This window comes from Gnatocerus cornutus, chromosome 3, assembly GCF_029298725.1.
Source record: "Gnatocerus cornutus isolate USDA-ARS CGAHR chromosome 3, icGnaCorn1.1, whole genome shotgun sequence".
NCBI classification, from domain to species: domain Eukaryota; kingdom Metazoa; phylum Arthropoda; class Insecta; order Coleoptera; family Tenebrionidae; genus Gnatocerus; species Gnatocerus cornutus.
In genome coordinates, this window is record NC_142235.1 from 17,429,811 (window position 1) to 17,490,758 (window position 60,948).

At 35.6% G+C, this 60,948-nt stretch overlaps 6 protein-coding genes across 7 annotated transcripts; all 6 read left to right on the forward strand.

The window, feature by feature from the left end:
• Nucleotides 1-2,668: 2,668 nt before the first annotated feature.
• LOC148177653 (uncharacterized) lies at nt 2,669-3,599 on the forward strand. Its single transcript, XM_088032494.1, has 2 exons — nt 2,669-3,217; nt 3,263-3,599. The coding sequence occupies exons 1-2, from the start codon at nt 2,744-2,746 to the stop codon at nt 3,524-3,526; spliced, it is 738 nt and encodes a 245-aa protein (XP_087888620.1). The 5' UTR covers nt 2,669-2,743; the 3' UTR covers nt 3,527-3,599.
• A 17,361-nt stretch (nt 3,600-20,960) lies between these two features.
• On the forward strand, nt 20,961-23,679 carry Pgant1 (Polypeptide N-Acetylgalactosaminyltransferase 1). Its single transcript, XM_088032089.1, has 3 exons — nt 20,961-21,618; nt 21,665-21,828; nt 21,881-23,679. Exons 1-3 carry the CDS (start codon nt 21,284-21,286, stop codon nt 23,083-23,085), a joined length of 1,704 nt encoding a protein of 567 aa, XP_087888215.1. The 5' UTR covers nt 20,961-21,283; the 3' UTR covers nt 23,086-23,679.
• A 43-nt stretch (nt 23,680-23,722) lies between these two features.
• LOC148177655 (prostatic acid phosphatase-like) lies at nt 23,723-25,535 on the forward strand. The gene is made up of 3 exons (XM_088032091.1): nt 23,723-23,851; nt 23,904-24,002; nt 24,171-25,535. Exons 1-3 carry the CDS (start codon nt 23,783-23,785, stop codon nt 25,050-25,052), a joined length of 1,050 nt encoding a protein of 349 aa, XP_087888217.1. The 5' UTR covers nt 23,723-23,782; the 3' UTR covers nt 25,053-25,535.
• A 22-nt stretch (nt 25,536-25,557) lies between these two features.
• LOC148177656 (guanine nucleotide-binding protein subunit beta-like protein 1) lies at nt 25,558-27,093 on the forward strand. The gene is made up of 3 exons (XM_088032090.1): nt 25,558-25,659; nt 25,707-25,914; nt 25,993-27,093. Exons 2-3 carry the CDS (start codon nt 25,765-25,767, stop codon nt 26,782-26,784), a joined length of 942 nt encoding a protein of 313 aa, XP_087888216.1. The 5' UTR covers nt 25,558-25,659; nt 25,707-25,764; the 3' UTR covers nt 26,785-27,093.
• Nucleotides 27,094-29,733: 2,640 nt separating this feature from the next.
• edl (ETS-domain lacking) lies at nt 29,734-31,678 on the forward strand. 2 transcript variants are annotated; one of them, XM_088032584.1, is made up of 3 exons: nt 29,734-29,844; nt 31,137-31,266; nt 31,324-31,678. In XM_088032584.1, the coding sequence occupies exons 2-3, from the start codon at nt 31,170-31,172 to the stop codon at nt 31,545-31,547; spliced, it is 321 nt and encodes a 106-aa protein (XP_087888710.1). In that variant the 5' UTR covers nt 29,734-29,844; nt 31,137-31,169; the 3' UTR covers nt 31,548-31,678. The 2 variants fall into 2 exon arrangements, with proteins under 2 accessions (XP_087888710.1, XP_087888709.1); XM_088032583.1 differs by lacking the exon at nt 29,734-29,844 and adding an exon at nt 30,220-30,323.
• Nucleotides 31,679-34,726: 3,048 nt separating this feature from the next.
• On the forward strand, nt 34,727-60,643 carry LOC148177658 (uncharacterized). The gene is made up of 5 exons (XM_088032740.1): nt 34,727-34,970; nt 45,974-46,564; nt 51,941-52,260; nt 58,873-59,341; nt 59,618-60,643. The coding sequence occupies exons 2-5, from the start codon at nt 46,014-46,016 to the stop codon at nt 60,291-60,293; spliced, it is 2,016 nt and encodes a 671-aa protein (XP_087888866.1). The 5' UTR covers nt 34,727-34,970; nt 45,974-46,013; the 3' UTR covers nt 60,294-60,643.
• Nucleotides 60,644-60,948: the final 305 nt, after the last annotated feature.

Sequence of the window (60,948 nt, forward strand, 5' to 3'; positions counted from 1 at the left end):
TTGCCGTAGCCACAAAATTGACAAAGTTATGAATTTTATTTGAAAACGTCCAAATATTTTGGTTCGATTTCGAAAAAAAATTGTAAAATGGGTTTCCTTTGCTCTAGAATTTTACAATTTAGCACAGTTAATAGACGATAAAAAAATAGTAATTTTACGAAATCTCATTGCCGTAGTCTCAAAATTGCCAAAGTTACGAATTTTATTTAAAAAATATCCAAAAATTTTGGTTCAATTTCGAAATAAAAATTTGTAAAATGGGTTCGCTTTCCTATAGAAATTGACAATTTAGCAATTAAGCCCAGTAGAGCAATGAAAAAAAAAATAGTAATTTCACCAAATCTCATTGACGTATCCTTAAAATCGCCAAAGTTATGAATTTTATTTGAAAAACATCCAAAAATTTTGGTACAATTTCAAAATTAAAATTTGTAAAATGGGTTCCCTTTGCTCTAAAATTTTACAATTTAGTACAATTAATAAACGATTAAAAAACAGTAATTTTCTTAAATTTCATCGCTGTAGCGTTAAAATTGCAAAAGTTACGAATTTTACTTGAAAAACATCAAAAAATTTTGGTTCGATTTCAAAATAAAAATTTGTAAAATGGGTTCCCTTTGCTCTAAAATTTTACAATTTAGCACAGTCAATAAACGATAGAAAATTAGTAATTTCACTAAATCTCATTGTCGTAACCTCAAAACTAGCAAAGTTACGAATTTTAATTCAAAAAATATAAAATTTTAGGTTCAATTTCAAAACAACAATTTCCAAAATAGGTTTCCTTTGCTTTATAATTTTACAATTTAGCACAGTTAATAAATGATAGAAAAATAGTAATTTCACTAAATCTCATCGCTGTACCCTCAAAACTGCCGAAGTTACAAACTTTAAATGAAAAATAATTAAATTAAAATCAGATGTTGATATAGACCCCTTTGGAAATCGATAATTTTATTGCGAAAAAAATGAGTACGGGCCTGGGAACCTTAAAAGTCACTTCACTCACCCGTCTTTTTCGATTGTAGTTTGTTTCGTTTTGAGGTGCGTTTCTCAGAGAATTAATTCTCATGTTTGCATACTTTACCGGACTCAATTTAGTCCGAAAAACTCAAACCACACTAATTAAAAAATGCCCTCATTACTCAACTCCATAACAACAGTCTTCAACACAATCCGAAAACACACCTTATAATTAAACTCTAAACACGTCAAATGTTTGTAGGGCAAAGTGGAAATTTATTGATCCACCAGGACCGGGTCGTCGACTTCAAGGGGGAAAGGACGTCTGTAAGGTCACCACTATTAACATTACCATATGTGGGCAACAGGTGTTTGAAAAAATCGGCGACATGTTGTATCCGCCATCTTGTCGAGCAGCGCCATCTTGGTGTCACCGAGGGGAAACACGGAGTGCGTGATCCTTGCCACCCCCCCGCGAATAAAACTAATCTAGAGGGACACTCCTTAAATAAATTAAAGCTAATTCGGTGACTTTCAGTGTTTTGAGATAACCGAGTAGATTTTATCGTCCAATTTTTATTAGGCGCGCACCCTTAATTAAATGTTATTAGGGAGAGCGGTGGGGGGTAGAAGGGTGGGCAAGACACACGAAGTTATAGAGTTGTAAAAGAGCGACGAGGTGCACTTGGAAACTAAATTCATGAATGTCGAAAAGTAAAGTTTTATTCGTACGATTCCTTCTGGGAATGACTCGTTACTACTCGAATCATCAATCATATCTTCTTCTTTTTGACTACTTATACGATCTATCAATTGTTTATCGACCCCGCGGCTCCGCCGCCCCCTGCCCCCGGCGTTAGCCACCGCCGAGGGCCAAGCCCTCTACTATTAGTTAATGCGAAGGAGCGGCCGCGGAAGTCGACAAGGTGCGGCACCAGCTCGCTTTGGGGTGCGGCAGGAATACACACGCTCGCGTTTATATTACACCGTCACCTGATGACCGACGGCGGCGGCGACGCCAACGACGCCTTGCTGCTAATTGCCGATGGGTGCGACGATGGACAGACAGAACCGGACGCCGCACAGGAAATAAGATATTGCTGGAGACCATCATTACGATACCCGGTGACAGGGACAGGGACTGATTCAGACAGATTATCGAATTAGCGTGATCGGGAAAGAGCCAAGATGGAGGCGGAGAGATAATAATTGGAATGTTTCGATTGAAATCAACTAGTTGGACGCGCCGAACTTTATTCCGACTGCATCGCCGCACTTTGCGGGTTAGGGGAGTCCGAATTTCGGTAATCGTTCACTGTCGGTTTATTCATTTTCCTTTGTTCCAATCGGATTCTTCTGCCTTCGCCCTTCTTTATTTTGCACTTGAAGCTATCGAGTTGCTTAAAAGCATTTCAATCATGTTAATAAAAAGAGTCAACACGGATTAAAACTGCCGTCTGTATGACTTCAAATCAATTCGCGGCGTTTTTTCGGAGTCTCCTCTTTGTCATCTTTGTGCGGTTTAATCTGCACCCCCTTTCCAGCCTCATGACGCCATCGCACAGTTACACCCTTAATATAGCCGTCGCGCTTAATTAAACACGACATTAAACAATTAAATCGAACAATTTGTCCAATTTAAGAGCGAGCGAGAGATAGAACGCGCACCTCCTTGGAAAAAAAAGACCCAATTATCCGGTTTAACTAACAAAACAAAAGGAGGTGAAATTACGCAAGCCAACGTAATAGCCCCAATTATACCATTGATGGGTTATTACAAATGGCGACGTGGGATGTTTCGGGGCTTATAAAACCTTCCGCCGCTCCTGGACTTTCAAAACTATGTTGGTCCCAGTGCAGGATGTCCTTGTTCTTCCCTGACGTGATGGGCGAGAACGACGACGACAACAGCGAGCTCAGCGACGCGCGTTTCCTCACCAAAGGTGCGTTCCTCCTCACCCCATCGCACGACCTGAGCTTGGACAAAGCCGCCAACATCTGCGACAAACTCAACTTCCGAGGAAGCTTCTCGTTGACCAAAACCGCCACCGGGATCCTCTTCAAGTTCTCCGACCCCGAAGACTTCCAACAGGTCTTCAGGAAAGGCTTCCACCGCGTCACCGGAGGACGCTTATACCGCAAAGTGGCGATCCCGTGCCGTCCGCAGAAAACCTTCTCCATGCTGGTGCACGAGGTGCCGATAGACCTGCCCGAAGACGACATCAGGGCCAGTTTGTACCGCTACGCCTCTGTGGTAAGTACTAATCTCAACCACCGCGTAAGCTGAGGGATTATCCAGGTCGAGGTTACGAGAGTCTCGCCGAAAATTGATCAACCTCCTGGAAGCCCCAATCCGATTAGAGTCACCGTGGCGTCGCTCGATGAGTACAATCAACTCCTCCAGCAAGGGCTGGATTTCTACGGAGCGACGTACTTCCCGACGGAGCCCATGAAGAAGGACCAACTTCGCGGGAGCAAGGAAAAGTTACTTCCGGTTTTTGATTCGGCGGGGTTTTCGAGGCTGCCAGCTCCGGCCAGTCGGCTACTTAAACCCAGACCTTGAGGAACAAGAAGCACTCGCTCCAGATGTCCTGTTACTACACGCACTTTTCAGCAAATAAAACTTTCTTACTGTTTGCCTAGATTTTTCATTTTTCAAATGTCCAAATATACAGGGTGGCTCGAAAAACTTTCCGTTTACGCCGCGTCCACGCCTAGTTGGATCACCGACCAATTACGCCCATTAATAATAAAGTAGATTAAGGAAAAATTCAAACTTTTTACCAAAACATGAAAAATGGTTGGTATTAAACCATTATAATTAATGAACAAGATAATAGGATTTGTTGTTGATATATTATTACCTATAGTCCAATATTTGTGTTTATTTTTATTGATCTACACTATTGTTTATTTTTGTTCGCGATTGTAATCTCATTTATTAAAACATAAAACGTAATGTAATAATTCTAAGTACACAGTTTTTGGAATTTGAAGAGCAACATGTAAAAACCGCGTTATTAACGTTTTTTGGCAAGCGAAGCGAGCTATGCATCTCCACTATTATAGCAATACCTTGAAACCAATCTAAAAAAAATGAATAATAATAAATAGATAAAAAACTTGTATCAGTTATGACTAATGAGCGATCAAAATTTCGGAAATTGAATTTTAAGTTAGAAAATTTTGAAAGTCCAATATCTCCGAAACTACGAAAGATTTTGAGTAACGGTATTCACCATCGTTTTTCTCGGGTCATTCTACTTTAGAATCCGTTCTCAAAATTTGAAAATTCGAAAATTCGATGGTCGATTTTTTGGGTAAAAAATTTTAGCGATTCAATTGATAATTTTTTTTCAATTTTTTGTTTTTTGATCTTCGCCCGTAAACTACTTGCCCTATCAATCTGATATTTTGCCAGTAGACAGATCTCGAGCTCCTCTTTCGATCGATATATAATTCAATGGTACTAAACGCAGTTTTCGCCCCGAAACAGCGCTTTGAAAAAACACCCCCTTAAAATCTAATTCGGTCGATATTTCATTTATTCGTTAAGGAAATTTTAGCTATATCAACTCATTTTACGCAAAAATTCGCGCTGAATCCAAAACAACCCTTGTTTTTCTGTCAACAAATATAATCGATTTTTTGCTCGATATCCTGAATTATGGCAAATTTAAAAAAAACCTATTTTAAAATCGTTTTTTCGCAATTTTTTAGCTTAGAGATCGATCTTAGCTAGTACGAATACAAAATTTTCATTTTTTCTATGTAGAAGTTAGCAGTCTTTCGGTCTCTAATTAAGAGTTGGTCGCTATGTCGCTTATTTATGAAGCAATCTGAACGATCGATGCTCATTTTACGCAGAATTTCACGCAGAATCCAAAATGGTGAGATTCGTTAAGATCGGCTGACAAATAACTGAGTTATAAACATTCAAATTTTCGAATATTGAATTTTGAGTTGGAGTTAAAAACGGTTTATACCATCGTAAAATCCATCCCCAAAAGTCTAAAATTCGATGGTGATTTTTTCGGCAAAAAAATTTAGCAACTCAATCGATAAAAGTTTTTTAATTTTTCGTTATTCAAGGATCCAAATATACAGGGTGACACGAAAAACTTTCCGTTTACGTCGCGTCCTAGTAGAATAACCTAGACTTTTGTTCGCATTTGTAATCTGCTTTAATTTAATTTTTTAAAAAAACGTAATGTCATAAAACAAATAAACAGTTTTTTGAATTTGAAGAGCAACATGTCGATAATTGCGTTGTTGATATCAATCTAAAGAAACTGAATAACAATAAATAAAAAAAAACTATTTCCAATGTCAATAGAAGTAGCTAAAAAGAGAAAACAAAATTTGTGTCCAAAAACAGAACCAAAAATTTGGGCGTCTGGAAAAACGAAATAAATCGAAAACTAATTAATTTCGCTAAAAACACCACCGCGGTAAACTATTTTTGCTAATGACAGTCAGCAATCAATGATTATGTAGTTTCATGAAATTTATCCCACCCAAACCTCCTCATTTGGCAGGATTGTAGGAGTCGGGAGTTAAATCAGTTTCGCAGAATACAAAAAAGAGTTAATTTTAGTTAAAGCAATGCCATCGGCGAGGAAAACTCTATCAAATTCTCTCGTACGGATTTCAGCAATTTCTGAAGTTGTCACATCTAAATTTGGAAATTTCCATAAATAACAATAAGCTCGAACGAAGACAAGTTAATATTTTCCATGTTTTCACGACGCGTTTACGACACTTCCGGCACCGTCAAGTCGCCTCCACCCCCACACCCCCGCACCTATTTCTTAGAGTCCGATTCTTTGAAATCCACCCCGCATATTAAAAATAATGAGGACGCAACTAACGAGTCCCGAATTGGAGAAAAGCGTAACTTAATCTTTTAATACTAATTAGACTAATGGGACTTATTTACATCGTAACCTTTGCGTAGCCGAGGCAAAAATTCATCCCTTTTTCCCTCTTCATATACGACACCCCCAACGACAAGATCCGAGACCGATAAGCTCTCCGCTCTCTGCCGCAACATTCAGATCTCAAATTCTCGTCTTTATTACGTTTCGACGAGGCCGAGTGCTCGATTTAGTCACGTGGCATCAATTTAATGCGGACTGAAGGATTATATCGATTGGCCACTTGAAAAAGATGTAAGACTATGACGATGTGTGCATCGCGATATGGAGGTCCTTCGGCGGTTTGGGGTTGGAGGGCGAAGAGATGCACCGATCACGTTCAAAATCGCACAACGGTTGGGGGAAAGCCATGCATCGACACTCATCAAACTCACCGATTTGGGTCCTCCATGGAGAAGCTCCATCGCTGAAGAAGAGCTAGGCCGAAGTCAGCTGAGAGCCGTGGCCTAGTTGGCATTGCAGGAACAAATCGGTGAGAGTAGGACATGCTTTGGAGGCAAGAACCTGCGCATTGGAGGGGATGCAACAGGCGATCAATATGGGGGTTGAAAGAAAGAAACGGCGTGCTGATGCCCTGTATGTGCAAGGGGTTATTACACCACCATCGCAAACAAATTTCTTATATTTCGGATTTCATAGCGACAACTATAAAAAATACTCCCGCAAGTACTCCGTCTTCGTTATGCACGCCTTATTATCCAAATCGGACGATATTTCATCGCCGCTAATCAAATAACAAAAATCGCGGTCGCTTGTTAGGACCGGTCCCCAGACGGCTCTCGTCTTCCATCGTTTTACTGCCGGCGATAATTTTACGACGAGGGAAAAAAGCAGCGAGAAAGGGACGGATTTTGGCGCCCAACGCGTGGCCGACGAGAGAGGAACAATCGCTCCGGCACACTGTTGATTCAATCATTAGGCACTGTTTGCTGAATTAATGGCGTCGGGACGTAGACTGACGCCACATCCAGACGGATCTGGCGCCGGTTCGAGTTCGCATCGCGGCTCGGAAGTGGGCCAGTGACGCCGCCACCGAGGACGAAGGCGTAGAAACACAAAACGATTCTCAAAAGATCACCTGATCAAAATCGGAATTTTTCGGTTCTTATCTCTGAGAAGTGGGTTAATGTCGTACGAGACGCCGCCCCCGGCACAATGAAACTGATTTTCGCAGGAAGTTCATTACGGGCAAGTACAACTTCCGTTATCGGACCGGTATCGTGCCGGAGAGCCCTTTCGCCCCCCGAAATATATATAATACGTAACGATTGCGTGAGAAGCACCCCATCGAGAATAACCATTAGCTAATAGGATCCCGCGGCGAAAAAGCCACAGCGAAGGCCGCAAAATACGTAGAAAACTGACCACTTCTTAGTTTTCTCATTCATGCGTGAAAAACAATACACCTTGTATGACATGATGTACTGCATTAGAAGAACATTTTAGTTAAAGGTTAATTGCGAAACGTCTTCCTCAATGTGGTCAATTTAACACCGAGCTGCAGGAGCAATTATAATAAATCAAAGATCGTAATAACGCCATTGGAAATTTTCGTCCAAAGGGCGCCGCTACCAGATGACTCAGTGCCGAAATTTGACGAAGCTAAATGAAACAAAGGGATCAACTTCTTCACTGCCAATTACTGAATAATATCCGTCACTGCAAAACTTAACTGACATATTTTCTTAAGTTTTGAGAGCTTTGTTCTAAGTAGATGTATAATTCACAGGTAAATTAGGAATTAATTTTTGTCCCAAAGGATTTTCTTGGAATTTCTGGCATCGGATGAAATATTGATGACGCATTTTTAATAAAATGAATGATAGGATTTTGCAAAACTGATTTTTTTAATGGATTTCGTACAAACTGATTTTTTCCCACAGCATTCGGTTGCCTTCTAAGCTCTCATGTTTCTTTAAAATCCTCCCGGGAACGCACTTGACACTTTTACGCGATTTTAAATGTGTTCTGAGGGCTGATCTAGATTTTTCTAGGCCACACATATTCACGGGAATGAGAATGATAGTCCCGAATTGTCCAATTTTAGATCCGTAGATTCCCAAGTTTCTATATTCGGCTGTGCTTTCGTACTCGTGTGTTCCAGAACTCCTGACTCAGAGCAAAAATTGATTAAGTTTAATTGTATTTGAAAAAGGATAAAAAATTATCAATTTCCGTGTGATTTCGTCCAACTTCCCCTTAATTCCCTGTGATTTTATAAAACTTCTCCTGATTTCCTTATGATTTCGTCTCACCTCTCCTTTTTTCTTTGTGGTTTTGTGTAAATTCCCCTAATTTCCTAATGATTTCGTCCAACTTCCCCTTATTTCCTTGTAATTTCGTAAAACTTCCCATGATTTCCTTATAATTTCGTCCCACCTCTCCTCTTTTCCTTGTGATTTCGTCTAAACTCTCCTGATTTCCTTGTGAGTTCGTCCAACTTCTACGTATTGTTTTTGCGATTTTGTCCAAATTCCCCTGATTTTCTTGATATTTCGTCCAACTTCCTGTTACTTTCTTGTGATTTTGTAAAACTTTTCGAAATCGTTTTTCTCGAATTTTTTAGCTTAGAAATCGATCTTAGATGGTTCGAATTCGAAAATTTCATTTTTCAATGTAGAAGTTAGCCTTTGGATCTCTAATTCAGACTCGATCGCTATCTCGCGTATTTATGAAGCAATTGGTACTCAATTTACGCAGAATTTTGCGTAGAATCCAAAAATGCAAGATTCGTTTACATCGGTCTAGAAACAACTGAGTTATGAGCGATCAAAGTTTCGGATATTAAATTTTGAATTGAAAAATTTTCAAAGCTCAATATCTCCAAAACTAGAAAAGATTTTGAGAAACGGTTTGCGCCATCGTTTTTCTCTGCTCATTCTACTTTAGAATAAGCTTTCAAAAGTCAAAAATTCCATAGACAATTTTTTGGGTAAAAAAATGTTGCGACTCAATCGACGAAAAATTTTCAATTTTTCGTTTTTCGATCGCCCCTCGAAAACTACTTGTCTTATCGATCTGAGATTTGGCCAGTAGATAGATCTCAAGCTCCTCTTTCGATCGATATATAATTTAATAATATTAAATGCGGCTTTCGCCCCGAAACAGTGTCTTGAAAATGACCCTAAAATCACCCTCTGAAAATCTAATTCGGTCGATATCTCGGTAATTTGTTAAGGTAATTTGAGCTGAATGAGCTCATTTTACGCAGAATTTCGCGCTGAATCCAAAACCTCCCTTGTTTTTCTCGTCAGTCAACAAATAACCGAATTAGAGGCGTTTGAAATTTTGGGTTGTTCCCAGAGAGCCAAAATTTTGGATATTCGAAAACGATTTTTCTCGCTATGTCCGAAATTATGGCAAATATTAAATAGATATTTACATAACAAGTGCGCAAAGTGAGAAATTTCGCACGAGTGTAAATGTAGATGCACGAGGCGCCAGCCGAGTGCAGATGTTACACGAGTGCAACAAAGACACTTTCCGACGAGTTGTGTACACTATTTTTCCTACGACCTTCCATCATCAGGAAGAAACCATAAGTTCATTTCTTATCTATTCTAATTATCATTTTTTACGACCATGAGGTTTTATATGAATAAAAGTGACGTATTCCACATAGTTAGATGGTTGATGTTTTCGTGCATCAATTTACGAAAGTAAAAGTCACTAGTGTAATATGAATATATCCGCACAGACTTGTCAAAATTGTCTTGTCAGAAACGACCTAACCAATTCATTTTTACCATTATACATGTTGTATTACAGTGAATCGTCTAGATATTTAAGACAAAAATTCAAGAATTACATTTGTATTTCAAAATAACTCAATTTTGACAGGTCTGTGCGGATATATTCATATCACACTAGTGACTTTTACTTTCGGAAATGGATGTACGAAAACATCAACTTTCGGTGTCATTTAACCGTGTGGAAAATGTCACTTTCATATGGGGTCGTAGGAAAAATCCTTTTCGCAATCGTTTTTCTCGCAATTTTTAACCTTAGAAATCCTTTTTCCTTTTTTCAATGTAGAAGTTAACTGCCTTTCTGTCTCTATTCAGACTCGGTCGCTATCGTAAAGTATTAGTGCTCATTTTACGCAGAATTTCACGCAGAATCCAAATCCTCGGTCAACAAAAAACTAAGTTACTATAAAATATTAAATTTTGAGTTTTTGTTTTGAAATTTTGGTTCAGAATTGATGCCCCCCTAGGTCCCGAGTTCTGGAACACCCTGTATGTGTTCCCCTCAAGGGTATTTGCTCGTTGCCCATGCAAGATCAGTGGTCAACTTTTCACTTACATGATAAATGATGCGATCCCAACCATTACATCCCGCAAAATCGTGACTTGATTTTTTTCCGCACTAGTGCGGTAAAGTCGCCAATCGCTTAAAACCGCTCAAGAATGAGTTGCGACAGTCTTTTCGTCGCCGTTCCCCGAATGTGTAAGTTTCTTCGCCCAATTAACTACCCCGCGTCCAAATGCCAGCGGCATCGCGACCTTTTCGGCGCGAAAATGTCGCTGTCTCCGGTCGACTGGCCACTTAGTGGCATGTGAAATGCCGCCCCCATTACAACACTGCCATGGTTTATAGCCCGAATATGTCATATTTTTTACGACGTGAAGGGGCCGGCGTCATCGGGACTTAATTGACACGGCCTAGGGGATCCCCGAGGGCGCCTCACGCTCCATTTTCACTAATTACGACATGTGTGCACATTCTATTTGCATTTTTCTTCCGTGAAAAGTCTTTCACTATCTTGGTGAAGCGTGAGAGCGATGTGTGCCCCCTTCGGGTTAACGGCTATTCTCCACACACGTTCGATCAGTGGGTGTGCTGGAAAAAACGCGGGTACCCGTGAGAAAAGTGGTACCTATAGCTTCTGGAGATCGGCGGTTTTTCGATTTTCTTAGATGGAATCTGAAGTATGTGGTCGAAGCTTTTACATAAACATAATAAAATTATCAATTTTCATCTTATGGTTATGTAAATTCCGGGTCACGCGCTGTTGCATAGTCAATGCGGAGCAGTCGATATTTTTTGAGAGCTCTTCGGTTCTTTGTTCGCCAAATATAACCAACGTCAACGAATTATTTTTGGATTATTACGAAAGAAGCAGATGGCTTTTGGGCGATTTGGAAAGGATAAAAAGAGCGATCGACGTAACTTTTATTTTCGTCAACACGAATCGAACGACAAAATGCACATGTCAGAGGCAGAGGCAGAGAGGAATTGGATTTCCTTTTGCAAACACATTTATTATAATAAAAATAGAAATTCCAACATAAATTATTTATAAACATTTTTACACTATGCTATTAATGTATTAACTACTGATAAACAATACACACTGGACGTCATTTTCTTATCACACCTTGCGTACAACGTTTGATCTATTGAAATACTTTAAATTGCTAATATTATTACAAAATTTTTCAAACTAATACAATGCCCCTACTGTTTTACTCGACCGTTAGGCACTTTTTAACACATCTCAAAAATAATTTTTTGTTCATTTGAAAAAAATATTTTAAATAAATATAAGATTATCTTTTCAATTTACGTCTGAAATGGATGATAGAACATCTGTAATTTATGATAAGTCGGTTTTTGTATCTAAATATGTATCACCTGTTGCGCCAATAAACCAAAACACGTCTGAATATACCCAACAAATTCACCGGAAAACTTGTATTAAAAATATGTAAAATTTATTCTCCATTGGTTCGTCTCTACTCTTAAATTCTCTAAATCCCAATCCGTGAAAATCTTTTCATACGGAATTTACTAGAGAGCCGTGAATCCTTACAGTAACTTTTTAAGAAATTTTTATTTAATTTATTTAATTTAAAACAATGAAATTTGGAGGTTTTACTACTTTCGACTAAGAAATTATCTGAGCCAAATTTCTAAATTTTAGAACAAAAAACAGAAATTTGAGAAATTTTTCTTTTAAAGAGACTGAAAATTTCCACCTCTGTCTATTAACATCAGAAAGTTTGACAGTTTTAATCGTAAAACAGTAAAATTTGAAAGTTTTACTAATTTCAACTAAGTAAACGCCTGTGCCAAAAATTTTAGATAAAAAAACAAAATTTTTAGAAATTTTTATGTCGAAAACAGACCAAATTTTTTCACGTGATTTTATTAAATTCCGTAACTTCACTCGTAAATCAATGAAATTTGAAAGCTTTACTAATTTCGACTAAGTTATTGCCAAAATTTAAGAACAAAAAACAGAACGTTTAGAAATTTGTATTTCAAAGACAGACCGAAAATTTCTTCCTAATTCTATTAAATTCCGTAACTTTAACAGTTTCGATTGTAAAACAGTAAAATTTAGAAGTTTTACTAATTTCGACTAAGGTATTACTTGTGCCAAATTTCAAAATTTTAGAACAAAAAACAGAAGTTTTAGAAATTTTTATTTTGAAGACAGACCGAAAATTTCTACCTGATTCTATTAAATTCCATAACTTTGGCAGTTTCAATCGTAAAACAGTAAAATTTAGAGGTTTTACTAATTTCAACTAAGGTATTACTTGTGCCAAAATTCAAAATTTTAGACCAAAAAACAGATTTTTTTAGAAACTTTTACTTCGAAGAGAGACCGAAAATTTCTACCTGATTCTACTAAAGTCCGTAACTTTGGCAGTTTCAATCGTAAAACAGTAAAATTTAGAGGTTTTACTAATTTCGACTAAGTTATTTTCTGTGCCAAATTTAAAAGTTTTACAACAAAAAACAGAATTTTTAGAAGTTTTTATTTCGAAGACAAGCCGAAAATTTCCTCCTGACTATATTAAATTCTGTAACTTTAACAGTTTCAATCGTAAAACAGTAAAATTTGGACGTTTTACTAAGATCAACAAAGGTATTACATGCGCCAAATTTCAAAATTTTAAAGCACAAAAAAAAGAATTTTTTGAATTTCATATTTCGAAGACAGACCGAAATTTTTCTACCTGATTCTATTAAATTCCGTAACATTGAGATTTTCAATCGTAAAACAGTAAAATTTAGAGGTTCTACTAAGATCAACTAAGTTATTATTTGCGCCAAATTTCAAAATTTTAAAACAAAAACCAGAATTTTTAGAAATTTTTATTTTTAAAACAAATCGAAATTTTCTACCAGATTCTATTAAATTCCGTAACTTTCGCAGTTTCAATCGTAAAACAATAAAATTAGGAGGTTTTAATACTTTCAATTAAAGTATTATCTGTGCCAAATTTCAAAATTTTAGAACCAAAATCGGTATTTTTAGAAATTTTCATGTCGAAAAAAGACCGAAACTTTCCTCCTAATTCTAATAACTTCGTTAACTTTGGTAGTTTCAACCGTAAAACAATAAAATTTGGACCTTTTACTACTTTCGGCCAAATTTCAAAATTTTAGAACGAAAAACAGAATTTTTAGAAATTTTTATGCCGGAGACTGACCGAACATTTCCTCCTGATTCTATTAAATTTTGTAACTTTGTAAGTTTCAATGGTAAATGAATGAAATTTGGAGGTTTTGCAACATTTAACTACGTTATTACCTGAGCCGAATTTCAAAATTTTAGAACAAAAAACAGAATTTTTAGAAATTTTTATTTCGAAGACAGACCGAAAATTTCCTCCTAATTCTATTAAATTCCTGAACTTTGGCAGTTTCAATCGTAAAACAGTAAAATTTGGAAATTTTATTTATTACGACTAAGTTATTGGCTGTGCCAAGTTTCAAAACTTTAGAACAAAAAACAAAACTAAAAAAAATATATGGCGAAGATAGACCGAAAATTTCCACCTGATTCTATTGAATTCTATAACTTTAGCAGCTTCAATCGTAAAACAGTAAAATTTGGAGGTTTTACTAATTTTGATTAAGTTATTACGTTAAAGTTAAAAGTTTTAGATCAAAAAACAAAAATTTGGGGATTTTTTCTTTTAAAGACAGACCGAAAATTTTCACATCTGCCTATTAAATTCCGTAACTTTGGCAGTTCCAATCGTAAAATTGTATAATTAGGGCGTTTCAATAAATTCGACTAAGTTATTGCCTGTGCCAAATTTTAAAATTTTAGAACAATAAACAAAAGTTTTTATGTCGGAGAAAAGTTTTAAAAATTCTTCATGACAAAATGGAGAAGATGATTGAAATCGAATTAAAATAAAAAAAAAAGAATTTATGCGATTGGCTGGCGTTGTCGTTATCAAAGTGGTTTTTATAACAAAAAACGCACCCAAGAATAACTCGATTGTAACTTTTCATTTATTGGATACAATTAAGTCATGCAAAAAAAAGAAGCACCGCATTGGATGTTAATGACATTATATTTGCTGCGTAACTTTTTCATTGGCTGTTTATGACAATTTAAAAAGACAGACGACTCATCTTTCTTATTACTGATCCCTGTCATGTAAATCATGTTAGAACTTCCCACGAATTTTCGCGTGTAATAATTCGCAGAAATAATCCACAAACTGACTCGCAACTGACATGTTGCCTTATCGCTTATAATACAAAAGAAACACAAAATCCCTGAAATAATCAACCAATATATCGCCTCCAAGTCGGGGATTAAAATCAGTGTTGATTCTATCGAAAAATAATGATTTGGAGTTAACAATCGATACGACTGTCACTCCGTCCCTGTATTAAAACACATTAAGAAATGGTCATATAAAGTGGTTTAAATTGACATGTGTGTTTACCGATAAAAAATAAATCGATCTCGAATTGAAACGTGCCGCGATAAAATATTCAAATTGACTTTTTTCGTGTTGTTGATTCCGAGCGATTTGTCCCCGCGACAATCGCCACATTGGGGGCAAATTTGACAACATTAAACTTCATATTATGAAAATCCCCAGCCTCTCCCTTTTTAACATCGGCTTACATCTTCCCACGAACTTTTAAAGCGAAATCAAATTCAATTCCGTCATGTCCCCATCGGTTCCGCCACGTTCCAGCAAGACTTATGATTATTACAGTCCCAGTAAGTACGTCTCATTCATCTGTCACTTGTGCATCACTTTTAAATTTGGAATCCGTCACACTGATTTTTTCGTGGTGGAATTAATCGGAACGTTTTTCGTTCGTTGACTTTGGAGAAAATCGTTTGTTGCTCCCTTTGGAAGGAACATGCACGATTTCCTTTTTTCACGTTGTTTCTAACCTCGAAAATCGTATTTGAGTTGAAACACTTCATAAATTTTAAATTGCTGCATGAGGGTGGATAACATCTGACCCACATTTTTTTCCTTCAAGCGGATATAAAACTGGTAAGTGCTATTGCCAATAAGCATCGATCAATGGTGGTGGTTTTCCTTTTTTTTGGTATTGTGGTGGGAATGGACAATAGATGCTCCATTTTATAACGGAAATTGTGCATTTTTTATCATTTCAAATGGATTAGGAAGTGTATTATTGTTGAAAAAATGAAGTTCAGAGGGTGTTCAGTTGATAAGTAGGAATTATATACAAGGGAGAAAAGACGCTTTTTGGTCAGAGGGTTATTGTTTCCCGAGATCCAAAAAATCGCTATACAATTTTCAAATTTAGTTGAGTTAATATACGACTCAAAAATAGTTATTTCCCTAAATTTCATAGCTGTAGCACTAAAATTATCAAAACTTCGAAATTTTCTGGTTGATGTACAACATTTTTGCTTCCTCTCCAAAATAAAAATTTCCAGAATTTGTGTTTTCCGCTATACAATTTTGCAATTTGGTAGACTTAATACACAACTCTAAAATAGTAATTTCCCCAAAATTCATAGCTGTAGCACTAAAATTACCAAAATTACAAATTTCATGGAGAATGTCGGAAATTTTTTCTTCCTCTCCAAATTAAAAATTTCCAAAATTTGTGTTTTTCGCTCTACAATTTTGCAATTTGGTAGAGTTAATACACAACTCAAAAATAGTAATTTCCCCCAATTTCATAGCTGTAGCACTAAAATTACTAAAATTACGAATTTTACTGGAGGATGTCGGAAATTTTTGCTTTCTCTCCAAAATGAAAATTTTAAAAATTTGTGTTTTCGCTCTAAAATTTTGCAATTTTGTAAACTTTATACACGACTCTAAAATAATAATTTCCCTAAATTTCATAGCTGTAACACTAAAATTACTAAAATTACGAATTTTACTGGAACATTTCGAACATTTTTCTTCCTCTCCAAAATAAAAATTTCCAAAATTTGTGTTTTTTGCTCTACAATTTTGCAATTTGGTAGAGTTAATACACGACTCAAAAATAGTAATTTCCCCAAATTTCATAGCTGTAGCACTAAAATTACAAAAAATTACAAAATTTTATTTGACGATTTCGAACATTTTTCTTGCTCTCCAAAATAAACATTTCCAAAATTTGTGTTTTTCGCTCTACAATTTTGCAACTTGGTAGACTTACTACACGACTCAAAAATAGTAATTTCCCTTAATTTCATAGCTGTAGCACTAAAATTACCAAAATTACGAATTTTCCTGGAGGATGTCAGAAATTTTTACTTTCTCTCTAAAATCAAAATTTACAAAATTTGTGTTTTTAGCTCTACAATTTTGCAATTTGATAGAGTTATTACACGACTCAAAAATAGTAATTTCCCCAAATTTCATAGCTGTAGCACTAAAATTACAAAAAATTACAAATTTTACTTGACGATTTCGAACATTTTTCTTGCTCTCCAAAACAAAAATTTACAAAATTTGTGTTTTTCGCTATACAATTTTGCAATTTGGTAGACTTAATACACAACTCTTAAATAGTAATTTCCCCAAAATTCATAGCTATAGCACTAAAATTACCAAAATTACCAAATTTCATGGAGGATGTCGGAAATTTTTTCATCCTCTCCAAAATAAAAATTTTCAAAATTTGTGTTTTTCGCTCTACAATTTTGCAACTTGGTAGATTTAATACACGACTCAAAAATAGTAATTTCCCTTAATTTCATAGCTGTAGCACTAAAATTACCAAAATTACGAATTTTCCTGGAGGATGTCAGAAATTTTTGCTTTCTCTCTAAAATCAAAATTTACAAAATTTGTGTTTTTCGCTCTACAATTTTGCAATTTGATAGAGTTAATACACGACTCAAAAATAGTACTTTCCCCAAATTTCATAGCTGTAGCACTAAAATTACAAAAAATTACAAATTTTACTAGACGATTTCGAACATTTTTCTTGCTCTCCAAAATAAAAATTTACAAAATTTGTGTTTTTTGCTCAACAATTTTGCAATTTGGTGGAGTTAATACACGACTCAAAAATAGTAATTTCCCCCAATTTCATAGCTGTAGCAGTAAAATTACCAAAATTACCAAATTTCATGAAGGATGTCGGAAATTTTTTCTTCCTCTCCAAATTAAAAATTTCCAAAATTTGTGTTTTTCGCTCTACAATTTTGCAATTTGCCAGAGTTATTACACGACTCAAAAATAGTAATTTCCCCAAAATTCATAGCTCTAGCACTAAAATTACTAAAATTACAAATTTTACTTAACGATTTCGAACATTCTTCATCCTCTCCAAAATAAAAATTTCCAAAATTTGTGTTTTTCGCTATACAATTTTGCAATTTGGTAGACCTAATACACAACTCTTAAATAGTAATTTCCCCAAAATTCATAGCTATAGCACTAAAATTACCAAAATTACCAAATTTCATGGAGGATGTCGGAAATTTTTTCTTCCTCTCCAAATTAAAAATTTCCAAAATTTGTGTTTTTCGCTCTACAATTTTGCAATTTGGTAGAGTTAATAGGTACACGACTCAAAAATAGTAATTTCCCCCAATTTCATAGCTGTAGCACTTAAATTACCAAAATTACCAAATTTCATGGAGGATGTCGGAAATTTTTTCTTCCTCTCCAAATTAAAAATTTCCAAAATTTGTGTTTTTCGCTCTACAATTTTGCAATTTGGTAGAGTTAATACACGACTCAAAAATAGTAATTTCCCCCAATTTCATAGCTGTAGCACTAAAATTACTAAAATTACCAATTTTACTGGAACATTTCGAACATTTTTCTTCCTCTCCAAAATGAATATTTCCAAAATTTGTGTTTTTCGCTTTACAATTTTGCAATTTAGTGAAATTAATACACGACTCAAAAATAGTAATTTCCCCAAATTTCATAGCTGTAGCACTAAAATTACCAAAATTAAGAATTTTCCTGGAGGATGTCGGAAATTTTTGCTTCCAAAATTTGTGTTTTTGCTCTAAAATTTTGCAATTTTGTAAACTTTATACACGACTCTAAAATAATAATTTCCCAAAATTTCATAGCTGTAACACTAAAATTACTAAAATTACGAATTTTACTGGAACATTTCGAACATTTTTCTTCCTCTCCAAAATAAAAATTTCCAAAATTTGTGTTTTTTGCTCTACAATTTTGCAATTTGGTAGAGTTAATACACGACTCAAAAATAGTAATTTCCCCAAATTTCATACCTGTAGCACTAAAATTACAAAAAATTACAAAATTTTACTTGACGATTTCGAACATTTTTCTTGCTCTCCAAAATAAACATTTCCAAAAATAGTGGAGAAACTCGAAATTTTTTGATTCGTTTCCAAACTAAAATTTTCCTAAATTTGTATTTTTCGCTTCACAATTTTACAATTCGCTGGAGTTAATTTACGATTAAAAAATAGTAACTTCCCCAAACTTCATATCTGAAGCACTAAAATTACCAAAATTTTGTTTTTCAAAATGAGACAGCGTGAAGAATAGCACTTAAAAACTGACCATTTGCTCGCTTCGCTCGCCTAAAGAATCTGTCCAAAAGCTCCATTTCTTCGTAACAACACGAGTAGTTTTCGCTGATATGATTATCAAAAGTGCAAACTTGTTCTGAATTTCATTACAACTTTCCGCAGTTTTACACTTCACGGTGGTCATCTCTTTGTAAACAATCCAATTTGAGCCCGGCGGCACGTTTCCAATCTTTTCGTTCTTTGAAACGAAGGTGCATGTCTACGTGCTCGCACATCATTCAAACCCGAATAAAAATTAACATCTCTTTAAACCGCACGCGCCCGACTTTAGTAATCAACGAGTAGGAAATAAAAGAAAAGACAGGAAATATGCTTTTAAGCATAAGAGGTCATCATCAGCCGAACGCCATCAACTCTTTTACTATTGTTCCTTTTAGCGTTTCATGGCCGAAGAAGTCGTATAAGTTTATATAACCGCGATAACAAAGAGACTGTACCAATACGACAGTTTCTAACTTTTCCATGTTCTCCCCGTTGATAATTCCAAACCCACAAATACCGAAATAACGGTGAAATTCCGACATGATCTCGCCACTTTACATATTTCTTTTCGTACGACATGGCTGTCGGCCATCATATCTTCGTGATCTCTTTTCTTCTCTTGGAAATAAAGTTACCGCTCTGCTAAGTCCTTTTATCAGCTTGTGCATACGTGGTGGAGCATGATCACGTCCGGTCGTAACCTCCTCGAGATGTTTAAATAAATAAGAAAAAAATCTTTTTTGTCTCCATGTCCAGTGGGTTTCTTGGAACGGGAGCACACGAATTGTGTCATAAAGAAATGAAATTTGTTCCAGTGATGTTACTGTCATTGCTCATGACCTTCATGAAGGAGAAAACGAAGCTCGTCGACCAGAACGAAATAGAAAAAATACGACATGAATGCAATGACTTTTTCATCGTGCAACTATTAAATCGCACAAAAAGCCCATTCAGGAACACAATGGGCCCGAGTTAGCATGTATGATCAATTTCAAATACAGTCGAACCTTTCAACCGCTGACAAACAAACGGACGGTTTATGACTCAGTATATTGTGTCGCAGGGTGACGAGGCGCTCTGTTGTCGCGCGCGTGGGTTGAAGCCACCGAGGAGTGTGTCATTTAGGTTATGTACACTATATATCCTCCTTTCTAAGTTTTGTTACAGAATATGCAATCCCATCGCGTTCAATTTTGTGCAAAAATGCTCATCATCGTGCAACGATCTCAGCAGGTGCTGACCTTAATTAATATCAAAAGAATATGGGAACAGTATAGCAGCATGAGAACATGATATCAATTAATTTCATCCAACTTTCAACTGGAAGCTAGATATGGATATCGAAACTAGGAAAACTACAAACATTAATCAATCCCACCCTGCGTTCCATTACAGAGATGTACTGAGTCTTTTCAAAGCTCGAACAAATTAATTATCACCGTGTAAGCGCTTTTTAACAGCCACCCAACTCCACTAAAGCCAAATACGGTCATTTTATTGGCGCCATTATCGAAAGAGTAAACACGGTTTTAATCAAAACTGTTTGCCCTCATCCAACAAAAATGAAGGTGTAAAGCCTTCAAACGTGCCCCTTGTATCAACAAAATGGCGCCCCGCTGCCATTTTTAATTTACTCGCGCCCCACTAAGATTAAGGGGCGCCTCCTTTCAAATTATTTCCAAGTCGCCTTGTCACTGCTATCGTGACAGCCCAGCCCTGACCTCACCCATCCCGGATATAAATCACCCGCAACGCAAAAATTCAATTTCAATTAGCGTTTTATGGCTGGGCGAGTCCGGCCCTGTCCATAACCCACTTTCGTACGATTGACATCGGGACGCCACGGAACGTCATGAGTGACGTTTCACGCGCCCTTGCCACCCCCAAACCACCCCAAACTTCAAAATATCCCGGAAAACTCGCGAAAATGCGAAAACTCACCACTGAGAAATCAAAAGGCTTCTGGGCTGGAAAGCTCCACGAGTCCGGCACTGGAAGGTGAGTCACACCGGGTTCCACGAATTATTTAAATTGTTCGCGTTATGAGCGAATTCATTTACATTAATTACAAACATTCCGCCATTAAAAATGACACGGAAAACAAAAGACTGCGCGTGCGCCGGAAGCACATGGTTGCTAGATGCACCGGAAAATTGTCTTCCCGGAATAGAAACGCGATTTCGTGGGTGAATTCCCGAGGAACGTCACTTGTACAAGTCGTACCACTTCCGGTTATGAAATAAATCCCTGGAATAGTGACGAAGAATCGGGGAAATAGGAACGCAAAGTTGGCAATCCTGCTTAAACGTCAAACGTCAGCGAAATGTCACTCGCACACATTTGAATAACATAACCCCACACTTTTGAAAGTTAACAAAAACCCGTGAAATTCCCAGTTGAAAAAAAATAGTCACGAAATTGTCACAACATCGATCGAAGCTTAGTCACAGAAATTCTTTCCGGGGCAACAGTGGCGGCTTCAGTTATTTTTCGGCCCACATCTCATTTTGCCAACAAGTCAGTTTTTGTTTAGATAAGTGGCCTAATTCAAATAAACTTTCCCAGATAAAGAATGTGCGAACTCTCGTAGAGTCAGTAACGTGAACCACGTTGTCAAATAATGTTATTGAAATGTCCACGAATTAAGCGTGTCTACTTAAAATTTTTTCTTGCGGCCACTGTGGTAACTGCGGTGGTGATCTTCCTGAGGAATTTACTACTCGAAGGGATTCCGACTTCCAAGGCTCTGCCCCTGGAGACAACTCAGTTTGAGGCAAAACTTAGAAGTTATGAGGGTAAGATTGTACCGAATTTGGGGAACAATGGGGAGCCGGCGTACCTCGAAGGCCCCGACGCTAAAGAAGGGGAGAAGGCGCTTAAGAAGTACGCTCTGAACACTGTACTAAGTGACCGAATGCCGCTGGACCGGAAACTGAGGGACCCCCGGAATCCAAAGTATGTTCCTCGAACTCTTAGCCCCAATTTAACACTTCTCTTGCAGATGCAAGACTTTTAATTACGACCCTAATCTGAAGGCGTCTGTTATTGTGATATTTTACAACGAGCTTTTGAGCGTAATTTTGCGGACCATCTGGAGCGTCATTTTACAAACGCCTAGGCACCTCCTTCAGGAAATTATTCTGGTGGATGATGCAAGCACTGATGGTACGTTAATCCGTCTTTATCCCCCTGATAAGATATCCAAATCGTTTTATAGACTCCTTGAACGGTCTTCTGGATTACTACATCCAATCGCGTCTGCCGACGTACAATATCAAGCTAATCCACTTGAAATCCCGGATGGGTTTGATCCGCGCTCGCCTCCAAGGCGCCCGCGTCGCCACCGGCGACGTTCTCATCTTTCTGGACGCTCACTGCGAAGCCACCTCCTCCTGGATCGAGCCCCTCCTCTCCCGGATTGAAGAAGACCGTACGGCTGTCCTCGTACCAATCATCGACGTGATCGAAGCCAACACCCTCGCGTATTCGACCAATGGCGACACGAGCTACCAAGTGGGCGGGTTTTCGTGGTCCGGCCACTTCACCTGGATTGACATCCAGGATGAAGCGGACAAAAGAAAATTGACGCCGGTGAAGAGTCCCACGATGGCGGGAGGGTTGTTTGCCATGGACCGCAAGTTCTTCTGGGAGATTGGGTCTTACGACGAACAGATGGATGGTTGGGGCGGGGAGAACCTGGAGATGTCCTTCAGGATATGGCAGTGTGGAGGGCGGCTGGAAACCGTCCCGTGTTCCAGAGTTGGACACATTTTCCGGGACTTCCATCCGTATTCCTTCCCGGATAATAAGGATACGCATGGGATTAACACGGCGAGATTAGCCCATGTCTGGATGGATGAGTACAAGAGGTTCTTTTTCATGCATCAGCCGGCTTTGGAAAACAACCCCATTGTGGGGGATTTGACCCATAGAAAACACCTCAGAGAGAAGCTCCGCTGTAAGAGCTTCAAGTGGTACTTAGAGAACGTCTACCCCGAGAAGTTCATCCCCGATGAGAACGTCTACGGCCATGGACAAGTCCAAAACTCATACGGTCTATGTCTAGACGACCTCCAACTCGGCGAAGACAAAATCGGACCATTGGGACTGTACCAATGCCACCCATACTTGGCAATGTCTCAGTACTTCTCTCTGAGCTTCAAAGGCGAACTCAGAAAAGAAAACTTCTGCGCCGAGACGTTCGGCGTCAGAGAGGTGCAGCTTACTGAATGTCACGGTCATAAAAGGGAACAATTTTGGGTACTTTTTAGGAATGGGACCATTTATAACCCTACTTCTGATAAATGTTTAACTAGTGCAGGAGTCGAAAACGGAAAAGGATTAGTTGTGGAGGCGTGCGCTGATAGCATTTTTCAAAAGTGGCGCTTCACGCACGTCAACACAACGGCTGTGACGTTGTGATAGAGCTTGGACCAATAGCATCTCGGTGTTGAGTCACGTGAACACTTTTGGTAGTCAAGAGGCGGGGCAGTGGGAGGAGCTAATGAAATTTCACCGATTTCCGTAAAGTGGGCTTCCATTGTTGTAGCTAGCGGTAGGACGTAACCCTGGTGATGTGGGCTTCTTTCGTACGTTTTAGGGTAACAGTATAACCAACGTATTTTAAAGCCGCTTTATTTTTGCGTCTTTTACTTAACTTTACTGAATTAAACTGTGATCCTCATACTAATACGCCGGATATTGTTCCTCTTTCCACAAAAAGTCATTTGGCTAGACGAGTAATCATCAATCAATCACAAATTGTGTGGGTAAAAAAAATAAGACTGACTTGCAGCGTATTGGCTCGGTTTCCTCCTCCAACGACTCACTATAAGTAGACTAGAAGTTAATTTTAAGTAAAACTGATTTTTATATTGTAACACTGACTTTTGCTCACTTCAAGGTCAAATTTAAGAAGCTCCTCCTACTCCCGCCATCTTAAAAAAGTATTTTTGTCAGTGTAAATCGACTTTTTATCCATTGTTGGTTTGTTTGTAATAAACAATTATATTTTTACTCTTTTTATAATTTTCCCCAGCGAGTCTGTCAGGGTCGTCACGTGTTTAGTGGGCGTTGCAAGTCCAGTGTGTGTTCGGTTCCATTCAAAGTACAACGTACAATGTTCGTTCTACTTTTTAGCATTGTAATAGTGTCCGGTGTGACCGGTGAGCTCTTATCAGCGGTTGTTGTAAGAATTTAACACCAAATTTTAATCGAAGATTAAGTTTAATTCGTTTTAGATTCACCGACATGGCGACAGAAACCCTATGACAACCTACAAAACAGACCCTTATTCCGACGAGTCGCACTGGCCGGAAGGATTAGGACAGCTAACCAAAGTAAAAATCCAATTTATAGTTTAATCCGCCAGTGGGTGCGTCCCGTGAATAACAAACCAAGCCCACTGTTATAAAACGCGCCTCGCCCAATCACAGCGTCTTAAAAAGAGGGCGTCACCAATACGATCTTGAGATTCGAGCGCGAGATTCAAATTCGTGTTTTTTCAGAGAGGCATTCAGCGTCAGTACGACTTGGGGGTGTGGCTCAACGCCCGTTACTCCTCCCTTTTAGCGCCTCGCTACTCCCCCAGGACTATCCACGCCGTCTCTACCGACGTTGATCGGACTCTTATGTCTGCGGAGGTGACTCTCGCCGGTCTCTACCCTCCTTCAGAAACCGCGAAGTTTCTTGATATCAACTGGCAACCGATTCCTGTGCACACAACCCCAACTCAAGAAGATCCTCTGTTGGCAATGAAGAAGCCGTGCAAGAAGTACCAGCGGATGTTCGAAGAGTTGTTAACATCAGAGACAATCACGCAAATCAATGATATTAATAAGAACTTGTACGAGTTTTTGAGTAACAGAACTGGAAACGCCATTAAAGACGTGTACGACGTGGAGATCATCTTCAACACGTTGCACTCTCAGTTCTTGGCCAACAAGACTCTCCCGGATTGGGCGTCTGAGATGTACCCGGAAGCCATCAAACAAGTCGTTCTTTTACGGTACAAACTCCCGTGTTACACGAAGGAGTTGGCTCGACTGATGACAGGGTTGCTCTTCGGCAGAATTCTTGAGAATTTTGGGGGTGAAGAAACGACGAAATTGTTGGTGTTTTCAGGGCACGACTCCACATTGTCCAATGTTTTGACCACAATGGGGGCCTTCAACGAGGAGGTGCCCCCTTATTCGAGCGCCGTGCTTATGGAACTACACCAAGGGGTTGATGAGAAATATGTTAATATTTTTTTTAAGAACGACACGGGGGTGTACGATGTTGTCTTAGAAGGGTGCGATTTTAAGTGTGGTTTTTCGAATTTTAGCCGAGTTTTGGAGCCTATGGTGGTACCTAGTGTGGAGCAGTGGGAGTTAGAGTGCGAAAATTAGTAAAATTGGTACTGAATACCGTGTTTATGACTGAATTGGAGTCCTAACTGCACAAAGGGACGAAACCAGCACAGTGTTTGATTCTTAAATTTTGTTATTTATGACAGGTTCCCCAGACCCCTCTAAACAACTAAAACCGACTATCACTTTTACCGATGCCTGTCATAAATTATAAGATATAAGAATCAGTTACTGTAGTGGTCTGGTCCCTTTGCGCAGTTAGGACACCAATAAAGTCATAAACACGGTACTTGGTGCCGGCTACAGTAAAGAGATTGAAACTGTGGACTGCCGGTGTCGGTTTTAATTTACCGTTGGAGGCGTGTTAGCCACATTTGGTGTAATGTTGGTTGCCTACGTACAAACTTTATCTAGTTTCGAAATTTGTTCTGTTTAGCTCTGTTACCTTATTATTGTAATAACGTATGTCGATACTTAATTGTCGTTAAAATGCGCAGTAAATTAAATCGTAATTTCAAATAATTGTTTGTTTTTTTTTCGTAATGTTGGTTGCTTCTCTGAATGACAGTTCAGAACAAACGTCAACAAACTGATATCACCAGTGCAAAGTGCTAAAACGGATTTTCCGTTAAATTTATACAAAATAGTAAGTTTCATTTGTTTGTTTCAGTAAAAAAACACAAGAAATTTCAGTTTTAGGTGACATTTCGCCGTTGCAAGGGATGTGAATATTTCCACACCTCCAGTGAAAATGGCAGTTTTACCCCCAGACCCTGTGTTCTGTTTAAAAGGTGACATGGGTCACGTTCACAGTTTGTGTTTTCCCATTACAGACGAAAATTACACTTCCAGGCTGCTGGCGGCTACAGAAACCGGGTTTGTCCATTTCTGGGACTTGGAGGTAAGAAAATCGCAAAATTTCGCGATATTTTTACTCGCCCCGCCTCTTTTTCTTACGCCCCGCCCTCTTCTATTCCAGACGAACCGCCTCCAACACAAGCAACAAATGGGCGACTCGATCCAGGCAGTCCACACCCTCAAAAGCGATATTCTAACTCAGGAAAAGAGCGGTTTAATCAAACACTGGACGATCGAAAACGACTCGAATTATAAACTCGCAAAGACATACACGTGCAATGGCGGCTTCTGTCGCAGCCTCCTCCTTAACGAGAATCTCATTGTCCCCCAAGAAAACAGCACTCTTGACGTCATCGACATCAAAACAATGATGAAACAAAACCGCTTGGTCCCCCATAAATCGAAACTTGGTGACGTCATGTGTCTCCAGAAAGTCGAATTGGGGGGGAAAGTGTATATTTTGGGGGGGTACGAAACCGGGGATATTATTCTATGGGACTACACGACATTTCAACCGTGTGGCCATTTGAAACTCCGCGAGTATATAACTTCGTTGACGTTTGACCCGGTCAGTGGGCGTGGTATTTGTGGGAACTCCTCCAATACCTTACAGATTTTTACGATTGATCCGAATTTTAATATCACACTGAAAGGTGAGATCTCGATAACCAATGACGGGTGCAATATTGTCAAATTGAGGTGGGACAGGAAAATTTTCGTGTCAGGGGGGTGGGACGGGAGTTTGAGACTTTTCTCGTGGAAAAGTCTAAGGTTGTTGGCGGTTTTGACAGAGCACAGGGGGGCAGTAACCGACGTGCAATTCTCCCCCAAGAATGTTAGATACTGGGACGCGAATATCATGGCAGCTAGTGGTGCCGATGGGATGATTTCTTTATGGAATCTGTATAATTGAGTACTGACTGAATCGTACTTGAGGCTGTTTTTGGAGGTACAAATTTTGATTTGTGATATAAGTTGTAATCTTATTCATAAGTTTGTATGAGAATTCAAATATTTTTTATCGATTTTCAATTAGGTATACTTAATATGAAGTTAGTACCACCAGATGCTGCAACTTCAGAGCTTTACGGAATGTTAAGAGACTCCAGTATTGTTAGCTTTCTTATAGATAAGGTATCACTGTATAACTCGTTGTAGTAAAATCATTGTTGACCAGTTTTCTATGTATTTTGTGCCTCGTTGAATAAATATTTTTCATAAATTTAGTGATTTTATTTTTGTCAGCAACAAATTAGTTTCGCACCCAATTTCACACTCGCCACCTCTATTTATCCATTCAGAGAATATTCCACCCCTGTCACTTTGTTTGTTCCCGTGCCACCCATGGCAACGTCCGTTTTTGTGCCACGTGACCGTCCCTTGACGTTTCCTTTTCATTCTTCCTGTCTTCAGAAAACGGCCGTTTCCGGTGGTCATGTCTTCGCATAAAGTCTACAAATTCGCCCTGTAATAAACCGATTTATTTTTATGACAGTTATTTGACGATTTTACAGTTGGACACCTGTTGGCTGACGTGATTGTATTCGTATTCCGGAGGTTCGGAATCGAGAATGTGATGTTTGGATTCGGGACAGATGCTTCCGGTGATTGACAATGGTTTGAGCGAGGACAAGAGAGATTGACCAGAAAAAGAAGCGGGCGGCGTGGATAATCATCGGAGGAAATGAGGCGGATGGGTGCGAAGGGGTGGTTTTTTACGGCAATGGAATTCTTATTAGTGATGAGTAGGCAATGGGTTTTGATGGAGCTTGATGGTGGGTTGATTAATTACGAAACAGGTAGCAGATGGAGGAACATGTGCAGCGCGCTTTATAACACAAAGTTACGTCAAGCTTCGACTCGTCTGATAACTTCGCTACGCGAGCCATAATAATTCCCTCTATTATCCTCATTACATAAATGTCTACTTTGTTTTTAATTTGGTTTGTGACACAGTGACAGATTTGAATTAATAGTAAAATTCTGCGTCAAATGAGTACCTTTGACTGTTTAACTACTTTAATAAACTAGATTTTGGCATAAATCAGAATTTTTTGATTTAAAAAAAAATTCGACACAAAAACGACGTCGAATATCGTTTATGTGTTACATCAATCGAAAGAGCAATTTGAGATCTATAAAGTGACCAAATTTAATATGCGTAACTAACGTATTTTTTATTCTTATTTGCGTCTAATTCAATTATTCGTTATCGCAGAAAAATTCTAAGAACAGTTTTGGATTCCACGTAAAATTCTGCGTAAAATGAGTACCTATTACTTGAAATTTACTCCCCAAATAAACAAGATTTTGACATAAAATTGAATTTTTGACTGGCATTTGGAGCTCATTTTCAAAAATTTTTTTCCCCACGAAAACGACTTCGATTTTGTTTGTGCGTTACATCAGTCGAAAAAGCGGTTGGAGTTCTATAAACTGGGTAAATTTGGCATTCATAGCTCAAGTATTTTACGAGGGAGAGCCAAAAACTCAAATTTTATGTTTTAATTTTCATCTTTTTAGTATTGTTTTGATCGCAGTTTTTTCTTATTCTTATTTGCCTCTAATTTGATTTTTTGTTGTCGTAGGAAAGTTCTAAGAACAGTTTCCGATTCGACGTAAAATTCTGCGTAGAATGAGTACCTATACTTTCAGTTTACTCCACAAATGAACTAAATTTTGACATAAAATAGAATTTTGCACCGGCATTTGGAGCTCATTTTCAAAAAAAAATTTTGCCACGAAAACGACGTCGAAATCGTTTGTATGTTACATCAATCGAAAGAGCAGTTCGAGCTCTATAAACTGGTTAAATCTAACATTCACAGCTCAAGTATTTTACGAGGGAGAGTCAAAAACCCAAATTTTATCTTTTTTTATATTGTTTTGTTCGCCGTTTTTATTCTTATTCGCTTCTACAATTATTTGTTGTCCTAGGAAAATTGTAAGGACAGATTTGGATTCAACGTGAAATTCTGCGTAAAATAAGTACCTATGACTTAACGTTTACTCCACATATAAACTAGATTTTGACATAAATTTGAATTTTTGACTGGTATTTGGTGCTTATTTTGATTTTTTTTTCACGAAAACGACTAAAATTACGTTTGTATGTTGCGTCAATTGAGAAAGCAAATCGAGATCTACAAATTAGCCAATTCGGACATTTATAGCTTAAGTATTTTACAAGGGAGAGCCAATTTATCGTTTTTTCATCGTTTTGAAACTTATTTGTTTCTAATTCGGTTATTTGTCGTCGTAGAAAAAATCTAAAGACAGACTTGGTGTCTACATACAATTCTGCGTAAAATGAGTACCTATGACTTTATGTAAACATTACAAATAAACTAGATTTTGAAATAAAATACAATTTTTGACTAGCAATTGGCCTTCATTTTTCATAAAAGTTTTTGCTATAAAAACGACATTGAATAGGTTTATATGTTACGTCAATTGAAAGAGCAGTTCAAGATGTTCAAACTGACCAAATCTGTTATCAAGTATTTTCCAAAGGAGAGCTAAAAAACACCGGTTTGATCGCAATTTTTTTATTTTGAAACTTTGAAGGACACATTTGAATTCCACGTAAAATTCTGCGTGAAATGAGTACCCACAACTGTTGAGTAAAACCCCTCAAAAAAAAAACGTGACATAACATCCCATTAGCCCCCAATCCTCCACTTCCGCCAAACCCCCGTATTATTTAATAGAACACAAATTCCACCCCTAGCCCTTGGTGACCGACCCTAATTAAAACTGCAATTAACGTCCACTTCCAGCAGAATGTGCCGACTTTAATGGCCCGGAAAGTAGAGTGGGGGTAACTACCCCCGGAAGCTGATTTATCAGCGAAGGCCGTGGTTAGCTTTGGGTCATTCGTGGCGTCGTTGGCGTTGGAAACGGTTGTGTTTTGTTTGTGGAACATCTGTCAACGTGCACGTGCTCGCGCCTACTTGATCCGACTACCAAGAAGGTAAGTGTCATTTGTTTGCTAATTGATTAGCAGGGGCAAGGTCGTCAGAGGCGAGCATTTAGGAACTTGCAATCTTAGGAAAACTGAAGTTTGATTAATTAATTTTCGATGTGCACTTGTGGCGCCCTTACCCCCGCCCGCTCATTCTTATTTCCGGGAATTGCGTTTTTGTCACAATGGTCCAAAAAGCGACGTTCGTTTTGCATTCGAAATGAATGAAACGGAAAAAATGATAATGGCAATTGAAAATCGGTGATAATAAGTTTCCTTTTCCTGTCAGTATGGTCAAACAGGGCTTTTATATAGGCAAGGATACGGATATCCTGTCTGTGGACGTCCTTTACATGTGCGTTTATTACAAATGTATGTAAATAATGCCCTCCTCTCAGATTAAACGTTTCGTTCGGTGATGATACGCGAATTTTTCTCGCTGCTGCTATATCAATTTTGTTTGTTGTGATACGGACCATATGGGACTGGTAAGGCGACACCCTCTTGTGCCCTAAATGGCCCCTTATCGATTCTAACGGCTTTAGCACACTCGGGAGTTTTTCATGTTTGCCGACAGACATCTGATGCTCATAGACGTACAAACCGGAGAGCGACTTCATTTTCTGACTCACCCTGTACATACAAAAGATAAAAAATCACGGAAATGCGTAGAAGACGTTTTCGGTGATTTTTATTAATTTAAAGGTAAAAATTCCAAAATCCGGACCTTATTCGGCGCCACTGATATGCACAAAATAACCTTAACAACAACGGAGAGCATTTTCTTCGTTAATAATGTACCTATGCATAGTAACCTAAATAATCATTGGCGTAGCATGAAAATTTCTATAATTTTTTTCTTAAAACTGAAAAGCAATTTAAAAAACGAAACCTGCCAACTTCATTTAATTAAAATAAGCTGTAATGGATTTTTTTCCGCCTCTATTTCAAAATCGCCAATTTTTGAGATTCCAAATTTCGCCGTTTTTTGTGCTCCAATTGTAATTTCCGGTAATTGTCCGGTCACAATCCGGTAATTAACGTCTAAACAAAAATTTCGATTCTCTCCCAATTAGAATCTGTTGGTCTCGAATCCGGTCCGCCCTCTGCTTCCGACTCTCTGCCGTTTCGTTATGTCAGTGGTGATGTATTCGTCCGGGCCTTTCAGGGGTAGTTTTAGACACAGGAAGGGGTGTTTCCTCATCAATGCCGTTTCCGCCAGGCTTTCATAGAGCCCACATCCGCGAAACGAAAATAAACAACGCTGGCATTTGAGTAATTCCTGAATTCCGGATTTTCAGATAAAAGACACCAAAATAGGGCACTACTTGAAAATGGCTTTACAAACGGCGGAAGTTGCTCCAGTCAGGTACGGACCCACGAGATGGGAAAGGGTGAATTTCGAAGAACTCGAAGACAGCTTACCCAAAGGTTCGTCTCAATTTTAATTTCAACACACTGTATATTTTATTGTGTTTTTATTTTTAGATCCGAGACAGTGGAGTAGGGAGCACGTGGCCCAGTGGGTCAGCTTGGTCACTCGTCAGCACGGACTGCCGGAAGTGCAATCTTCCAGATTTTTGATGAATGGAAAAGCTTTGTGTTTAATGACGTTGAGTATGTTCTTAAGTCGAGTTCCTTTAGGAGGAAAGCTTTTGTACAAGGATTTCCAATTGAGGCTGTGTGCGGCGCTGTATGGGGTCAATCAATAGGGTGGAATGTTTCTAGAGTTTTTACAAAATTTTAGGTTTAGGAAATGTACGTTTATTTAGCACTCGGCAGGAATTGTAATGATTAATTTGTTTTAGTGTCCTAGTCATGTAAATAAAGTATTTTATGTAGATCCGATTTTTATTAATTCAGTTTCTTTTATACTATTTTTTTGTCTCGTCTAAATCCAGAAGTCGAGTTCTAATGTTCAGAGCGTTTTTTGCCATCCAATAAGTTGATTGTTTTATTCTGCGCGACTAAATTAGCTAGGAAATTTGTCCAATAAATATGAGTTTTGAGGATCCAGCCAATGAACGATCAGTTCCGATCGAGTTGGATGCTTGGATGCGTTTTTTGCTATAAAAACTACTTTGATAACGACGATGCCAGCCAATACAATGAATTGTTTTTTACGTTTTAATCGCAATCTCCATTTTGTTATAAAGAAAGGGTGGGTCTGTGTGAAGTCAGAATTTTGGAGTTTCGTTTTATAGGTCGAACTCAAAATACAAAATATTCCACAGTTTTAATGTTAAATTAATTAAAGGTGGACTTACTACTTTACAGGCGTTTATTTAGCATATAAATTGCAGAATTTTAGATACAGATTTAGAAATTTTAGAATTGTTTTTTGTACGACGAATTATAGAAAAGCACAATATGCTATAAAAAATTTTAAATTCGGCATTTTTATTAGCAAAGTTATAAAATTTGCTGGACTTACCATTTTTGAGGCGTTTATTAAGTGTACTAATTTGTAAAATTTTAGAAACAGATTTAGAAAGTTTAGAATTGTTTTTTGTACGATGAACTTGAAATGCAAAATATGCTATAAAATTTTGTAAATTCGACATTTTTTAAGTAAAGGTATAAAAATTAAAAAAGTACAAAAACTAATATAAAGGACGAACTCAAAATGCAAAATATTCCATAAAAATTAATTATTTCCACAATTTTAACGTTAGAGAAATGAAATTTTGTGGATTTTTCCTTAAGGGGCATTTCTTAAGTGTATCAAATTTCAAAATTGTAGAACAAAAAGTACGAATTTGAGAATTTTTCGTTTCATAGGACGACTCAAAATGCAAAATATTCTATAAAAATTAATATGTAACTTCCACAATTTAAACGCCAAAGAAATGAAATTTGGTGGACTTTTTCCTTTAGACGCATTTATTAAGTGTACCAAGTTTTAAAATCGTCGAACAAAAATTACGAATTTTAGAATTTTTCATTTTATAGGATGAACTCAAAATGCATATTATTCCATAAAAATTTGCAACTTCCACAGACTTAACGCAAAATAAATGAAATTTAGAGAACTTAAACCGTTCAAGGCAATTATTCAGTGTACTAAATTGCAAAATTTTAAATCAAGAAATACGAATTTAAAAAAAATAATAATTTAGAGGACCAACTTAAATCGCAAAATAATCTATAAAAATTAATGACTTCCAAAATAATAAGTCAAAGAAATAAAATTTGGTGTTTTTTTTCTTTACAGGCATTTATTCAGTGTACCAAATTTCAAAATCGTAGAACAAAAAGTACGAATATTAGAATTTTTTGTTTTATAAGACGAACTAAAAATGCAAAATATTTTATAAAAACTAGAAACTTCCACAATTTTTACTTGAAAGAAATAAAATTTGGTGTTTTTTTTTCCTTTAGGGACATTTTTTATTAAGTGCACCAAATTCCAAATTCTAAAATACGAAATACAAATTTTTAGAAGTTTTCGTTTCATACGACCAACTCAAAATGCAAAATATTCTATGAAAATTTGTAACTTCCTCAGATTTAACCCAAAACAAAAAAAAAATTGGGGAGTTTAATCCTTTAGAGACATTTATTTAGTGTACCAAATTGCAAAATTTTAGATCAAGAAATACGAATTTTGAGAATTTTTTGTATTATAGGACAAACTGAAAATGCAAAATATTTCATAAAAATGAAAAAGTTCGACAGTTTTAACGTTAAAGAAATGAAATTTTGGTGGACTTTTTTCTTTAGACGCATTTATTAAGTGCACCAAATTGTGAAATCGTAGAACAAGAAGTGCGAACTTTAGAATTTTTTATTTTATAGAACGAATTCAAAATGCAAATGATTGGACGGAATTCCATAATTTCATCGGTAAAAAGATGAAATTTGGTGAATTTTTCGAAAAAGAAGTAAGGTTTGTACAATTTTTATTTGTAGCGCACGGCGACCCAAAATACAAAATTTTTATTCCCACTGTTGATACCCCATCTTTGTGTCAGATTTTGATGTATGTTGAAGTAGAATTTGCTGTTGAGTTTTTCGTTGCCACAACTGTTAGATGACCAACATTACAACAGTGTAATAAGGGTATAATTCCTCCTAACTTCACAGAAATCTGATTTGAAATTTGTTACATTTCTCTTGGAAAGATTTAATATGTTTCGAAGATTCCGTATAGAAATTTAAAATAAACAAATAATTTTTGTTGAATTTTAGTGACTATTTGCAACTGTTTATTAATAACTTCCCCGTAGGGCAAAATATGCAGTGTACAATATCCTAGGGCAATAGGAAAGTTAAGATGTTATAAATATTAATTATGGCGGTAATGACATTAGTTATTTTCATAAAGTTAAAGTGGCAGGTGTAAAATGATCCGTGAAAGTGGCATTACCTAAATTCCACTTTAGAATTTTTTTTAACTTTCTGATCCATAAATTATTATTATCTATTGTTGTCTATTTTATCGGTAATAAAAAATTAAAAAATAGATGAAATGTTTGTTTTTTTTTTTGGAATAAAAATTCTCTTCTAGTTCTTCCAAAATTTGAATATAAAACTGATTTGTTTTTAATTTTTTTTATAATTTCGTCTTTTAATGTGTAACTATGGTTGCCTAATTTAAGTATTTCAGAAGAATTTATTTAAAATTTATTGTGATTTTCTAAACAAGATCGCGAATTTATTAATAACGTATTATCCAATTTTTTGAATCCACAAAATTTATTTCCTCCAAAGACCAAACCCGCAAAAAATTAACCCAAAAGTGTCATATTGTTCACCGATCTTAATAACCCCGCAATTATAAGTTGCAGAAACCATCAAAACTACCAACAATTATCCCAAACAAACCCATGAAAGCCACCACACCATGTACCATCATAAACCTCCCATAAAACATTGACCTTCCAACACAAATTCATAGTCGAGCCCACCATCTCCACCACTCCACCTGCACAGCCAACTCGACATACCTGTCGGGTTCAGACGGTGATGGTAATTGTACCATGAAAGAGCTTTGACGTTCCATCTGCGTGGAAAACACCAAAGTTTCCGTTGAAATCGGTCCTCGCGAGTGAACCCATCGCAATTTTTTAGTGCTTCAGTGATGAATTGATTGCTTGGTGTGTGTTTTGTACCTTTCGGATTGCTGAAACGGGGTAAGTGGATGCTGGAGGAGAGGGTTGGCCGTGTTGGCGTCGCGTCGCTTGGGCGTTGAAAAAGAGGAGAGACGAAGAAGAGGAATTGGCAACAAAAATTACGGTTAATAAAAGTAAATTAAACGTGTTAAAATCTTCGGTTTTGTGGGGGTGGCTTGTGACGTCACGTTGGTACTACTGGTGGTGTTGATTGATGGCACTGTCATCCTCTTCTGGTTTCTCTTTTTGTTTATTTTAGTCCGTTTTTGTACGCGTTCTACTTTCTCCGGTAGTTTATTTTACCACATGTTCCTTTTCTTATTTTATTTTAACTCTTCCATTGTTTTAACATTCGCAATGTTGCAATGGGTCGATCCATCACGTTAACTCTAATTACTTGCCTCTTTAGTTTTATTACTTTATTAGTTTACATTAAGCATCTGCTATAAAATAAATTAAAAAAAACTTTATAGACGTTAAAAGTGTGAAGAGATTTTCTTTGATTTATTATAGAAAAGCGTTTAACTACTGCCTTGAACTTTAGACTAACAACTTGTGTACAAGTACCTTATAATTATTGATTACGATAGAAATCTTGTTTTTTCAGTGCTTGTATCTGATTTTGAGAGATAATAAAATAAAAATTCCAATCAGTTTAAAACAGGACATCAAACACTGAAAATAAAACCAGTGGAAACTGTTAAAATTTATAGCCTCTTTAAGGCACAATGGACGCCTCTAGGAAGCATAGACAAAGAACTATTTCATGGCGCCTTGGGCTTGTTGGAAAATGACAGTATTCTGAAATGGTACTAATTAACGACACAGGTTTCAATTTCACTTTTTTGTATAGGTATAAGTGATACACGGAGGGCAAAAGGGCATTGGCCTCTCCAAGATTAAAGGCATTATTTATTGGTCTGTAACCACAGACTTTAGTTAACTTAAATTATTGGTACCCATTGGTACTGACTCTCTGAAAACCTATTTCAATCAATATCTCGTTTATTTGTGGAGCAAACTTATGTTGGTTGTGCTCATTTAACCCAGAATTTCACGGGGAATCCAACAGTGTGCGAATTTTTAACGTGTGTTAATTAGAAGCGTTTGAAGTATTGGGTTGTCGCCAGAGGGCTAAAGTGTACTAATTTGTAGAATTTTATAACAAGAAGTTTAAATTTAACTTCTTTTTATTTTATAGGACGAACTCAAAATACAAAATATTTTATAAAAAATAGTAACTTTCACAATTTTAACGTCATTAGCTAGGAAATTTGTCCAATTAACAAGAGTTTACAGTATTCAGCCAATGAACGATCAGTTCCAATCAAGTTGGGTGCTTGGATGCGTTTTTTTGCTAGAAAAACTACTTTGATAAAGACAACGCCAGCCAATACAATGAATTGTTTTTTGGGTTTTAATCGCAATTTCCGTTTTGTTATGGAAAAAGGGTGGATCTTTATGAAGTCAGAATTTTGGAGTTTCGTTTTACAAAACAAACAAAAAATCTACAATATTCGGCAGTTTTAATGTTAAATTAATAAAATTTGGTGGACTTAACTACTTTACAGGCGTTTATTCATTGTATTAAATTGCAGAATTTTAGAAACAAATTTAGAAACCTTAGAATTGTTTTTTGTGCGACGAACTCGATATGCAAAATATGCTATAAAATTCTGTAAATTCGTCATTTTTAACAGTAATAGTATAAAATTTGGTGGCTTCTTACTTCAAAGGCGTTTTTAAATAGTACGAATTTTAAATATTTTTTTTGTAGGACCAACTGAAAATGCAAAATAATACGTGAAAATTAATACCTCCCATAAATTTAATGTCAGAGAAATGAAATTGGGTGGATTTTTTCATTTAGGGGCATTTATTAAGTGTACCAAATTTCAAAATTGTTGAACAAAAATCATGAATTTGAGAATTTTTCATTTTATAGAACGAAGTCAAAATGCAAATATTCCATAAAAAATTGTAACTTCCACTGATTTAACGCGAAACAAATAAAATTTGAGGAAATTAATGCTTTAGAGTGTACTAAATTGCAAAATTTTAGATCAAAAAATAAATTTTTTAAGAATTTTTCATATTATAGGTAGAACCAATTGAAAATGCAAACTATTCTTTAAAAATTAATAACTTCCACAATTTAAGCATCAAAGAAATGAAATTTGGTGGATTTTTTCCTTTAGGGGCATTTATAAAGTGTACCTAATTTCAAAATTGTAGAACAAAAAGTACGAATTTTTATAAATTTTCATTTTGTAGGATGAACTCGAAATGCAAATTTTCCATCAAAATTTGTAACTTCCACAGATTTAACGCGAAACAAATAAAATTTGTGGAAATTAATGCTTTAGAGGCATTTATGGAGTGTACTAAATTGCAAAATTTTAGATCAAAAAATAAAATTTTTAAGAATTTTTCATTTTATAGGTAGAATCAATTCAAAATGCAAACTATTCTTTAAAAATTAATAACTTCCACAATTAAACCATCAAAGAAATGAAATTTGGTGGATTTTTTCCTTTAGGGGCATTTATTAAGTGTACCAAATTTCAAAATTGTAGAACAAAAAGTACGAATTTTAGAATTTTTCATTTTATAGGACGAAAACGAAATGTAAAATATTCCAAAAAAATTAATAACATCCACAATTTAAACGTTAAAAAAACGAAATTTGGTGGGTTTTTTTCTTTAGGGGCATTTATTAAGTGGACCAAATTTCAAAATTGTCGAACAAAAATTATGAATTTGAAAATTTTTCATTTTTTAGAACGAACTCAAAATGCAAATATTCTATAAAAATTTGTTACTTCCACAGATTTAACGCGAAACAAATCAAATTTTGAGAACTTAATTCTTTAGGAGCATTTATAGAGTGTACCAAATCGCAAAATTTTAGATCAAAAAACACAAATTTTACGAATTTTATAGAACTAAAATGCAAAGTATTCTTTAAAAGTTAATAACTTCCACAATTTAAACACCAATGAAATGAAATGTGGTGGATTTTTTCCTTTAGAGGCATTTATTAAGTGTACCAAATTTCAAAATTGTAGAACAAAAAGTACGAATTTTAGAATTTTTTCCTTTTATAGACAAACTCAAAGTGCAAAATTTTTTATAAAAATTAGTAACTTCCACAATTTTAACGTCAAAGAAATAAAATTTGGTGAAAACTTGTTTCTTTAGAGGCATTTAATAAGTGTACCAAATTTCGAAATCGTAAAACAAGAAATACAAATTTTGAGATTTTTTTCATTTTATAGGCCAAACTCAAAAGGCAAAATATTCCATAAAATTTTGTAACTTTGACAGTTTTAACGTCAAAAAGATAAAATTGGAAAGACTTTCTCCTTTAGATGCATAAATTAAGTATACCCAATTGCAAAATAGTAGAACAAAAATACCAATTTAAATTTTTTTTATTTTATTGAAATGGAAATGTACGAAATATTTCATATTTTGCATATTTTTCATTTATTCTGAAACAGAAGCAATTGAAGTTTTTGGGTAGTTGCAAATTTGACAGTACGTCTCATTCCTTTTTCTAGCTCTAAAATGATTATGGCGAGGTATGAAAATCACTCCTTCATTCCTCAGTTTCTTTATAAGAAACTTGTTGAGTTATTACATTTTATAGCTCTTAAAAGTTGATTTATAGTTTGTATGTAATCAAGTAAACAATTGCAGAGGAACTTGCGGTGCTATAATCTTCGTAATAATTCCGGAAGATCAAATTTTATTGTTTTTCTTCACAGTAACTAAGTACCATTTCTGGCTTACCTTAGATATTTATAAATCTTTGATGGTACTCATGTTTGAATTGGCATAGTACCAATTTTCCAACGACTCCTCTTTAGATTATTAAAAACAAATCGAAACGCAGCAAGAAATCTAATTGAACGCGCACTTAAACTTGCACTTCGCATAACCAAGCTCCAAATCGGAATCGCTCTGTTCCACCCATTTAAGCAAATAAATTAAAAATCATCTCCTCATTACATGCTCCGTTAACTATCGACTTAACAAGATACTTAAACCGTCTGCGCCGACAATACATCGAAACTTATCCATTCGAAAAAATGATTAAACGCAGATATTTCAATTGCGGTCGCGTCGTTACACAACAAATTCTAACGAGTTAGTTAGAAAGTATCGGATTTGCAATCGTTGTATTGTCGCAAAATCGCATCTCGACCTTTCGAAAACGTTGTACAAACATCATCAGGTCAAATTCGGTCCTAACGGTGGTCAAATTCCGGAACACCATGTATAGTACCTTACCACATTTCATAACGCTGAGAATCCCCACGATTGTCGTTGCAAAAGTCCATTGTTCTCGTAATTGCGTTAAATAATAACCGTGTCACAGTTGGGAAACCTGCGCTCGAATTTTTATTAATTAGAGCGATCCTAGTTTTGTGTGATTTTTGCCACGATTGTTCAAAGATGGGAATTCTTTATAGAGAATGTTGATTTCCTTGAAAAAGAAGAATTCGTATTGTTCGGTTTTTGAGTGAAGTCATCTTCTGGTGGAAATTTCGTGAATCTGAAGGTCTATGAAGATAATCGTGGAAATGTCAGGAGGTCAGATTGTGGCCTTATGACTGCATGAGCTTACAAAACGGAGATTCAGATGGGATTACGTTGATCATGGGTGCGCAAAATTGGGTCCGAAGGAAGAGTTTTCGATACTTTCTCTTGAAGGAACGTGTGGATATGTTATGCGAAGTGCCTTACATCATGATCGGATTCTTCCGATTTTTGAAGCGTGTTACAAAACGAGTTTAATGTTTAGATAACTATTTTGTGTACTGCATTATAAATCACTCAGTATAAGCACGTTCAAGGAAGTCGTTTCATAAACCAACTCCAAAAAAGGGCCGCTGGAAGGAAGTACATCTATGGCCGCTGTGTCTAACAGGCTTTGGAAATTTGACAGCGAATAAAGCAGGCCACACCGTCTAAATTTCAAATCACACACCTTCGCATTCTTTCCGTGATTGACATAAAGGTTACAACAGATTTTCGACAAAACGCTTTTGCTGATTTCCAATAAAGAAAGGTCGCCACATTTCCGCACTGCTCTCTTTGTACAAAAAATCACAATATGTCAAAGTAAAGGTCAACAGCTTTAATTGAAACGATTTTTGAAAGTCTTGACAATAAAAAATGACGTGTCATCGTGAGCTTTCTCGTTCTATTGTTTTGTCACATTCCATCAAAAAATTCGCGATGTAAATACAATCCAAGTAGGCTTATGGGTTAGCTATCTTCACGCGCTAACTGTACATACCAAGATGGCGAGGTTTGTTTTGATTAGACTTCAATAAATTTCGGATGAGATTGTAAGTCGGAAGCGCGGTTTGCTCTATCAGGCCAGGACTGGGAGATACTTGCAAAATATATATTTTTTTTTAGTGTACCGCGTTTAGTTTAGTTTTTGTGTTTTGCTAAGCAACTTGCAAAATCATGAAATTTTGTAATACATCGTACAAAAGGTAATAAAACAAGCTTCCAACAATTTAAATATTAATAAAAAATGGCATACACCTAGCTTCCCCTGATTCCTTGCTGATTTTCTTCTTATTTCGTCCAACTTTCCTTGATCTCCTTGTCTAACTTACTCTAATTTCCTTATGATTTCGTCTAATTTCTCCTGATTTTTTAGTGATTTCATCTAACGTTCCCTGATTTCCTTAATATTTCGTCTAATTTCTCCTAATTTGCTTGTGACTTCGTCCAATTTTCCCTGGTTTCATTGTGATTTCGTCAAAGTTCTCCTAATTTCTTTGTGATTTCGGCCAAGTTCCCCTAATTTCCTTGTGATTTCGTCTAACTTTCCCTGATTTCCTTATGATTGCGTCCAATTTTTCCTGATTTTTTTGTAATTTTGTTCAACTTCCCCTGACTTCCTTGTGATTTCGTCTACCTTTTCCTGATTTCCTTAATATTTCGTCTAATTTCTTCAGATTTCATTGTGATTTCGTCCAATTTCCCCTGATTTCTTTGTGATTTCGTCTAACTTCCACTGATTTCATTGAGATTTCGTCTAATTGCTTCTGATTTCCTTGTGACTTCGTCCAATTTCCCCTGATTTCTTTGTGATTTCGTTTAAGTTCCCCTGATTACCATGTATGTAATTTCGTTTAACTTTCCCTGATTTCCTTATGATTTCGTCTAATTGCTTCTGATTTCCTTGTGACTTCGTCCAATTTCCTCTGATTTCTTTGTGATTTCGTCTAAGTTTCCCTGATTACCATGTAATTTCGTTTAACTTTTCCTAATTTCCTTATAATTTCGACTAATTTTTCCTGATTTTTTTGTGATTTCGACCAACTTATTCCGATTTTCTTGTGATTTCGTCTAACTTTCCCTAATTTTCTTAACATTTCGTTTAATTTATTTAGATTTCCTTGTGATTTCGCCCAATTTCCCTTGATTTCTTTGCGATTTCGTCCAACATCCCCTAATTTCCTTGTGATTTCGTCCAACTTCCCCCAATTTCCTTGTGATTTTGTCTAACTTTCCCTGATTTCCTTAATATTTCGTCTAATTTCTTCAGATTTCCTTGTGATTTCGTCCAATTTCCCCTGATTTCTTTGTGATTTCGTCCAACTTCCACTGATTTAATTGAGATTTCGTCTAACTTTCCTTGATTTCCTTATGATTTCGTCTAATTGCTTCTGATTTCCTTGTGACTTCGTCCAATTTCCTCTGATTTCTTTGTGATTTCGTCTAAGTTTCCCTGATTACCATGTAATTTCGTTTAACTTTTCCTAATTTCCTTATAATTTCGACTAATTTTTCCTGATTTTTTTGTGATTTCGTCTAACTTTCCCTAATTCCCTTGTGATTTCGACCAACTTATTCCGATTTTCTTGTGATTTCGTCTAACTTTCCCTAATTTTCTTAACATTTCGTTTAATTTATTTAGATTTCCTTGTGATTTCGCCCAATTTCCCTTGATTTCTTTGCGATTTCGTCCAACATCCCCTAATTTCCTTGTGATTTCGTCCAACTTCCCCCAATTTCCTTGTGATTTTGTCTAACTTTCCCTGATTTCCTTAATATTTCGTCTAATTTCTTCAGATTTCCTTGTGATTTCGTCCAATTTCCCCTGATTTCTTTGTGATTTCGTCCAACTTCCACTGATTTAATTGAGATTTCGTCTAACTTTCCTTGATTTCCATATGATTTCGTCTAATTGCTTCTGATTTCCTTGTGACTTCGTCCAATTTCCCCTGATTTCTTTGTGATTTTGTCTAAGTTTCCCTGATTACCATGTAATTTCGTTTAACTTTTCCTGATTTCCTTATAATTTCGACGAATTTTTCCTGATTTTTTTGTGATTTCGTCTAACTTCCCCTAATTCCCTTGTGATTTCGACCAACTTATTCCGATTTTCTTGTGATTTCGTCTAACTTTCCCTAATTTTCTTAACATTTCGTCTAATTTATTTAGATTTCCTTGTGATTTCGCCCAATTTCCCTTGATTTCTTTGCGATTTCGTCCAACATCCCCTAATTTCCTTGTGATTTCGTCCAACTTCCCCCGATTTCCTTGTGATTTTGTCTAACTTTCCCTGATTTCCTTAATATTTCGTCTAATTTCTTCAGATTTCCTTGTGATTTCGTCCAATTTCCCCTGAATTCTTTGTGATTTCGTCCAACTTCCACTGATTTAATTGAGATTTCGTCTAACTTTCCCTGATTTCCTTATGATTTCGTCTAATTGCTTCTGATTTCCTTGTGACTTCGTCCAATTTCCCCTGATTTCTTTGTGATTTCGTCTAAGTTCCCCTGATTACCATGTAATTTCGTTTAACTTTTCCTGATTTCCTTATAATTTCGACGAATTTTTCCTGATTTTTTTGTGATTTCGTCTAACTTCCCCTAATTCCCTTGTGATTTCGACCAACTTATTCCGATTTTCTTGTGATTTCGTCTAACTTTCCCTAATTTTCTTAACATTTCGTCTAATTTATTTAGATTTCCTTGTGATTTCGCCCAATTTCCCTTGATTTCTTTGCGATTTCGTCCAACATCCCCTAATTTCCTTGTGATTTCGTCCAACTTCCCCCGATTTCCTTGTGATTTTGTCTAACTTTCCCTGATTTCCTTAATATTTCGTCTAATTTCTTCAGATTTCCTTGTGATTTCGTCCAATTTCCCCTGATTTCTTTGTGATTTCGTCCAACTTCCACTGATTTAATTGAGATTTCGTCTAACTTTCCCTGATTTCCTTATGATTTCGTCTAATTGCTTCTGATTTCCTTGTGACTTCGTCCAATTTCCCCTGATTTCTTTGTGATTTCGTCTAAGTTCCCCTGATTACCATGTAATTTCGTTTAACTTTTCCCGATTTCCTTATAATTTCGACGAATTTTTCCTGATTTTTTTGTGATTTCGTCAAACTTCCCCCAATTTCCTTGTAATTTCGACCAACTTACTCTGATTTCCTTGTGATTTCGTCTAACTTTCCCTAATTTCCTTAATATTTCGTCTAATTTCTTTAGATTTCCTTGTGATTTCGTCCAATTTCCCTTGATTTCTTTGCGATTTCGTCCAACTTTCCCTAATTTCCTTGTGATTTCGTCCAACTTTCCCAGATTTCCTTGTAATTTCGTCTAAATTTCCCTGATTTCCTTAATATTTCGTCTACTTTCTTGAGATTTCATTGTGATTTCGTTCAATTTCCCCTAATTTCTTTGTGATTTCGTCCAACTTCCCCTGATTTTCTTGTGATTTGGTCTAATTTCTTCTGATTTTTTTGTGATTTTGTCTAACTTTCCCTGTTTTTGTGGTGATTGCGTCGAACTTCCCCCGATTTAATTGTGATTTCGTCTAACTTTCCTTGATTTCCTTATGATTTTGTCTATTTTCTCCTGTTTTTCTTGTGATTTCGTCTAACTTCCTCTAATTTCCTTGTAATTTTGTCCAACTTTCCCAGGTTTTCTTGCAATTTTGTTTGATTTTCTCTGATTTCCTTGTGATTTCGTCCAACTTCCCCTGATTTCCTTACGATTTCGTCTGACTTTCCCAGATTTCCTAGTGATATCCTCTAAATTCCCCTCATTTTTCAGTGATATCCTGTGATTTTCGAACGATTTCCCCTAATTTCCTAGTAATTTCTTAAGACTGATAAAACGATTTCCCAGTGACGTTAATCTATCGCCTTATAACGCGGTGTTAAACACGTTCTTATCTCTTGTCATTTAGAAGTTACATGACAAAGAATAAGATATGATTTTTAGAAAAAAATTACATAAAGTTTACATTTTCGAACATTTTGTGAAAATTTTGATTTGAATGCCCACAAAATTTTGTTTTTCGATAAATATCGCGTTTCTAAATAAACCATATAAAAATTTTCTAAAATTGATGAAATCTTGATCACTTACTGCCACCAGATTGCCCGGACAAAAAGATCAAATGAAGACGCAAAAAATTAATTTTCAATGACATCCACCTTCACATTTTGTGCAAATTTTCCAACAGATTGGCGAGTATTTGTGTTTACTTATTTAGTTACTCATTGAATTTCAAAAATGTTTACCCTCTAATTACTTTCCTCCACAAGCAAGTCTTCATCATCAAGAAGTTTTCCAAAATGTACCTTTTATTCTCGCCTGTGCTATCATTAAAGTTTTTTTAAAATTGCGATTTTGTAAGCAATGGCATTGATTTTTGATTGAATTTGCTAAATAATAACAAAGTTTAATCTTTTGAAGTACTTTCTAATGTCTTTTGTTTTGTAACTTCGAAATGATAAGAGATATCGATGCATTTTAGCGCGTCAAAAAGGCAAGATCTTACTTTTTTCAATGATGCAGTACAATAAATAATCGATGTAATAATTCTTGAGTTATATGCAAAATTGCAGATGAAAAACTTTTTGGGACATGAGCTCAGTTTTTCAAAAATACAATGAAAAGTACGGACCCTGTCAATAAGTTTTCTAGATCATTGGAAAGCTCATTAAATAGGCTTTCCAAAACACTGTCAAGCAATTTCATAACTTTGCAATTTTGCAAGAAAAACTGAAGAAAATACAGTAGAACCTGAAAAAAACATTTTCCAAGAATATCTCTGAATCCGGACCTGGTGGATCAAAACGTACTTGAGATTTGAGAATCAAGAGGCCATTCCACTTAAGAAATGACTTTCCACATCTCCCGTACAAATTTTTATCAGTTATCGGCGGTTATTACACAATGAAGAGATCTCTATTTCCTTTTGCTTTCGCCACCGTTTTTCCGTCGAAAAATGAAGAAAGTCGAAAGGAAAAACCTTAATTAACCTTGAAACGTCGAAGGGAGAAGAAGCAGGAAACGGAAATACCACCAATTACCGTGAAAGTCTCACCGAGTGACGCGCAGTTTTACCGAGGTGTTCAAAAATTCATAAACAACCGAATAAATCACGTAATCCCTCCCACTTGACACAGTTACAAAACGTTTCTTCGATTTTTGATTTTCTTCACGTCTTCAACACACTTCGGTTTCACCATTATGATTGAAATTACCGTCGGAACTTGATGCGGAAGAAGCGCGTCCCACCAATTGAAAAAGAAACTTTTTTATAATTGATTGAACTTCTGCTAGGCCCGCGGCTATTGTTCTAGGCGGCTGAAAATATGAATACTTTCAAGGATGTCGACATTCTTCTGCGGAAAAATCACTCCGTGGTCAAATTGAGTGTGATTCTTTCTCTCCTTTCCGCCTGCAGATCACCGGATGCACGAGAGCGAAAACCGTATAAACTTTCTGTACCGTTAGATGGTGTATTGAACTACCAATTTCCTCTTGGAATTGTCGCCTACGGAGCATAATAGTCTACCATCACTCGGTGGGCATTTACTGGGTATCGGCGCGCTGGTTCCAAGAATGTGTAAATTTTACCAGTGGTTTTGTTGCACAATGGGTACGTGAGGGCACTGCGGGCTATTGCCCTCGCAATTTGTGGTTATTCCGGCCCAGTTTTTCGTACTAAACTTTTTTCTTCTTGCAGATAGTCGAGGTTTTCCAACCGTGCCATACCATGCCTTAACATGGCGCTAAAACTCCGCAAAGACATCAAAAAGTCCTCGTACTACGTCTGGTTCCTCGGCGCCAAAGAATCCAAAGGCTTGCGCGGCTCCGACTACGTCTTCCCAGTCATCAAGCACCTGGAAGACCGCGAGAAGGACGTGGAACCTTTCAAAGTCACCCTCCAAGTGTCCCATAAGGGTCTGAAAATCGTCCAAAACGTCGTGTCTCAAAAAGGCTCCAAACCCAAGAATGAGACCATCAAGCACTTCATACCTCACAACACCATCACGTGCGTCTACCAGAAGGAAGACATCATCGCTTGCATCCTCTTGTTGTTCAATCCGGTGACCAAGTGCCCTTTGCACGTCCACGCGTATAGATGTGATAGTTTGGAGACTGCAACCTTGTTAAAACAGCAGTTGATGGTGCTCATTGAAAGACCGGAGAATCAGAAGAAATTCACGGAGATCGAAGGGAGGTTGAAGGTGGTACGAGAGGTGAAGAAAGTGGAGTCGTCGGTGGGGAGCGACACTGGGACGAGTACGAGGGAGAGCGAATCGAGCGAAGAAAGGTAAGAAAACTGGGCGAACTTCAGGTGGTCTTCAATAGAAATAATTTATTAGATTAGATATAAATAATAATAAACCTACTGCCACAGAATCCCGGAGCCAAGAAAGCGTTCACTCAAATTAAAGAAGCTCTTATTATTGCTTTCTTACTTCTGCTTCAAACGATGTATAATTATGTGATTTTGCCCCAGATATTGAATAACTACGGAAAATAATCGTTTATGGTAATGGACGTCTCTCACACGGTCAATGCTTGGTAATTACAGCGTAAATACTTTGACATTCGAGCGGCTCCGGCGGCATTTGCTGGAGAGCCGCAAAATCCGGTCAGTGCGAGATTTGTAAAAAGCATTTTGGCCTATAAACCACCCAAAACTGAATTAAAATTGTTGGTTTGAGACATCTGACAAATCTTTGACAACGACACTTGCAATTTTCGAATCGATTAATAAATAGCAACCCATTTTTTTATTTTTTATGGTGAAAAAACTTTGTTGGCGACCAGTGCAAGACTTGTAAAAAGCATTTTGGCCGATAAACTTTCTAAAACTCGATTAAAATGCTAATATGACACATTTGACAGTTCTTTGATAATGTCACTAGCAATATTCGAGTCGTTTAATAGATGGTGTCACTAATTTTTTTTTTATTTTTTTACGGTGAAAAAACTGTGTTGGCGACCAATGCGAAGATTTGTAAAAAGCATTTTGGCCGATAAAACATTCAAAACTGAATTAAAATGTTGATTTGACAGTTCTTTGACGTCACTTGCATTTTTCGAATCGTTTAATAGATGGCGCCATCATTTTTTTAATTTTTTTTTTATGATGAAAAAACTCTGTTGGCGACTAATGCGAGATTTGTAAAACGGTGTTTGGCCGATAAACCATCCAAAACTGAATCAAAATTATCGATGGCGCCACCATTTTTTTGCGGTGAAAAAACTTAGTTGGTGACCAGTGCGATATTTGTAAAGAGCATTTTAGCGGATAAACCAATCAAAACTGAATTAAAATGTTGATCTGACACTTGTGACAGTTCTTTAACAACGTCACTTGCTATTTTCCAATCGTTTAATAGATGGCGCCTTCAATTTTTTTTTTATTTTTTTTTACGGTGAAAAAACTTTGTTGTCGACTAATGCGAGTTTTTTAAAACGCTGTTTGGCCGATAAATCATTCAAACCTGAATTGCAACGCTAATCTGACACATTTGACAGTTCTTTGGCAATGTCACTTGCAATTTTCGAATCGTTTAATAGATGGCGCCATCAATTTTTTTAAATAAATTTTACGGAGAAAAAACTTTGTTAGCGACCAGTGCTTTACAGCCCGCGAGCACAAAAATAAGACCGACGGGGATCACATTAAATTCCAATGTTAATGACACGCATGCCGTTTCCGTGGAGTAAAAGGCGGAAGCAGCTCTGTTTCATAAACTCGTAAAAACAGAATTTCTACAAAAAAGCAGGAAAATCGATCCAACAAGAAAAGCTCTCCATTAACTGTTCACTCACTCTTTATTTTTGCCTATCGTTTAGACATGATTCAATTAGCGTAACTGACTAATTGGAATTGTTGCCTTTCTTATTCAGCTTTCATTATAATGTTTGTTCTTTTTAATGAAGTTTTGATTTGATACAGGTTTGAGGATTTCACGCACGAATGAAAAATTTTCAGTAAAGCACGTTCGTGGTGGTTTTATTATGTTAATTATCGAAAGTTTTCGAGAAAAGGAAAGACTTGCCGGGTTAGAAGCTAAATAATTATATGGTGAGAAGAAGCAGCGTGATGTGTTTGTAATTATTTTCTAATTTCGATTAGACGCAATTTGGCGAATTAGCAATCTCTTTGCTTTTATTTTCTTTCTCTCGCGTTGTTTTGTCGATTTTTTGTTTTTCTATGTTATTTCATTCTCGCTTGCGGCTCGGGGGTCAAATCCTCCAGTCGTGCAGAATAGAGGTCATTCCACACTCGTGACCGAACATACTATTTTGGATTTTACAGTTTTTTCTGGTCTAAATCTGACTAAACTGTTTTAAATTAACATTTTGTTTTTTATAGATCTTAATCCATAATCGAAAGTGAATTAAGTTGTATAAAATTTGAATCAGATTCTCTGAAAATTTGTGAAAATACAGTCTAACTTTTAGAACTTTTTAAATAGTTTTGAGAAATACTTTGAGATTTTCTCCTACGGCTCGTGAAGCAAACCATCCACTCGTTCGAATATGAGCCATTCCACACTTGTGACAGAATATACCTACTATTTTGAATGTTCCATTTTTTGACTCTTTCTTTTTTTTGTTAAATTTTTCGAACTTTTTGACTATTTAGTATGTCTAAAATGACCTAAATCTAACTAAACTGGATTGGGTTAAGAGATTAATTCGTATAAATCTCAATACATAACCTCAAATGGATTAAGCCGGACAAAATTTGAATCAGATTCATTGAAAAATCTGTCAAAATGCAGTACAATCTGTTCTAAATGTCCCACTAAATTGCAAAAAAAGAGTTTTTATTTTTTTTAAACATTTTTGTAAAACCTTTTAAGATTCTCTCCTACAGCTCGTGAGAAAAACCATTCACTGGTGTTGAATGTTGGCTATTTCACACTCGTAACAGAATATAACATTTTGAATTTGGATTTTAGATCCTTTCGGTTTTTAAGATTGATTGCATTCATTATTTTTGTTAATTTTTTGTAACTTTTTGAACTATAAGTCTGTCTAAAACGGTCTAAATCTGATTAAACTGGATTAGATTAAGACAATGTTTCCTATAAATCTCAATCCATAGCCTAAAATAGATTGAGCTGGATAAAATTTGAATCAGATTTACTGAAAACTTATCAAAATGCAATCTAATTTGTTCTACCTAGATAGCTTGCAAGAAAGGAATTTTTAGAATTTTTCCCTTCCTTTCGTAAATTTTTAAAAAATATCGCTTACGACTCGTGAGACAAATTATCCACTCGAGCAGAATATAGTCCATTCCGCACTCGTAACAGAATATACTGTTTTGGGTTTTGTATTTTTGAGAATTTTTTTTGGTTCTTTCGTTTTATGGACCCATTGGATTCTTTATATTAGTTGAATTTTTCGAAATTTTTGAATATTTTGTCTGCCTAAAATAGTCGAAATTAATAAACTCGATCAGTTAAGAAATCTTAATACATAACCTCAAATGGATTTAGCTGGATGAAATTTCGATTAGATTCACTGAAAATCCGTCAAAATGCAGTCTAATTTAATTGTTCTAAACAGAATTAATGAGTAATTAGTAATTAAAAAGACTAATCAAGTCAGAGAACTAATTTAATTAGGAGCTTTAGCGATGGTTTAGTGAAATGTCAATCATTTGGTAGTGCTACCAACCGACTCTTGTAGTTTTATCACACAATTGACAACACAATGCAGGAGTACCAACTCATAAAACACCGAAATTTAAGAAAATAATATCACATTCGCGGAACTCAAGCAGATCTAGCCGTCTAGCTAAAAAAACAAGTTCACTTACCCCGTCCACAGTGCTGACGTCACACTCCTCCACCGATGTCCAGACATGCATTTCCGGTGTGCAAAACTGATGATTTTCCTCCAAACAAACAACTCCCAGCACCAGAATTCTTCCCTCAGGACCTCCTGAAGGGGTAACCACTTCTTATTTCCCGTTATCACTTAAACCTTCGCGCCAAAACACAAACTTGTTGAATTTCGAGCACTGAACTGAGGAAACTGATATTTCTAACACTGCACCTTCACTTGTTGCACAAAACTGCACTAAATGACACTCATTTCCGGTCGGTAAACTCAAAAAACTCACAAAATTTGTTAATTTGAACACGAGACGAACGGGACGCCAACCGAAATTTTACTGACTGTCGGGGAAGATCGACGGCGCTCGGGTCATGCGGTCGTGACGTCACCGTGGTGTGAGCCGAAAGGGCCTTGCAAAGGGCTCAAATTCTTAAAAATCTTTTTTCGGATTCTCAGAGATTCTCGAATTTTTTAAAATATTGTAGAAGAATTAATTATTATCAGATTGTTTACATTCTTAGAAATTCAGTAAACTTCTGATTCTTATTGACATTCTTAGATTTTCTACAGTTCTTCAGATTTTATGAATTGGGGTTAATTAAAACATTTGGTTTAGATGTTTTAGATCCTTCCATTGCCAAAATATTCATTAAATTCTATAATGTTTTTATTGTATTTTATTTTTGTTTTTTTAAGTTGGTCCTTTCAGAACAGCCAACTGTGGGATGTTTAGTTTCAAATCTTCACAAATAACTCGTAGAAATGAAAAGAAAAAGTTGTGCCATCACAAAATCACAAAACAAGCGAAACATCGATCTCGTTTTAGTAAAAGCCAACATAAAATTAATCAAAACAACTGAAAGTGTTGTTTCAAGGTCACTCATCAAACCTAGGCAGAAAAAAAGTGAAAATGCCGCTCGCCTATTGAAAGAAAGTGACAAAAATGGTTTTTATGCCCGAAATTTTCCGATCAAATCTGTGGTACAAGTGAAGTGTCAATAGAAATAAAAGTCCGGCAAGTCGGCGTTGCAAAAACTCCCGTTATGTTATTTATACTATTGTTAGTACAATGTCCACGTGACTGCAAAAAAGCGAACAATGTTTCTCTTCATCGCCTTCTTTTGAAAAAGTACAAAAACCATACAGTTAGTAAAATAAAGCGTGCCGTTAGTCGCCGCCATGTTGCGCCCAGCCACCTTCGATGAAATTCCTGTATTAATATAATTCCAGTTCATAAAAAGGTCAGATGGTGACAGATAAATTCTTCGCTTCAGATTTTCCTCGCTATTTGTGTCAACGGGTTAATGTAATCGCAGATTTGTAGGTTAATTTTTCATGGTTGGCATTACTGAATGACTTTCATTATTGATTGGATAATTGTATTGTCTGACGAGGTCGATGGTTATTTTGCGAGATGTTTGCTAAAATTTTATAAAAGGTGATGCAAACTAGCGGCGATTGTTCGGGGGCTTTATATGTAAATTTTCGCCTTGGGGAGAGACGGTGGAACGGAAATTTCTTACCGATAAGAAATAAGAGTAAAGTGAAATTTTCACGAGCGCATGTTTATTAGTCCATTTACGATAATTAATTCTGGAAATATAATTAACTCTTGTGGGTTTATTAGACCTTTCTATAGGTACAGTCGCTCCCTGGAATTTCAGTCATAAAGATGCTTTATAGATCGACTGTAAATAATAACGGTTGACTACCAGACTTAGATCTGTTATTGAACTTTTAAATGAAAGGGAAAACTACATAAAAACTCGTCACGCAATAAAAAGTAATTACTTCGCGTAATTAAAAATTTTATTTGTATTTTTACTTCTTTTTCCAGATACGCTGTTGAGACTACCCGCGTCACGACCCTCTACGACTCAGTGGCGGCGGAACTGCGCGAAAAACTCAACAAAAACAACGTCCCCATCCTCCTACCCCCCCGTGACTACGACACTGTCCACCGCCAAAAAGGGAATTTGACAGGAATCGAACTCCGCCGCTGTCTCAACGCGAATATCGTCGGTCAAAATGTCAAAGATCGTCGATTGGAGAGCAGTGGCGGCAGTTCTGGGATCGGTTCGGATCATCCCCCCAGCCCCGATTCTCCCGACGCCACTGAGAATAGGTTCAACACTTTGGATAATCAGAGCACGAGTGGTGAGTAAAAAAAATATTTGGTGACTTTTACTTTTGGGATGTTGGTACCACCTGCGCATCCTCCATTACCGCTAACTTTCGCTGATCGAGTGGGCTGGGCTGGACAAAGGTTTAATAAGGTGGCCGTGACTTTTATTCTGTTTCTGTCAAAAGCGATAGAATGCGGTCTTGACTAACAAAACGAGTCCCGTTTATGCTTAATTAAAGATGGCTACAATGGCGGATGCAGCGGTACCAACTTTGATTTTTTTCTACAAGAGTTGAAGAAACTGTTAGCTTGAAAAATCGACACACTTTCGGCAATTCTTGCCGCTAACTATTTTTAAAAGGTCAATTAATAGCTTTCTATAAGAATGGACTAATTGTCGGATGGTGACGTCACGAACGACCCTATCGCGATGGGCTCGGAGCTAAACTTTTACTTTCGGGTCGGGCGAGGAACTTTCTTAATTTTTTTTATTATTGTTTGGGCAGTTTTTCTCGAGTGGGCAAATTCTGGGTTAATGAGAGGTGAGATCTTTGTTTTCTGTTAATGAGGGTCAAATATTTTGATTGGGAGAGGAAAAGAAATGGATCATTAATTGGCACCGATTTGTATTTTTGACTCTATAATTTGCAATTTGGTAGAGGTAATAACCTTTTAAAAATAGTAATGAACCTAAATTTCATTGCTGTAACACTAAAATTGTCAAATCTATACGAATTTTTGTAAAAAAAATTGCATAATTTTGGTTTCGCTTGAAAAAAAAATAGTAAAATCCGTATTTTTTTCTATATAATTTAAGTCTTTGGTGGAGTTAATAAACGACTTAAAAATAGTATTTTGCTCAAAATTTCATTGCTATAATACTAAAATTCTTAGAGTTACGAATTTTTGTAAAAAAAGTTGGATGATCAGCTTGAATAAAAAATTCTAAAATTCCTATTTTTGGCTCGATAATTTAGCGATGTACTAGAGATAATAAACGTTTCAAAAATAGCAATTTGCCTAAATTTTATTGCAATAATACTAAATTTTCTAGAGTTACGAATTTTTGTAAAAGAGTTGAATCATTTTGATTTAGCTTGAAAATAAAAATTGTAAAATTTGTATTTTTGGCTCTATAATTTAGTGATTTGGTGGAGTTAATAAGCACCTCAAAGATAGCAAATCTGCTCAAATTTGATTAATATAACACTAAAATTGCCAAAGTTACGCATTTTTGTATAGAAAGTTAATCATTTTGATTTAACCTGAAAATATATTTTTTTTAAATTTGTAATTTTGGCTCTATAATTTTGCGATTTGATGGAGTTAATAAACGAATTAAAAATACTGTTTTTCTCAAATTTTTTAGCTAAAATTGTCAGAGATATGATTTTTTTTTTAAATTTTTGGATAATTTTGGTCCACCTTGAAAATGAAAAATTCTAACGTTTATATTTTTGGCTCTAAAATTTAATGATTTGGTGGAGTCAATAAGCGCCGCAGAAATAGCAATTTGCGCAAATTTGATTAATTTAACACTAAAATTGTCAAAGTTACGAATTTTTGTATAAAAAGTTGAATAATTTTAATTTAACCTGAAAATAAAAAATTCTAAAGTTTATAATTTTGACTTAATAGTTTAGTGATTTGGTGGAGTTATTAAACGACTTGAAAATATTATTTTGACCAAATTTCATTATTATAACACTGAAATTGGCAGAGTTATGAATTTTTTAATAAAATGTTGGATAATTTTGGTTCACCTTGAAAATGAAAAATTTTAAAATTTGTATTTTTGGCTCTATAATTTAGCGATTTCGTAGAGTTATTAAACAAATTAAAAGTAGTAATCTGATCAAATTTCATTACTATAAGACTAAAATTTGCAAAACTACGAATTTTTGAATAAAGTTTTGGATAATTTTGGTTCACCTTAAAAACGAAAAATGTAAAATTTGTATTTTTGGCTTTAAAATATAGCGATTTGATGGAGTTATTAACTAAATTAAAAGTAGTAATTTGACCAAATTTCATGAATATAACACTAAAATTGGCAGTTATGAATTAAAATTTTGGTTTACCTTGAATATTAAAAATTCTAAAATTTGTAGTTTTGGCTCTATAATTTAGCAATTTGGTGGAGTTATTAACCAAATTTAAAGTAGTAATCTGACCAAATTTCACTATTGTGACACTAAAATTGGCAGAGTTCTGATTTAAAAAAAATGTTGGACAATTTTGGTTAATCTTGGAAATAAAAAATTTTAAAATTTGTATTTTTGGTTCTATAAATTAGCGATTTGTTGTATTTATTGAACAAATCAAAAGTAATTATCTGATCAAATTTCATTGCTCTAACACAAAAATCTCCAGAGCTACGAATTTTTGTAGAAAATGTTTGATAATTTTGGATCAGTTTTGAAATGAAAAATTTTAAAATTCGTATTTTTGGCTGAATAATTTAGCAAATTTGGTCGAGTAAATATGCGACTCAAAGATAGTGATTTGCCCAAATTTCATTGCCCTAACTCTATAACACTAAAATTACTACAGATTGTTTTTAAATACGGGACATCTTTTGCAGATTTTTTTCAAATTCTTTTGTAAACGTAATTTTTAGAATTTTTTTTTGGAGTTTTATTGGGGGGGTTTTAGTGAGCTCTCAGAAAGTTTTTTATACTAAACCCGTTGAAATACCTTGAACAATTTTTGCAACTTCTCAGACATTTTTAAAATCCATACTTCTACAAATCCTCCAATAATTATAATTTTTCAAAATTTTCAAAAGCAATAAAAATAAACGCCGTTTCAGCAACAGATAAAGCACAACAAGATAAAATGAAACAAAACCAATAACTCTCATTTACCTACAAATACCAATTTCTTCCTGATTTCGTAAAAGGAGGTATACCAATGGAAACTGATTCGTTTCATAAGATCATATTATTACGATACGATTTTTCGCTGCAGCCTCATTTGATAATTTTCCCATCTCATATCGTAATATAACGGTTTACGAAACTCGTTTCGTTAATATTCCTACTCAAATTGACCGAACCCATCATAACTTGCAAACAATCGTACAAACATTTTATTCTTATTGTTTCAATACAATCGGAATCCCACTTTCTCAATTAGAATAAAACTATTTTAATGCAATCCAACAAAGTTCGAAAAAAGAATCTTCTTCATCTTAACCAATTTACTGGAAATTTATTTACCGTACCGTTACAACTTGACAACTTGCATTGCCCTGAATCAAGTCCGGAAATTTTTTTCATTAATTTGTCAAGTTACAGTTAGTTTGCGCACAAATTTTTCTTAAAATCGCGCGGCACCCGGAACTCATCTCCGCCATTTCCGGGTGTCATCATCGTTCTGTTACACCGGAAGCGAAATTACTGTTAAACTCCGGAAAGCTGTAGTCTTCAGACAGCGTGAGACAAGATTGTTCCCACTAATTAATCCGCAACCGTAATTCGGAACCGATGTTTGGTGTCAAGAGTGGGATGACACTTAACCTAGAAAATCGAGTTTATATTTCCACGCCGATTTCCATAATTTTCCGAAGAGGTCACCGGGTTAGCGATGAATACATGTTTGATTTTATAGCGTTGGAAAATGGGGACTATTGGGTCGAATTGATTATTTTTTATTTGTTTGTTTTTATTTTTACCTTTAGATCATTTCTCTAAATGATTGTCATGACTCAGTCAGTTTGGATTCTTTATAAATACGAAAAAAATCTTGAAATTTGAAGGTAAAATCGTTGCGTAATTTCCACATTTTTCCAAGTCATTTACGAATTTAAGAATCTGAAAAAGTTGTTTTAGCGATTGCGTAATCTCTAATTTCGCTCATCGCACACTTTCCGTTTTTTTTAATTGTATGACGGAATCATTGAATCGGAATTTTCTAAATTCGCGTGCAAATCGCATTTTTGTAGCGCCAAAAACGGAAGATTTCTCTCTTCCGCTTGGGGTAATTAGGTCTAGCTTGAAAATGAAAAATTCTAAAATTTGAAATTTTCGCACTGTAATTTTGCAATTCGGTGGAGTTATTAAATAAATCAGTAGTAATTCTACCAAATTTCATTACTGTATCATTAAAATTGACAAAATTACAAATTTTTGAAAAAAAAGTTGAATAAATGTTTAGTTTGGCAATGAAAAATTCTGAAATTTGTATTTTTGGCGCTATAATTTAGTGATTTAGTGGAGATATAAAACAAATTAATGGTAATAATCTGACCAAACTTCATTACTATCACAGTAAAATTGTCAGAGTTACAATTTTTTGAAAAAAAAATGGGTAATTTTAATTCAGCTTGAAAATGAAAAATTCTAAAATTTGTATTTTTGGCGCTATAGTTTAGTCATTTAATAGAGTTATAAACAAATCAAAAGTAGTAATGTGAGCAAATTTCATCAGAATAAGACTAAAATTGATAGTTACACATTTTTGTAAAAAATGTTGCTAATTTTAGTTATAAAAAGTTTCATAAAAATAGAAAATTATAAAATTTGTATTGTTGGTTGTATAATTTAGCGATATGGTGGAGTTATTAAACAAATTAAAAGTAATAATCTGGCCAAATTTCATTGCTATAATACTAAAATTGACAGAGTGACAAAATTTTGAAAAAAAAGTTGGATAATTTTGGTTCAGCTTGTCAATAAAAAATTCAAAAATTTGTATTTTTCTCTTTAATTTAGCGATTTAGTAGAGGTTTTAAACTAATCAAAAGTAGTAAATCTAAGCAAATTTTATCACTATAACATCAGAATTGACAGAGTTACAAATTAAAAAAAAATGTTGGATAATTTTGGTTCACCTTGAAAACAAAAAATTCAAAAATTTGTATTTTAGTCTCTATAATTTAACGATTTGATGGAGTTATAAAACACATCAAAAGTAGTAATCTGACCAAATTTCATTACTATCACACTAAAGATGGTAGAGTTACGATTTTTTGAAAAAAAATTGGGTAATTTAGGTTCAGTATGAAAATTAAAAATTCTAAAATTTGTATTTTTTGCTCTATAATTTAGCTATTTGGTGGAGTTATTAAACGAATAAGAAATAGTTCTTTGATCCAATTTCATTAATATAACACTAAAATTGACAGAGATCCAAATTTTTGAAAAAAATGTTGGATAATTTTGGTTCAGCTTTGCAATGAAAAATTCAAAAATTTGTACTTTTAGCTCTATATTTTAGCGATCTCGTGGAGTTATAAAACACATTAAAGATAGTAATCTGACCAAATTTTATTACTATCACATTAAAATTGACAACGTTACGATTTATTGAAAAAATATTTGGGTAATTTTCGCCCAGCTTGAAAATAAAAAATGCAAAAATTTGTATTTTTGGCGCTATAATTTAGCGATTTGGTATAGTGTTTAAACAAATTAAAAGTAGTAATCAGAGTCAATTTCATTATTATCACACATCAAAATTGGTACAGTTATGATTTTTTGAAAAAAAAATTGGGTAATTTTGGTTCAGCATGAAAATGAAAAATTCTAAAATTTGTATTTGTTGCTCTATAATTTAGCGATTTGGTAGAATTATTAAACAAATTATAAATACTTTTTTGACCCAATGTGATTAATATAACACTAAAATTGACAGAGTTACGAATTTTTCTAAGAAATGTTGGATAATTTTGATTTAGCTTTAAAATAAAAAATTCTAAAATTTGTACTTCTGGTTCTATAATTTAGCGATTTGGTGGAATTATTAATAAAATCAAAAATAATAAACTGACCAAATTTCATTATTATAACACTAAAATTGCAATAGTTACAAATTTTTGAAAAAAAAAGTTGGATCATTTTGATTCACTTTAAAAATAAAAAATTCTAAAATGTGAATTTTTGTCTCTAAAATTTAGCGATTTGTTGGAGTCAACAAACAACTCAATAGTACCAATTTGCTTAAATTTTATTGCAATAACACCAAAATTGCTATTGTTATGAATTTTTGAAAAATACCTTAAAATTCAAGGAAAAAATTGGTTGCGCAATTTCCACATTTGTCTACGTCACTTACAACTCAAAAAGTTATTTTCCCAATTGCGCAATCTTGAATTTTTCCCATCGGAATAAGAATTTGAAAATTCTCGTGCAAATCGCATTCTTGCAGCGCCAAAAATGCGCGATTTCTCTCTTCCGCCTCGCCCATAGCTCCCAATGGATCTTCCAGTGACCTGGTCGTCATGGGCGAGGCTGCTGCAGGTTGTTGCCACAGGGTGTAGGTCGCTCCAAGAATGCGGAAGTCTCGTCAAAAATTTTCGTCACATCTTCAGGTGGTTTCCACCAAAATCTTCTTTCTTTTGCTTCGTTAACAATACCGGTCCAGTTGCTGTTGAATTTTGCAGCGAAATTATCTCCGGTAAAGACCCACATTTGAACTCGTTGGCCTACATACCACCGTCGCTTGCTTTTTTGCATACTCGCGAGCCAACAGGTGCGGGGACTCGTTGAACTTTGACTTCTGGCACGGATTTGCAGGAGGAAATAGTTATGGGAACTGACTAACTTATGGAATTGTTTGATTTTTTATTAGATTTTTGTTGTTTTGTGTGGGCGCGTTCTACAATTCACTTTCTTCGTTTTAACCTCTTTCTTCCGTTTTAGATGAGGACTGGAATGGAGATCTTGCTGAGTCAACGGTCTACTTAATGCACGGTCCTCCTCAGGTCACTTTACCTCGAGCGACTAGAGAGAAGTCCCCCCCATCCCCCCATTACAATAAGTATAATGAAAAATCTAGACCCTCCACGAAAGACATCGCCAAATATTTAGAAAAACCGATCTCGAAGTACTTAGAAAAGCAAAAGTCTTTGGAGAGACAGAAGTCTTTGGACCACCAGAAGTCTTTGGAGCGACAGAAATCCGTGGAGCGACAGAAGTCCGTGGAGCGACAGAAATCCATAGAACGCCAAAAGTCAGTTGAGCGACAGAGGACCTTAGAACGTCAAAAGTCTCTGGAGAGGCAGAGATCTTACGAGTGTTATTACGACGACTACGAGCACAAGTACCCCAAGGAGGAGAAAGAGAAGGCCATGAAGTACTTCGACGATGATGGCTTCGATGAAAACCTCCGGTAATTCTACTCTTATTTTTATTATTTTTTTTAATTTTTATTATTTTTCTTTATTTTTATTATTTTTCTTTATTTTTTATTATTTTTCTTTACTTTTATTATTTTTTCTTATTTTTATTATTTTTCTTTATTTTTTATTATTTTTTTATTTTTCTGTATTTTTATTATTTTTCCTTATTTTTATTATTTTTCTTTATTTTTATTATTTTTCCTTATTTTTATTACTTTTCTTTATTTTTATTATTTTTCTTTATTTTTATTTTATTTGTCTTTTAGATATGCCCACCGCGGGCGCTTGGAGTACGAAGCTCCCCCCTACCGCCACTACCAAGACCCCCCAGTCCCCAAAACCCGCCAGAGATACGTAAAAGAGCACCACCCCCCCAAATTCGAAGACGAACCCTCCCCTCGCGACCGCTTCAAAGACGCCAAACAAAAATTCCTCTCAATGGAGAAAGAGCGATTGGACCACAAACTCGAGCCCCCCATTTCCCCCATAACAAAAGACAAACCGTTTTTGAAGCGTCACGAAAGTATGATGTACGACCACCGCCAGAAGCCCGCCTCCAAAGAAGAGCTCCGCCACCGGGAGGTACCGTTGGGGCGGTACCGAGATAAGTACGACCCGAAGAGGCGGTCTATGTTTAGTCTCATTGAGGAGGAGCATAGGAAGAACTCCAATGATATTGCTCAAGAGTTGAAGAGGAGGAGTTATATGGATGATGAGGGCGGGAATTACGGGAACATGTCAAAGAGTACGGTGGAGTTGGATCGAATGGGGGAGGGGAATAAATATGGGCGGAGTCAGAAGAACTCGGCGGGGTATAGACATAGTTATGCTGAGCCGAAATTGAGGTTGGAGAAGGCGGGGAAGAAACATTTTGATTTACATCGAACCAATAGTGTGTCGAATAATGGGAGGGTGGGCATTGCTAGTGTACATCCTTATTGATTGCTCACTGTAGAATTAGATGAAAACCATGACAGTTTACAGTCTGAAAAAAAATTGTAATTTATTGCTTTTTATGTGCCTTTTATTATAAAAACGGGGAGCGAATTAAGAACTTTTAGCTGTTATTATAAAAAAAATAATGTAATTGTAAGAGTTTATCAACTAATTTTTAAATACGTTGATTACTGATAATTTTAAGATGTCTCTGCTCTGTGATTTGCCCCCTGCTAGTAACAAAGCTATTAATGGTTTTATTAAGTTATTTATATTTTTTTTATATAATTTATGTAATTTGGTTTTGTCTTTGTATATTATGAGATGTATATTAAAATAAAACTATTTTTAATAAATTTTGTTATTGATTCAGACCTCACTAAAACGAAATTAGCAGAAAAGTAGTAGAAACAATTTTAATTATTTTATTGTTTCTGTAAAAAAATAAAGTGACTTAGATCAAATTTACTTGTTAAACTTTATTTTTCGTAAGCCAATGCAATTAGAGAAATGCATAAAAAAGTCAAAAAAAGTATGTATAACAGCCGAAATAAACTTAAATTATTTAAATATGTTCCTTATATTCCTTAAGCAATTTGTTTAAAAAAAACAGGCATCGTAAAAAATCTTTGAAAAAGAAAATAAAAATTTTAAAATTTGT

What these genes read in the sequence shown, in the direction of transcription:
- LOC148177655 (XM_088032091.1), top strand. Translation starts at nt 23,783, where the DNA reads ATGTTCGTTCTACTTTTTAGCATTGTAATAGTGTCCGGTGTGACCGGT. An exon ending in AGCTCTTATCAGCGGTTGTT is followed by an intron (nt 23,852 to 23,903) that starts GTAAGAATTTAA and finishes AATTCGTTTTAG; the next exon opens with ATTCACCGACATGGCGACAG. An exon ending in GATTAGGACAGCTAACCAAA is followed by an intron (nt 24,003 to 24,170) that starts GTAAAAATCCAA and finishes GTGTTTTTTCAG; the next exon opens with AGAGGCATTCAGCGTCAGTA.
- LOC148177653 (XM_088032494.1), top strand. Translation starts at nt 2,744, where the DNA reads ATGGCGACGTGGGATGTTTCGGGGCTTATAAAACCTTCCGCCGCTCCT. An exon ending in TGTACCGCTACGCCTCTGTG is followed by an intron (nt 3,218 to 3,262) that starts GTAAGTACTAAT and finishes GGGATTATCCAG; the next exon opens with GTCGAGGTTACGAGAGTCTC.
- edl (XM_088032583.1), top strand. An exon ending in CGAAGACAGCTTACCCAAAG is followed by an intron (nt 31,267 to 31,323) that starts GTTCGTCTCAAT and finishes TTTTATTTTTAG; the next exon opens with ATCCGAGACAGTGGAGTAGG.
- LOC148177658 (XM_088032740.1), top strand. Translation starts at nt 46,014, where the DNA reads ATGGCGCTAAAACTCCGCAAAGACATCAAAAAGTCCTCGTACTACGTC. An exon ending in AGCGAATCGAGCGAAGAAAG is followed by an intron (nt 46,565 to 51,940) that starts GTAAGAAAACTG and finishes TTCTTTTTCCAG; the next exon opens with ATACGCTGTTGAGACTACCC. An exon ending in GGATAATCAGAGCACGAGTG is followed by an intron (nt 52,261 to 58,872) that starts GTGAGTAAAAAA and finishes CTTCCGTTTTAG; the next exon opens with ATGAGGACTGGAATGGAGAT.
- LOC148177656 (XM_088032090.1), top strand. Translation starts at nt 25,765, where the DNA reads ATGGCAGTTTTACCCCCAGACCCTGTGTTCTGTTTAAAAGGTGACATG. An exon ending in TCCATTTCTGGGACTTGGAG is followed by an intron (nt 25,915 to 25,992) that starts GTAAGAAAATCG and finishes CTTCTATTCCAG; the next exon opens with ACGAACCGCCTCCAACACAA.
- Pgant1 (XM_088032089.1), top strand. Translation starts at nt 21,284, where the DNA reads ATGTTATTGAAATGTCCACGAATTAAGCGTGTCTACTTAAAATTTTTT. An exon ending in AGGGACCCCCGGAATCCAAA is followed by an intron (nt 21,619 to 21,664) that starts GTATGTTCCTCG and finishes CTTCTCTTGCAG; the next exon opens with ATGCAAGACTTTTAATTACG. An exon ending in GGATGATGCAAGCACTGATG is followed by an intron (nt 21,829 to 21,880) that starts GTACGTTAATCC and finishes ATCGTTTTATAG; the next exon opens with ACTCCTTGAACGGTCTTCTG.